This window comes from Eimeria maxima, genomic scaffold (genome assembly GCF_000499605.1).
Source record: "Eimeria maxima Weybridge genomic scaffold, Emw_scaff27, whole genome shotgun sequence".
Classification (NCBI taxonomy): Eukaryota; Apicomplexa; class Conoidasida; order Eucoccidiorida; family Eimeriidae; genus Eimeria; species Eimeria maxima.
Genome location: NW_013565549.1, coordinates 1 through 69,181, shown reverse-complemented (window position 1 = coordinate 69,181; position 69,181 = coordinate 1). Strand labels below are relative to the sequence as shown.

The 69,181-nt window shown below is 51.6% G+C and overlaps 10 protein-coding genes across 10 annotated transcripts; 4 read left to right on the top strand and 6 right to left on the bottom strand.

Moving 5' to 3' along the window:
• Positions 1-3,387: 3,387 nt before the first annotated feature.
• Positions 3,388-5,515, top strand: EMWEY_00004950 (hypothetical protein, conserved; the record flags this gene model as incomplete). The annotated part of the gene is made up of 3 exons (XM_013481069.1): positions 3,388-3,835; positions 4,060-5,234; positions 5,417-5,515. 3 exons carry the CDS (start codon positions 3,388-3,390, stop codon positions 5,513-5,515), a joined length of 1,722 nt encoding a protein of 573 aa, XP_013336523.1.
• Positions 5,516-7,784: 2,269 nt separating this feature from the next.
• On the bottom strand, positions 7,785-9,053 carry EMWEY_00004940 (hypothetical protein, conserved; the record flags this gene model as incomplete). Its single annotated transcript, XM_013481068.1, has 2 exons — positions 7,785-7,826; positions 7,947-9,053. 2 exons carry the CDS (start codon positions 9,051-9,053, stop codon positions 7,785-7,787), a joined length of 1,149 nt encoding a protein of 382 aa, XP_013336522.1.
• Positions 9,054-13,899: 4,846 nt separating this feature from the next.
• On the top strand, positions 13,900-21,018 carry EMWEY_00004930 (hypothetical protein, conserved; the record flags this gene model as incomplete). The annotated part of the gene is made up of 1 exon (XM_013481067.1): positions 13,900-21,018. The coding sequence occupies one exon, from the start codon at positions 13,900-13,902 to the stop codon at positions 21,016-21,018; it is 7,119 nt and encodes a 2,372-aa protein (XP_013336521.1).
• A 1,071-nt stretch (positions 21,019-22,089) lies between these two features.
• EMWEY_00004920 (PPR repeat-containing protein, putative) lies at positions 22,090-27,244 on the bottom strand (the record flags this gene model as incomplete). The annotated part of the gene is made up of 12 exons (XM_013481066.1): positions 22,090-22,113; positions 22,228-22,301; positions 22,473-22,545; positions 22,751-22,935; positions 23,039-23,774; positions 23,903-24,067; positions 24,337-24,471; positions 24,694-24,909; positions 25,115-25,278; positions 25,598-25,745; positions 26,043-26,225; positions 26,384-27,244. 12 exons carry the CDS (start codon positions 27,242-27,244, stop codon positions 22,090-22,092), a joined length of 2,964 nt encoding a protein of 987 aa, XP_013336520.1.
• A 5,137-nt stretch (positions 27,245-32,381) lies between these two features.
• Positions 32,382-33,392, top strand: EMWEY_00004910 (hypothetical protein, conserved; the record flags this gene model as incomplete). The annotated part of the gene is made up of 1 exon (XM_013481065.1): positions 32,382-33,392. The coding sequence occupies one exon, from the start codon at positions 32,382-32,384 to the stop codon at positions 33,390-33,392; it is 1,011 nt and encodes a 336-aa protein (XP_013336519.1).
• Positions 33,393-34,671: 1,279 nt separating this feature from the next.
• Positions 34,672-36,653, bottom strand: EMWEY_00004900 (actin-like family protein ARP6, putative; the record flags this gene model as incomplete). Its single annotated transcript, XM_013481064.1, has 4 exons — positions 34,672-34,869; positions 35,121-35,369; positions 35,534-35,674; positions 35,787-36,653. The coding sequence occupies 4 exons, from the start codon at positions 36,651-36,653 to the stop codon at positions 34,672-34,674; spliced, it is 1,455 nt and encodes a 484-aa protein (XP_013336518.1).
• Positions 36,654-43,554: 6,901 nt separating this feature from the next.
• Positions 43,555-47,091, top strand: EMWEY_00004890 (aspartyl aminopeptidase, putative; the record flags this gene model as incomplete). Its single annotated transcript, XM_013481063.1, has 9 exons — positions 43,555-43,688; positions 43,875-43,951; positions 44,107-44,222; positions 44,343-44,430; positions 44,557-44,669; positions 45,021-45,151; positions 45,445-45,675; positions 46,496-46,713; positions 46,967-47,091. The coding sequence occupies 9 exons, from the start codon at positions 43,555-43,557 to the stop codon at positions 47,089-47,091; spliced, it is 1,233 nt and encodes a 410-aa protein (XP_013336517.1).
• Positions 47,092-48,150: 1,059 nt separating this feature from the next.
• On the bottom strand, positions 48,151-56,834 carry EMWEY_00004880 (sec23/Sec24 helical domain-containing protein, putative; the record flags this gene model as incomplete). Its single annotated transcript, XM_013481062.1, has 16 exons — positions 48,151-48,274; positions 48,554-48,635; positions 48,884-48,962; positions 49,176-49,334; positions 49,521-49,688; positions 49,973-50,054; positions 50,458-50,679; positions 50,829-50,956; positions 51,254-51,395; positions 51,523-51,689; positions 51,901-51,968; positions 52,094-52,169; positions 52,500-52,586; positions 52,823-54,013; positions 54,220-54,356; positions 54,728-56,834. The coding sequence occupies 16 exons, from the start codon at positions 56,832-56,834 to the stop codon at positions 48,151-48,153; spliced, it is 5,019 nt and encodes a 1,672-aa protein (XP_013336516.1).
• Positions 56,835-61,900: 5,066 nt separating this feature from the next.
• On the bottom strand, positions 61,901-65,279 carry EMWEY_00004870 (ARF1-directed GTPase-activating protein, putative; the record flags this gene model as incomplete). The annotated part of the gene is made up of 9 exons (XM_013481061.1): positions 61,901-62,029; positions 62,290-62,380; positions 62,569-62,854; positions 63,068-63,455; positions 63,664-63,730; positions 64,087-64,126; positions 64,359-64,411; positions 64,606-64,722; positions 65,095-65,279. 9 exons carry the CDS (start codon positions 65,277-65,279, stop codon positions 61,901-61,903), a joined length of 1,356 nt encoding a protein of 451 aa, XP_013336515.1.
• Positions 65,280-67,273: 1,994 nt separating this feature from the next.
• Positions 67,274-68,616, bottom strand: EMWEY_00004860 (hypothetical protein, conserved; the record flags this gene model as incomplete). Its single annotated transcript, XM_013481060.1, has 1 exon — positions 67,274-68,616. A coding segment is annotated over one exon (1,343 nt), but the record flags the coding sequence as incomplete, so codon positions are not given.
• Positions 68,617-69,181: the final 565 nt, after the last annotated feature.

Here is a 69,181-nt window from a genome sequence, read left to right as displayed (position 1 = left end):
TCCTGGCTGTCTTCCAGGATTCAGCAGCGCATAGATCATTAGACTTCGTTGCAACGTTCTTACACGCCCCGCTCCATCCCGATGGAAGGGACGAAGACTGCATTTCCTACAATCGCCGCCAAGTTCAGGCTTTCATGTTTAGAACATTTGGTCAAGTGAATGCATCTGCTAAACTTGAGAGGCATGGCATTCACAATTTGTCGTTCCCAAACAATGAGAGATGAATTTTTATATACACAGATGGCGTGTTGTTGTTCAGCGGGGCATGAGCACCTTCAGCACCTAGGCTGTGTGCAGCAACTGCTACGCAAGAAGTAACATTTCTCGAATGCACAACAGCTTATGCGAACAATTCATTTCTTACGGTTGTGAGTTTCGGCCTCACGGATGAAATTATATGTGGCTTTATGGAGAGCCCATTCGGAAGTGGCCGCTGTCCTACACTTTCGTGAAGGTTCAGAAACCCCTCGGCCACGAATCGTCCGGCCGCAACGTTATTCCTGAAGTCGATTGAATTGCCTCCCTTCTAAAGGACAAACTTCAGAAGGCGAATCAACCTGCTTGGCCCTAGAGAGGGGCTGCAGCCGCCAGAGGCGCCTTCTGCCACGTGACGTCTCCAGCATCCGCTTAAAATCCGATACCAGTGACATAGGAGTTGGGCCGCTGCCCTCTCTGCGAGCAAACGATTCGAAACTTCATCTCCTGATACTCATAGTTTTATGGAGAAACAACAAGAGAGCAGAAGCACCCAATAGATGAGAAAGAGCCCTAGGGAGCTTTATGTGGCGTAACACAGTATCGGTACTACTTATAGGGTGTGGAATGCATGGTTCAAGCCGATCTCTGACACATCTGATGAAGACGCTTCATGACTACGATGGCGAAAGGGTTGTTATGATACAACAGAGTACTTAACCCTTCCACGCGTTACTCTCCGGCATCCGTGATATACACCGAGAGGCCGTTGGCTGACTCAAAGTTAGATCTTGCCGTCCGAAGTCAGCCCCACACCAGCAAAGCCTAACACTTCCCAACGCAGTTCGCAGAAGCACCGGTATGCGTGAGGACACAGGAACGCTATCCTAGCAAGTACGAAGAACTCCACCCAGCAGTTACGTCTAACCCAGGCGACTTTACTTTAGTGGATTTCACTGCTATAATACTACACGGGCGCGAAGTGAGCGGAGCAGCAGAAACAGCCGGATGTTGCCTTGGCGTCGCAGCAGTAGGTGGGAATTACAACTCACAACAACCACCTTCAGGGCACATGAAGGCGTGTGTTGCGTGCATGAAAACGGGGGCGGATGTAACATGCTGTGCAATGTATGTGCGCAAATGTCTCTCAAGATGGCATATGAATCCCTATCCGACACAAGCAGGCAGTAGGCACACACGCACCACTTCTCAACAGCTGTCTACAGAGTTCATCATCATGCAGGTTCAATACAACTGCAAGCGCGTCACACAAGAGATTCAACAAACTACGGCGACACTCATTCTGCAAATACGCTGCTGGCCTTAGGTGTTGCTTCAAAATGAATATGAGGTTGCATGAACAGGCCGTGCAGCGTTAGTAGTCCAACGGTTAGGATACCTGCCTTCCAAGCAGGCGACCCGGGTTCGACTCCCGGCTGACGCAGTGTTTTCCTGCTCCGCAGTTTGCAGATGCTGCAAACTGCGGAGCAGGAAAACACTGAAAGTGATGAGTGGCTCATCACTTTCGAAATGACGAATGTGAATCGTTAAGCATCTCCTGTGGTTAGTCGGCTAACCATGGAAGGAAGGACTACCAAGGAGAAGGAAAACGTGTGGTAAGCTAGAGGCATCAACGCAGTAGATGCAAAAAGATTATGTCAGCTGCCGTGGCCTCTCCAATTAGCTGTTAGCTGCTGCTGTTGTCGGCCGCAGATTGGGGCGGCTCCCCGGGACTGCCACGGGCACGGTTCCCATTGTGTGTCTCTTCGGTTGGTACACGATGGCATACTGACGTCCGAAAATGAGAACTAGCTTTTTCCGGGTGTCCCGGTGCCCACTATCAATGGACGCGTGAGACAGGGGTCAGACCACCCGCATGATAAAGGCCTGCCACAAAACGGGAAGGCAGTAACTGTATTGTCCTTCGCTGTGCCGAGCTAGCCAAATGATTGTCCTAGTCACAGTGATCTAGTCTCACATGATTGATGGAAAGTGGAAGGGGACGCATATAAGGACCTGCGCTTGGCGTCCCCTCAACAAGAATACCTTCTACTGCGAAACCACACGAAAGCACGCGCAAGCTGACTTCCAATGCTCCAGCTAGCTCCAGGCAGGCGTCAAATGCCTACATGGACATGAGTAGTTAATATGTACTCATATATAAGCACATACACAGACCTCTGCCATGCCCAGGAACATGCGGATTCACCCGCATGATGCACCGCCTAACGGCGGGCGTTGTGCTTGAAAGCGTGGCACCAGCACTGAGCCTAGTTGTTTCCAGAGACAGTTTTTCAAGTGCTTATAGGAATATCATTGACTTCAGCTGATTAAGCATTTGTGCAGTTCCGAAAGAAACTGCACAAAGACCCGCCATGTGCTGGTGACATCCCGTGGAGCGCCACAATTTGCACTAATGTTGACTCAGGTGGCTGTTGCTGAGTTATTTCTAAGGGCAGGATACTGAGTAAGCAATATTTTCAACATAAGGTAGGCTTTCTGCTGAAAAAAATGGCAAAGGTGTTTTGGAGGACCAATAGGGGGGGGGGTGGTCACTAGGTAGCGGTCGGCGGGAGTCGGCGTGGTGACCAGTCTGCGGTGTCACCCCACACGCAGCCCACAAACATCCAGAAATACCATACTGATAAGCACATGTTTACAAAAACGTTAGCCTTGAGCTGTTGCTTTTAGTAGAGCATCCAAAGGCCATCGGCAAAGAGTTCCCACAGCGACCCAGTGCCCACCGGACTTTGAATAACCTTGCCTGCAATTCCTACCTGACGCAGCTGCCCTGGCTGGCCAAGCAGTTGCACGTGCTCCAGGGACAAGAATTTCACATCCGAAGCGTCAATATGAGTTAAGCAACAAGGGATTTAACGCTATTTTATGTGCTGTGATTGAGAAACTCTCTGAACAACCCCATGCGCATTTCGGCGCGTCGGCGTTGCTATATGCAAAAGACAGTTTGCCCAAACAGCATGCTGCAGACGGATATAGGCTTAAAAGCTTTTTGTTTGGATATCAGTGAGACAATCCAGCTTGTTGCTGGATGTTTTCGAGAAGGTCTAGCCCCTTGAAATTTACAGGCAACTGACGGCGTCAATGTGTGTCGATCCAAACGGTGCCTGGCTTGAAAAATTGTGACGACCTTGTCTTTAAAAGGTCCCCTTCACTCCTTGTCATCTGACGAAAATGCGCATTTTTGCTTGGTCTGATCTCCATCTCGAAAGCAAAGTAAACTTTGAACTTGTCAAGCAGTTTTGCTATTTGAACAAGAAACGCCCTGCATCTACGGAAAATCGGATCATCAGCGGTCAAGGCAGCTCTAACGGAAATGAATGGGACATTGTCGAATCAGGAATCTCTACAGATGCCAGTGCTGGAGGAGAGGCACCTGTGTGGCCACCACTCGCTGGTGCCCTGTCGAGCAACATAGGACAGCTGGGGGGAGTGGTGACGAAAACATCTTCACCAGTCAACGAGGACTTTGCCAATGATGTACTGATCCTCGCTGGAGATGTGCACCATGAGTTAGAGGGTTTGAAAGACTCCCTTAACCTTTTTTGCTCAGTTTTCGGCCATGTGGCCTTCGTACCGGGAAACCACGAGCTCTGGGTGACGCGCAAGGATAGAGATTTGGGTAAGTGGGAGTTAATGTTAGAACAAGTGACAGAATTGTGTTGAGAAAGAGAACAGTAGTTGCTTGCTACTCATGACTGGCCTAAAGGCGGGCAAAGTTCCTCACCATCCCCTTTTCCTCCGTAGTATTCCCGCATGACTGGCAAGCGGGTGAAGTGGAACCGCTTACGTGTGTCTAGGCCATCTCTATTGAGGAGCTTTCACTTTGCAGTTTCTCTTGTGCAGGTATAACTGACAGCCTGAAGAAGTTCGACAGTATCCTGCGGCTGTGCGAATCTCTGGGAATCCACACCAGCCCGTTTTTCCCGTCCAGGAAAGTTCGTCTAGTCCCCCTTTTCTCATGGTACGACGAATTTGACCCCCACTTTCGTCGCGTAGCCTTGTACGCACATCAACCCCAGACGGCGCTTCCACGTGCAAGCCAGTCTCACCCTGGGAAGACAACTCAAGGTATTTCCCCAGACAACAGCCGAGTTATTGGTTCTAAGCTCCTGCTATCTCTGGCTGAAAACTGGATGGACTACACTGCCTGCCAGTGGCCACTGCCGCTCAGCAACAATGATCCCAAGTCGAGCGGCAGGCTAAGGAGAGAGTACAGCAGCCTTGGAAGAGCTGATCCAGAGGCAACTCTGTTTAGGCGGTTTAGTGGGATGAGTCTTGGCAAGAGTAGGCGATGCACGTGCCGCTCCACCAATGGGTCCGGTGCGTCTACTGCTGCCGGTGTTGGAGCTGCTGCAGCTGTTGCTGTTGGAGGGAGGGAGACCTCTGGACTTCCTGGTGGGTTGGCGTGGGGAGCTAACGCCTCTTGCAAGCCTTTTCATCGCAGATGGTCTGTCGAGGAGGCACAGAATATGCCGAACTTGGTGTTGCCCAAAAGCACCCCCCGGCGGTTTACAGATGCCTTGGGAATGCCTTTGAGTCTTTCGGAGTTCTTTGCAGTTGAAAATGAACGCAGAGGCTGTTTCTTGCGCAACCGCCAAAGCCCGTGCAGAGGAAATCTGCGGCTTGATAAGAATATACAGAACAATAAAACTGAACCCGCCGTCTCAGATGTGCCTGACTGTGCATGTTGTGATGGTCTACCACGATTGAAAGTTGGCCACACCGGATCCTCAGAAAGTGGTATTAGCTCGCAAGCCACCGATTCTGAGATGGATGTGGGTTGCCCATCTCCAGAGGGTACTTGTGGAGAGGAGACTACCTGCTTCGAGAACCCCACGGTAGTCATTACTTTTTCTCACTTTTTGCCTCGCGCGGAACTGGCTAAGCTTTATCCACTCAACCCTGGAGCGCTGGCGTATGTTATGGGATCCACACGCATCGACGAGCAGCTCAGGCAGGCCGAAGGCTCACTGCATATTTTTGGGCATTCCCACGTCAACATCGATCACAATATCGAGGTATGGTCGACAAGTTTTTTCATTGAAATTCCCGCAATCCATAGCCCTTAGTCTAGCCAGTATTTCCCTGAGGGCAACTATGCTGTTAGTTTCTGCTGATTTTAACTCTTCAGCCATACGCCGCTCTAATTGCAGCCTGCCATGCAACACGTGCAGTGCTCGTGTGAGTGCTCGTTGCTCAGGGAGTCCGTTACGTCCAGCACTCTCTTGGGCGCCCGTCTGAGCAAAAATGGTTTCCTGCTAGGCTAAGGCCTAAACTCGTTTTCAGCGATGGCCTTTAGACTCTCCGAGTCAACAATTTCCGTTGGGTGCTTCGGACTGAATGCTGCTTGGCCGCTTGGCCTTCACTCAACCACATTTTCCCGACTGCTCGATTCCTCCCTTTGGCATAAGTCCCCGTGAGCGGCGGATCATCGAGATTTCCTTGACAGTACCTAGACGTTCTTTTAGTGACATGATGCCAAGTTGCTATCGTTTCATTGCCGTCTCCCCGAAAGTGTTATTTCCACTATCTTGGATCTATGCTTGACTGGGTTGTTCTCATGTTCGGCATGATATGCTACACTACCTCCCACTTTTAGCGGAACACTTGGGCCACCTGTGTCATTTGCCGAGCCTTGCGGACTTGTACAAATGTGTTTTCATTCCCTCCCCCTCTGCAGATGAGGGAGTTAAGCTTGCCGGGCCAATCCTGGCAGGCTTCAGTAATGCCTGCCAAGATTGGCCCGGCAGGCGTGACTGACTTGTGTTTGGGGCGCCGGCGCTCTGATGTCTACCAATCGAGCAGCCCGCTATGCAGTCCCTCATTTCCTGATAAATCTCTGCTGGCAGGTGCAGCAAGAACAACAAGCACTGCCGCAGGTGCAGCAGCTGCTGCGCTGTTTGTCATATTATCGAATGGCTCGCTGCTCCCCTTGGGGGGTTGCAGCTGAATGCAAATTAACCATCAACAGCCGCACTGTGCGGTGGCGTTGTTGTTGCTCGCAAGTGATCCGTCAGCAGACGCGACGCCAAAACAAGGTGCTGCTGTCTGTGAAGGAATGCTATGTGGCATTGCATTAAGTGCAGGAATTCTACGTGGGCTAGTAATAAAAAGTAAAGAGAGTGCATTGGTAAGAATATTAGTAGGATACAACGTAAGCATGAAAATAGTGCCGTAGAGGGCGAGCCTAAACTATGTAGAGACTAGGACTTGGCTGGATTGGCAAACAATGAATCTTAATGATAAAAAGAACTTCAAATGAAACCAATGCTTGCACCTAGAAATAATACAGATTGTAAGGGGGAAGGTGCACAGTGTTTCCCCCTGGCGAACTCACTGGTTTGAGCTAGGCGTATAGTGGTTGCTGCGTGTGTAGGAAGCAGTCAGCATTCTCAATTAAAGTTAATACACCTATCATGTTACCGTATATCGTGTAAAAGCTCGGCTTGGTTTAGTGTAGACACTTGAGAAGGAATTTCCAAAAGCATGTACATTTTTAGCACCAGATAACTATTTTCTCAACCTCAGACCTTGAGTGTTCGCACATTGTGGAGTACACATACGCATGTGTAGAAACAGTTCGAGATGCTGGCTGATCAGTACTGGTTACTAGTACAGCTGTATCTGCCCCTACCCAGTGTTTGTGGAATGCAATATTTAAATGGTACGTATGTAACTATATTTATGCATGTTCAAGAATGTTGTTTACCTTTGATGTTAAAATTAGCCAGAAATGACTCTTGTTTAGATATGCACCCCAGTAAGCACTATTTTTATTTATGTAAATATTTAATTACATGAATATCCATTGGCTTATATTGATGAGACACCTGTTCACGCGCATAATTGTTTATTTTAATATGGGCGTATATGGCGATTCCCTCTGTCGTGATGCAACGTTACAATTAAAATTTTCCTGCAAATTATTTTACAGATTCAAATGATCTTATTTTGACTAGTATCACTACATTGTTGAATTTTTATCATTCTATTGAAGAACTTTACCCTGGGAACTAAACTCCATGTCATTTCACAGAGCAGTGCTGTCGTGATAGCATTCTTCCTGTGACTTTTACACAAGCTGCTCCTTCTCAACTTCCTTTCTTTTAGTGCTGCGGCTTGAAAAGAGCTATTGCCTGTTTGATTGCATTCACTGATTTTGGGTGCAACAAACTTTACGACTAGCTATCTCGTACTCTTTCAAACAACTTTGCAGCTGCAGCGGTTTTCAAGATATCTACGTCGAAGTTGCTGGTGGCAGTCGTGACGAAGAGGCCGCCCAGGCTCGCCAAAGGGGCTTCATATGCCAAAATAAATGGTTGACCTGCGAGCGCGTAGTTCTGGGCAGAGTTCATATGGTACCATTTGCATTTGCGAATTTAAAGCATGAACGCAGTCTCAAGAGGCCGCAAAAATGCAGGCCCCGCGCTGATGGGCAGATGGATGGAGCCTCCGGCATAGCGACCCACACCACACATCTAAATCTCGGAAGCACCTGAACCAGCAAGCGCCGCAGCTATATTAGACTAAACATAACTAAAGCATTTGGGGTCCTTGAAGCGGCGGTGTTACATTTCATGCTCTTCGCCTTCAGCAAGTTCTCCATAGGCCTGAAAATAAAAATGCGGAGCATGCAGTCTCAAACGTTTCTATGCAACTTGCCCAGCGGAGGTAGCGTGGATAGATGAAAAACTGGCCTATTACTAACTCAAGTGCTCATAAGGACTCACTTCGCCGCTGTCCTCTTCGATGGATTGCAGATACTGCTTGGAACCTGACCCGCGCTCCAGCTCTCCTCTCTCGGCGTCTGCTGGCCGGGCTGGATTGCCGCTGCTCATTTCGTTTTGTTCAGCTTCTGCTGCATTAAGAAGGACGTCACACGCTCCCAGAGCACGCCCTGCAATAACCAGCATGATTGCAATGTACCCTTGCCACCCAGGGGTTCCGAACGTGACGCCGATAATGAAAACGAAGAAAATTGACAAGACCTCAAGGAACCGCCATGGGCCTTGACCTGTTCTGCGGATAAGGCGGTTGGAGACGATATTCTTCAGGAACGGAAGGGCTCCGACAGTAAACAGGCATCCCCAAGTCTGCCAGGTGTAGAGTGACTCGAAATTCATTGGCATGGCACTAAGCACAGAACCCTCGCCGCAGATGAGCATCAACACCGGGAGAATGATAACAGAGATAAAATGCTGGTGGTTGTGCAGGAGGTTTCCTTTGCCTTCTACTTCGTGCATCACCTTCTGCAGGAAAGCAGCGCGGAAAGCAGCGGAGAAGATCGCGTACAGTATAGCCCATGGCAGCACGTCAGAGCCGACGGTTTTTGAATCGGTGATGCCCAAGAGGAAGGCTGTGAACAACAGGCCAACTGCTTGCCAACGCATTGGCATGTATTCCTCTCCACAACCCACGAATCGGGTGACGTGATGAAGAACGACCGCAAAGGCAACGACGACCGGAAGTGTTGCAACGCATTGCACGCGATAGAGAAGGACGTTTGCTAGAACCAACATAAGAGCGTTGACAATTGTAGGCACAAACAACCTTCTGAGGAGTCTCCTGTCTATTTCAACTCTTGGGAAGTATGCCAGCTTGGGGTATTCCTTGCCAACCTCGCCAAGGCACCAAGCCATCAACAGGCCCTGGGCCAGCTGCCACCAGGTAACGAAAACCGGGAAGGGGACCACATCGAGGAAGAGACGATACACCACAAAAATGTTCGACAAAGTCAAAATCAAGAACAAGATTTCCGACGTCAGAATCTCAGGATCTGTAAGATAACGTTGGAGTTCGTGCCAAGCCGGCATTCGCAGATCGCGGAGAGAGGCCATTGTGTCAGCCTCCGTCGTCAGCTCACAAAGAACAAGAACAATGGCCCAAACAGTTTAAGAACAATGGGAGGTATTGACTCCCTGAAAGTTATGAGTTGTTGCACTGTTCATGCAACGAAATGATCGCATCGACAGCCGTCGCTTCGCAGCAGTCTTGCAGCCGACAGCGCAACCAGGCCGCCGAAGGCTAACTGCGGAGGGTGCTTGCAGGGGAGCTTTGAGCATCAAACCAACAGCTCTATATTGTTCAAGTTTTTGGTGTTTTCTGCGGAAGCGTCTGATGAAGAGGTACGTGACTTTGTTTTCTGCGAGCCACGACGACGTTCTGTGCAGCAGGCAGCGGTTCCTCTAGCGGCGGCCCCCATTGGTCGGCAGCCATCGGTCACAGCGGGCTAACATCCAGAATTTACCCTTCCCACAAATACTACTCTTCGACAAAAAGAATACGTGTAGTCTTTCAACGGACTTACTTTGCCTTACATGTCGTCGCACAGATTTATTGTTGAGCTTACTTTGCAATTTGGCAGCACCGCTAGATCGTTCCGGTCTAGTGGAACACCGGTCAAAGTGACTCGGCACTAGCGTATGCAAATTTTTGCACGATTATTAAAACCTTGACAGGAGAGACATTGGGAGAGTAACTGCCAGCAAAAGTATCTCGCTAGTTGCCTCGCCGAAGCAGTGTACAGGACATAGCCGGTGGCTTGAACCGTTTACACACGTAGTTGTGAGTTTCACGAGGCCTGAAGTGTTTGCATCAAAAAGTAATCTCGCTATACTCTACCAACTAAATTAATTGGCTCTGTGTCGGGTGGGAATCCACCCCAGTTTTTACTCACGGGGTGTAATGTCTGCCGACAAGCTGAAGGCTGGTCACCACCGGACCTTGGCGTCTCAGCTCTAGCACTTTCTAAGATGGAGGGTGCTTTCGATCACTCGTCCGGGTTTTCTTGGCTTTCATTTGGGACTAACGCTGTGTAGAGGCTGCAGGAAAGTTGGCTATTCTCCAGCTGCTTGTATTTCCTCAAAATGTGCAGCCTATCTGAGTGCTTTGAAAATCAAGCTCCTCTGCGATGTAACTTCTTTTTCAAGAGCAGTTAGAGAATGCAGAAGTTTATAAGGGCTTAGGGAGTCCTTGAACCTAGACGGAGACCACCTTTGGACTCAAAACCCACTAGATGGAAAAATTCCAAGGAAGGCGCACTGTGGCGCACTGTGGTACAAAAAAGACCGGTGGCAGTGTAAGTATATATGGATATGTCATGCGTTGAGGCACGTCTTTCTGCAACTCTTGCTACGACGCAACCCCAAAAGGAAACATGCCAGTGATCCCTTTGGTGCTTGCACCATAACCAAAGACAAATGTTTAGCACTGGCTTGATTCTTAGTAACCAATATGGACTTCAGTCGAAGTAAGTGCATCTGCTTCGGATACATCAGGATAAATATGCCCCGTTTAGCCCCAAACACTTCCCCCCAAAGCTTCGTGGGTACAGTACACGGTACACCGAGACAAGGCAAACAGGATGGGGCAGGGGCCAAACCGTTCTACACAAACGTAAATCCAGCGAGCAGAATCGAAAACAGCGTAACGCGCGTTGTAGAAGAATACCAGTGTACCAGTGCTAACTGGTAAAGAGCCCCCGAAAAGACACTTCCAGCTGGGACGTGGGCGCGCGTTGTAGAAGAATACCAGTGTACCAGTGCTAGTTGGTAAAGAGCCCCCGAAAAGACACTTCCAGCTGGGACGTGGACTTTCGTATAATCATTCAGTCGCTACCTAGCGGTAGTTGTCACACATACCTTGACCCTTTGGCCACAAGTGCAATTTTAATTTCTGCTGGGGGGCCTTGAACCATTAGTACTGTACGCAGTCGTGCTTGCAGGCGTACGAAGAGGTATAGCGACTCTCTCTTGGTCTTCAATGAATGACGGGGAAACAAAACCTTTGCAACCTCCCTACTTTGAAAAACCCGGGTATGCAACATAAGCGTAACATAAGAAGTGGATGGGCTACATAGCTCACACCATGTGTAAGACTGCTTACGACGTAGCAAAAGACGTTGCTCAGATCCTTCTTCCTACGGAAGAAGGGATCTGTGGTTCCCTTGGAAGGAGCAACATCATCCGAACGTTCCCTCGGCGGGAAGCCTCTCTTAATAGTTGAGATGTTGTCTTGAACTAATGCTGTCTGGCGATCTTTTCCTACGGGCCTAATGTTGGGTGTCAAACTGTACTGTGACTAGATTATACGCGCATGCGGAGGGGACTGCTTCCGCAAGGCAAGGTGCCCTTAAGTGTCAAGCCAAATTTATGGAATATCGTGCTATATGATACAAGCAACTTGCACGTCCACAGAAATTAGTTGTGACATCGCCCCTCGCCGGAACGCTACTCCCGTTTGTCTGTTGTGAACTTATCAAAGTGTGGGTGGCCTCCACGCCGACCGTATGCATCCATACTGTTCAACGCTATAGTGTCCCTGGATAGCAATTGTTCCTCATCTCTCTCTTTTGAAGCATCCTATTCTCCTTCGCAATGGCTCCTCTAACAGTACGTCATTCAACCCCGTAAAATAATGGGCCTAGGGTAAAACCATATGACTTGTGCCTCATGCCGAAATGAAATTCTCCGCCAGTTCAGAACGAATTTCGAAGACAGTTGAGGACCAAGCCGCTTGTAGTAGCTAAAAATGTTCACAGCGCTCTGTTTTATCTGTGTTTACAGCGAGACTCTTCTTGAGGGAGAGAAGTTTGAGCGACAGTCAGTATGTTACTCACTTCAAACTCAGCATACCCTTAGCTGCCCTGCCGTTAACAACAGCCTCTTCTGAGTGGCCAGTTCCACAAATCTCGGGGTCAGCTTAAAAACGATGAGGCCTTCTTGTTTCCACTGGGTTGCCAGGCTCTAAACCCGTTTCAAGGGGGAAGTAAGTTGGGTTGCAATATTGCAACCGGCAGAGCCAAAGTGTTTCTTTAGGCCTTGCAGGCCACCTCAGCCACAAAAATGTGTGAACATTAGATCATGGCATGGCCTGCACTGTTAATCAAGTGGATGCGTCCGTCGCAGGTCGTCCTTTAACGGCATCCAGGATCTCGCGGTACTCCCTTACGAAACAAAACACACACGCACTGCACATGGCAAGTAGCCGTTCGTTTGGGACTGCTGCAACCTGCTGCCTTGTGCGGTTAGGTCATCCTGGTAGCTTTGTCACATGGTCTATCGCAACACGTTGCAACCCTATATAAAGGGGTATCATCTCAAGCGCCTCACGGTCTCGAATAGTGGCTAGCATTTTGGAGGGAATCTGACAGGCAGGTAGACAAACATCCCCAGGAATGCAAAGCTTCCACCTTTCTAGTGCTTTCACATTTCGTTTAAAGTGTCCTCCGTAATTTGATTTGCCTAGTGCCAAATGCGGCGTTCGCTACTGATAAATGACTCAAAATTAGAGCGCCCTCTACGGAGTGGCTGAACTAACGCTTCCCCATCAATACACCTACTGACATGCACTGACTCTTCAGTTTTCGATAAGTTTTCCATAAGTGAATTAGCTGTTTAAGCACTTTCCCACAGGCTGGCATCGCTCCCTGTGATGTATCATCCCTACTTTCACTGCAGCCTCACAAAATATGCTACTTTGTACTGTCCCAGTCCTACCTGCTATGAATTTGAACGGGTCAGCTGGCCGCTTCTTGATACATTCTGAAAGCGCTCTTCGCAGCGCATCATGAAACTCCTGGCTAAAGCTTTGGCCGTGAACTTCCATTGCTGTCGTGGGAAGGACAGTACAATATCGGAAAACAGCAAGGAGTGCCTCCTGCGACAAAAGTAGTGAAGTGCTACCTGAATCATTGTGTGTGAACCTAACAGCAAATATGCAGTGTGCCTTCTGTAAGCGCCCTACCTGCGTGCGTCTGCGTCTTGGATACTCACAGTGTACAGCCCAAGGCGAAGACTATGCAGCTGTGGTCCAATCCTCTTAATGGTTCCTTTATTCCTTGTTTGTCCACAAGTGTTCAATTATACCCGCTAGTTTCCGTATAGTAACAAAGCCCCTGTCAAGACTCCACCGCCCAAAGGGGTAGGCCCAAGGAAGGGCAACTATATACTAAAACACCTGAGAGGTCTACTGTTACTAATCCGCAGATGAAAGCTGAAAGAGGGGGTTGTTTGTATTACTGCAGAAGCATCCTAGCAGCGCACGCTGTGCACGGGTCGTGAATCGCAGGGCTTAAGGGGGCCCTGATGCAGCACTACTGAACACAGCTGTTTCGCAGAGTAACTGGGCTGTAAATCTATAATGCACTATTCTCGAAAGGATTTTTTTTTATTTTTTGAGTGCACAAGTTCTCATAGTAGCCGATCTAAAGACGCAGCCCAGAGAGGAGCTCCGCAGCTATAGTATGTAGCCCAGCTGAACCAGAGCATCGATGCTTGGGAGGATAGCGGCGTTCTTGAGTCCGCCTCTTGGAACTACGTACTCTTCTGCTTTGGCTAGAAATAACAGATATAACCAAACACTTCAGTATTTATAACGTGTTAGGCCCCCCTCATTTTCCTCAAGTGGCCCCGGTCGTTCCTCGACATAGCCTGCTGGTCCACAGGCTGTGCCCGCCTTTCCTCGGGCATGCTTGCGTGCTCTCCATAGCGTTCATTAAATTAATGCTTATTTGATGTGACGACGGCTACGGTGGCTTTTCTGTGCGGCTACATACTAAGCCGAGGCCCATGAAATAATGATTTGCCGAGAACAACCACAGGTCGCCCTGAACTCCGGGCCAGAGCATTTTGTATGAGCGTTCTCAAGTCTACCAGAGCACACAAGGTTGCATGAGTTGTTACAATGGAGGTTCCAGGGGAAGGAGGGGCCCCTGGAGAGGCGGTTAGGGCAGTGGACGACACCTTCATTTTGCCGTACTTCCTCGACGAGGTACAGAGGCAGGATCTGCACTCCCCAAGCCCCCTCAGGAGTACATACAATCGAGAGCGACGAACTTTGCGGCCGTCAACGTGCAATAGTTTTGTTGGAGGCATATGTAGGCCCCAGGAGCGGCCGCTGGCAGCTGCTGTGCAGAGGAGGCGGATTACCTCCGCCGCGCATTCTTTGGGCAACGGCGGAGCAGCTAGCGGGGATAGTAGAGGAACCTTAAAGCATGCCGAATGGTTAAGGACTACTCTTCAGTCGGCTCTCAAGTCCTCGGACACCTTGCCCCTGTTAAACCACTTGCGGGCGTTGACGTCCCGGGTTTTTAGCGAAGACAGACTGTTCAAAACGCAAGCTTCGCTCACCGCCAAGATCAGCTTACAACAAGCGAAGATGGGGGTGCCTCAGCTAATGCAATCGCTGAGTGCAGAGGAGGCAATTCGGCTTGCGTGTCGTTTGGCCCAAGAAAACTCGTATTTGGAGACTTTCGTTTCCACTGACGCCCGGGTACTGCAGAGTGCAGCGCTGGTGAAGGCACAAAGAGAGCGCGCTGAGGCCCTAGAGAGCAACAGGCGGCTGCTGCAGCAGGCGGAAAGGGATCGGCAGGTTATCGTAGAGCTGGAGATGAGGAGCCGCGCATTCGCCGACGCGTACGCGTGGCTCACCAGTCACAGCAGAATGATTCACGCCAAAGACGCCCCTGCACTGGTGGCCTTATGGCGCAAGAGAGTCGCAGGAGCAGCTGTAGCGGGCAACGGTCCAGTGGTGTCCGACTTCAGTAAGAATTTGGCTGAGGCCTACGTCGCCGCCGACTCTGAAGAAGACACTGAACCGTCGTCCGAAGACGGAAGTGAAAAGAAGAAGAGGGAAGACCGCTTAATTGCCGCAGAGCTGCGGGAGGCAGAGGCTGTGAGTGAGGCGCGACAGGCCCAGGCCCGTGCAGCCCTGGCGGAGGCGAGGGCAGCTGCAGCAGAACAGGAGCTTTCCGTTGCAAGGAGCCAGCTGGCGAGACTTACCAGCGCTGCTGCCAGTTCTGCCGCTGCGGCCGCTGCGGCCGCCGCCATCCCATCTCCTCCCACATCTCCTGGAGGGGGGAGACACGAGCAGCTGCAAGCGGCTTTAAGAGATAGTGAAGAGAGAGCAGCGGCAGCTGAAAACGAATGCGCTCAGTTGAAGAAGACTGTGGAGACCCTCCAAGCTTCCCTTGACCTCTCAGTCTCAGAGCAACACCGCCTTCAGCACGAACTAGCAGTTGCGGTGGGAGGTGCAGAGGCAAAACTGGCTGCACAGATAGAACAACACGCAGCGGAACGGGCACAACTGCAAGCGCAGTACTCTCAGGAGGTAGAAAAGGTGAAAGCATCCGTTCATGAGGGGGCGACACTCCGGCGAGAGCTCGAGGAGACACGCAAGCGGTGTGCCGACCTAAGTGCTCAGCTGGCGGCAGCAAAACAGAAAGGAATAGGGGAGGGTCAAACTAAAGCTGCTTTTCCTGGGGGCCTAGCCTCTCCTTCTACTTCTGACATATCGACTCTCACCTCGGAACGCGACAGCTACAAGGCCACGGCCTTGCGACTGGAAATGGAGATCAAGCGCCTCAGTGCGAGAGCAGCGGAAGCGGCACAACTGGCGGAAGCCGTCGCTGCCCTTGAAGAGAAACTCAAAGCGGGGGAGGAGATCAAGAGGGCTTACGAGGCCCTGAAGAAGGAAACACAAACGCTCAGGTCTCAACTGAGTGAGCGACTGAGTTCACCCCCCGCATTGAAGGACCCAGCAGCTTGCAACAAGCAGACTGACAGCACCATGATGGAACGGGACACTCTTAGGAGAGAAGTTGAAGCTCTACAGGAACAGCTGTCGAAGCTGCGGGAAGAGGCCAAGTCCGTCAAAACGCTAGAAACGGCCCCACAGATGCCATCGGCAACGGGTCGCGATGACAGCAGCAACACAGAGACAAAACGGACTGCTGCAGAAGTGGAGGAATTGATGAAAGAACGGAGTAGCTTGCAGGAAAGAGTGCGGGCCCTGGAAGCAGAAGTCGCAGCTCTTCGCGGTGCTGCAAGAAACCCAGAAAAGGTCCTACCGGTAACCAAGAGTGTTCCATCCCCTACGTCTAGCTCACCGACTTCACAACCTTCACCAAGCAAAACACCGCCAGCGGCAAGTCCAAAGGGTCAAGGCATATCGGTCCCCGTGGAAAAGACACAAACTGCATTTCCTGCAGTTACAAGGGAAGGAGATACTGTTGTTCAACCATCCAGAGCCACAGGCTCCTGTGTTGGTAAAGTGCCCGAAGGGCTGGCGCTACCGAAGGTCCCCAAGGGGCTTCTGACGGCGGTGCCCTCTCCTGAGGGGTCTCCAGCCGCTTTATCCGAGGCTAAGTCTGGGACTAAGGCTCCGTTGCCGAAGAAAGCCGGGCCTCCAGAAGGTGTCAAGGTGTTACCTGCTGCTACTCCGAAGATAGTGGCCATGACCCCAACTGCGGTCCCTTCGTCTCAGCAGCATCCCCAGCGGCCTAAGTGGGATGCTGAGGCTGCACGCCTGAAGAATGCTTCTCCCGCAGTAAGCAAACCGTTGCCAACCTCACCTGTGCAGGAGGCAGGAACAGTGCCGCATGCTGCCACCTCCCCGGACACCCCTGGTGAAGCATCTCTTAAGGAACGTCAGGCTGCAGCTAAGGCTAAGGATGCTGCTGCAGTTACCTTATCGAAGACCCAGGGGCCCTATCTGGGGAAGAAAGTAGCTTCTCCACTGCTGTCGAAATCAGCGAAAGGCTCGTATCCGGTCCAAGGCTTGAACGCTGCTGGTACACCTTTAGACAGCAATCCTGCATCTTCGAAGACGTCAGAACCTCCTGCGAGCAAAACGTCACATGGTGCGGTGCCGGTCCACGACCCCAAAACGCCCCCTACGGAGTCCGCTATTTCAGGTGGAGACGAAGCGTCGCCTTCCCCTTCAGCTACTGCTCTTCCCCAAGATACCGCCGCAGTTAAATTCTCTGCTGCCTCTGCAGATGGTGCAAAGAATGCAGGGGCAGCATTGCCCAAGACGTTGGCGAAGGCGACGAAGGTCCCGGCGCCGCCGAAGAAGGCGCCGCCTGTGGAGTCCCCAACAGTAATAGAGGAGGTATTTTCAGAAGAGGCCAGGCAAAAGCTGGAGAAAGAAGTGGCTGAATTGCGGGAGCAGTTGGCGGCAAGGGATGAGCTAAAAAAGGCCTATCAGACATTGCAGAAAGAGAACGAGAACTTGCAATCAAAGCTAAACGCAGTGGGAGCCTTAGGGAAACAAGCCGGGCCTTCGTCCGCAGGTGATAAATCTTCAGAGAAGGTTGAAAAGGCTGTCTCAGATGGGCAACAGGCGGACGTAATTGCAGCGCTAGAGGCCCAGCTGAGTGTCTTGAGGCCCAAAGCCGCAGCGGCTGAAGAACTCGAGAAGGACATAAAACGGTTGCAGGGGCAGCTTAGTGCTAAAGAGGATCTGCGAAAGGCTCACGAAGCTTTGAAAAAGGAGGCGGAAACGCTGAAGGAGCAACTTAGCGAGCTGCAAAGTAAAGCACGTCTACCAGCAGAGCCTGTAAAGCCCACAGCACCTGGTAAGGGGCGATCACTGGGTGTTGGCGAGCTAGAGGATGCTCTACGGAAGGGCAGTGAACTACGAGAGAGGGTCCGCGGCCATGATGAGGAGGCGTCTGCCGTTTCCGGATCATCAACGGAGAACGCTACTGTGCCTTCGACAGCAAAAGAGGCGGTGGCCTCCATTGGTCCACGGGGACCACGATCAACTAAGAAGCCGCCGCCGCCGCCGCCGTTGAAGAGAGGGCAGGTTGTTTCAGCGAAGCCTGCTGTTGAGGCATTGCAGGCTGGCGATAATGTAGGGCAGGCATCAACAGACGATGTCGGTAAGGAGGTTATCAGCAAAACTGCGGTTGCTGAAGAGGCAGCAGGTGGTCGAGAAACGGGAGCAACAGAAGCCACTGTTCGGGGCAAATGCCAGCAGCAAACAAATGGGAAGCCCTCCGTAGGAAAGGCATTGATGGATCTCACTGCAGGCAAGGAGCCCTCCACTGGCGAGAAGGCTGAGGTAGCAGGGGGGCCTGCCGAGGGATTACCGAAGAGTGCCAAGAAGGTGCCTACGCCAACTCCAAAGCCTGCGGAAAAAGCCACCAAAGTTCCTCCGCCTCCGAAAAAGGCTCCGCCCGTGGGTGCTACTCCCATCGATGGAAGTGAATTCACAGTGGAGGCGAAGGGCAACCTTGAAAAGGAAATTGCACGCTTGCGGGAGCAGCTAACAGCTTCAGAGGAGTTAAAAAAAACTCACGAGGCTCTTCAGAAAGAATTCGAAGCGCTTCAAGGGGAGTTCAAGGCCTTAAAAGCGCAAGCGGCCGCGGGCATGGTTGAAGGAAATGCCAAGACTGCTGAAGTCGCAAATTCGGAGTCACACAAGATACACCTGCTGCTCGAAGAAAGAAATTCTCTAAGGGAACGAGTAGCTGTGCTGGAGTCCGACTTGTCAGCCTTTCGGGCAGCAGAACTTCAGGGAGTTGCCATCCCCACACGTAAGGTCGCAATTCCCAAAACAAAAGGAAAACTGCCCCCGAAAGTAAAGCCCGGAATGCCTCCATTGCCTGCTAAAACGGCTAAACAGGCCAACGCAAAAGCTATGGAGGTGCAGACAGCAGACGCAACTGGACACAGAAGCAATGAAAGCCACCAAAACTTAGCAGGTGCGAAGCCGGCGCACGAAGATATTGGTGGTGAGGCAAGGCCCAGATCGCCTCCGATGACGGGAACAGCTGGGGAGGGCCACCAGGACAAGGCAAGCCTTCTGACTGAGGAGGTATTGTCCAAGTCCGACGCAGAAACAGAAGAAGGGGACAGCGGGACGGAGACTTCTCCGGCAGAAGAACGCATTGCCGAGCTGACAGAGCGATTACACCGGGCCAAACGCCGAGTGCGGAACCTGGTAATAAAGTGCAACGCCCTTGTGGAAATGGAAAAGGAACGTGACGCTCTCCGCAGCCGGCTTGAGTCCCTACAGGCAAAACACGAGGCAATCAGCAAATTACATGGCAAAGAAGCTGGATATAAGTCAGCAGAACTTCAGGCGAAAAAGTTAGAAGGTGTGAACACCTTGCCCAAGGCGGCTTCTGCTTCAGCCCTCCCCGCTTCTACATTTGCGTCAACAGTAGCTGATGATGTGGAGGGCCTTTCCACTATGGAATCTGGTCTTGCAACACAGAGCTCTTCAGCACTTCTAGACGTCCGGCCTCCTGCTGACTGGGCTGCGAAGTATGAAAAACTCAAGGCACAGAGGGACAAAGTATACCAAGCGTACAAGGCCCAGAAGGAGCGCATTAACAGCCTAGAGGAGGAAGAAGCAGCTACCAAGGAGAAACTAGAGAGGGTTGAACGCCTCTATCGGGAAACACAGGAGGAACTCGAAATCGCGACAAACCCCCCAAAGCAGCGTGAAGGAACCGAGCCCACAGGTTTATTGTCCTGGTTAGGTGGGGGCACACATGATGAGAAGAATCCAGAGGAACAGAAGCTGCGGGCGAGACTGGAACTGTTGCAGCAGAGGCTGCAGAAGGCTCAAGCAGAGAACGAAGCTCTCAGCAACAAACTGGCTCAGATGCGCACAACACCCACAGGGTCTCCACGTGGGGACAAGGCATCTGGGGGCGAGGCCGCGACTGACGAATCTCAGAAAAGAGGTTCAAAGCATTTGTCGCCTGAAGCGACTGCGAAGGAAACGGGAAGTGCTATGCCGAGTGCGAAGACTCCCTCTAGTCAGCCGCCTGGTCCCATCGGTGGAGAAGACTCAGAGGGAGAGCGAAAGTCTCTTGAGGAGCTGAAGATGCAAATCAAACAGAAGGATTCCCAAATAGACGAATACAAGGCCGAGATTCTAAAGCTGAAGGCGAGTGCTGTTCCAGCATCCGGCACAATATCTGTAACCTCAGAGCTGGCAAAGAAGGAACAAGAGCTTCAGGTCAAAGCTGCAGAATTAGAAAAGTTTAGGAACGAGGCACTAAAGATGGAAACCCTCATAAAGGAAAAGACTGAGGAGGTGAAGACTCTACAGGCCAAGTTGGAAATCCTAGAGAGGGAAAAACTGCAAGCACTCAGCGACAACAGCGCCTTGAAGAAAGAGCTCGAGACAGTACAGCAGGAGCTGGACGCTCTAAAGGCCGAACGGTCGGCTCCAGCCCCAGCTAAAGACAAGCCCAAGTCACGGCCTTCAGCAGACCCGACCTCTGCACCCACGAAAACTTTCAAGAGGTCCTCCAGTTTAGCAAAACGGACCCCAGGGCTCCCACCCCCTGCACCCGCTTCAAGGGGTGATAACTTGAATGCGGCAGCAATGGGTGCCAACGAGGCCAGGGAAGAGGAAGCCCAGTCTGTCAGTTCGAAGCCAATTCAGAAAGTTGTCACAAACCCCACTGGGGACCAGCTAGGAAGACAGGAGGAACGTTCAGAAGTGCAAGATGGAAAAGAAGAGTCCTCCAATAATGAGGGCTCGGGAGCTGAAACTGTTTCAAAGCGAAAACCGAAAAAGGCCTCTGGGGAGGCTGAAGGCGAGCCCAATTCAAGGAAGGCGCAAAAGGAGGATAATGAGGGTATAAAAAAGAAGAAGAAAAAGAAGAAGAAAGTAGAGGTATCGGGCGAGACTTCCGCCCAACACTCCGGGGCAGAAAGTATTGCTGATCATGAAGATGTTGCTGGGGCTGCTGCAGCGACCAGTTCAACCCCTGCATGGGGATTCGGGTTGTTTGGAACTGGTGAAGGAACTCCTGATGCTTCGAAAAAGGATGCTACCGCAAAGGAAGCTGCATCTTCTGCTCCTCGCCCGTCTATTCTCGGGCTAATTGTTGGAACGAACCCTGCTGAGGAGACCCCGAAGGAAGATGAAGTCCCTCCGTTGAAACTGTCCACCGTGGATGGTACGGATGACCAGAGTGACGGCTCCTCAAGTGACGATGGCGAGACAGACGGAGGCATCGCCAGCACAATTGCTGGTTTCTTTTGGGGTGTCTGATCACGAGACTGTTGGGGTTGCCCGACGAACTCGAGTTGGAAACTGTGTCAGTGAATGCTTACGCGCTTCCGGCACTTGCAGCGCGCTGCGTGTTACGTAGGCAAATGGTGTACGAGGAGGCAGTGGACCCTCGTCTACACAAGAAAACTGTGTTAGCTAAAATGATGCGTATCATACACCGCACACCTGACCGATGGACAAGTGGAACTAGCAGTGGCTCACTACAGTGGGCACAATATTCCCGTCTTGCTGTAGCTCTCCAGCACTGTATTTTTTGGTATTATTTCTTCCTTATATCTGCAAACTCTATGGATGCATGCAGCACCCTTGGTTGAAGTGTGGGTGTTGAGAGGCTCCCGAAAGGAGTCTCCCACTGATCTAGGTTGGTCAGCTACTTGACTCCTGAAGCTTTTGCTGAAAGTCAAACATTGTCTGTTTATTAGGGGGACTGTTGTCAAATATGTTAGTCATGGCACACAAGTACCACAAGCTTCCGCTGCCAATCGCTACCAAATAGGTAGCGCAGCGGTTTGTCTCCGCGTAGGAATCACGAAACGTCAAACCAGCTCATTGTCTGTCTGTGGATGCTGCAAGCGCCTTCCGACGGACAAGGACACTACTGCCGTGGAACGCTCGCTCTTCTGTGGAATGACTGCGTTGGCAGCGGCTGCAGCAGGCCCCCTGAGTCTCACGTGCCTTCAACTCACGCACTCAGGGCACCAGCCAAGATACGAGGCGTTGGAACGATACGATCGCATGCGAGGTCTTTCGCTATTGGGGAATGGCAGGCCTTCTGGTTTCGCCCAGCATGAACTTCACACTGCAGATGGGCCTACTGGGGTGGGGCACCTCTTGCTTGTCTTTGCTGGCCGGCGCCATCCCTTTGATGGTGACCTGGCCGAGAGGCCTGAACTAACGAAATCCTAAGCGCACCAAAAAACACCTCCGCCTGCCGTCTTTTGCCGAAGCGACGAAGACGAGGGGACGGTGCAGCTAACACGCGGAAGGGACTTGTGGGATAGATACTCTTTCAGGGGGGTACGTAGGTATGCTGGACCGGACACGTTGCGGTCAGTATGCCTTGCCGAGGTTCTTCTGCCGGCGCGACAAACAGCCAGGGGAACATTAACCAAAAAGCTTCCCTCTGCCCCTTCACTTAACCCAATGGTATGTTCGGGGGACACGGCGAAAAAGAACCATTTGTCGTACAAAGGTTGGTTGATCCCCTCCCCCATCTCCCCCCCCCCTCCCCCTTGGTACTTCCTCCTTGCTGCCTAGACCAGCTGGACAACAAGTCCAGCACGCACCCGCCAGACACGCCTGAGGGATTTTATCAATGTAGGCCGCAACTGCAGCTTCCTAGAAACGATCAATTGATAATATTACAACACTCGCACGTCAGGCCTACTGAAACAAAGGAGCCGTTGTGCACGAGGGCTGTAAAGAGCCCTCACAAGCGTATGCAGGCGAAGAGAGAGGCAGCCCCGTGAGCTGGCAACTCTCTTCATTGAAATATGAGCCTCCCGCCTGCGCAGCAACATGGGAAATGCACAATCTTCTAACGTGACCATTCGTTGGTCGCACGTGTCTATATTTCACCAACACTGCCCAACGGTAGCTTCATTGCACTCATAGTGGCCTGTGGGCACCCTCCACGTGGCTCCGTGGCTCCCATTCTCATCGAATGAACACCTGCAGATGCAGGCGACCACTGCACTGACGGACAACCTACCCCTTGGAGGACGTTGCTATCAATGGGCAGCTCCACAGTACGCGGTGGAGGATGGGCTACGGCCGATGGCATTGCAAAGAGACCGCAGCCCGTTGCAGATTGTGTTGTCCCGGGTGGCGGAGCGCCCCAGATACAGCTAGACTCGCTGACCATCCCAGGTCCATACAAATCCACGGAGACGGAAGCTGCAGCACCAACAATAATCGTTAGGGGACGTTCAGCTCCAAGCGCTATTACTGGTGCCGCCTGTACGTAAATGAGCTGTTTGTCGGGATTAACGGCCCTTACTGTGTAGCGTTGCTCCTTGCGGTGAGACGCTCTCGTCAGCGATGTAGGGGGGAGTCCCCATATTTAACGACCGGCCACTCGGAGGGGCCAAATCCACTGTATTCCCTCCTGTCATGATGCCTCCGTTGATCGGAAGCTGCAGCAGATGCTGCGTCGGCAGATCCCCCAGCAGTCCAGCGGTGCGGAGAGGGAGAGGGTCTTGCGGATGCAGCGAGAGAAGCTGTTGTTTCGCTTCAACTCCGGGCTGCAGCGAATTGATAGCCTGTGACCTCCTTACGGAAGCCGTGGGAGGCGGCTGGGGAGGCGACCGCTCTACAGACCAAGGGTGGCCGGCGGAGACCATGGGATTCTCCTGAACTGTGCTTAAGTTCAGATGGCCCTCGGCGGGGAGTGAGTATCCTTCCTTTGCCCCGCTATTGACACTGCGGTGGGGGGTCCCCCCATGAAGTCCAGCTGTCGGGTGGCGATGGGCCCCTCTAGGCTCATGCCAGCGCATGCTGCCTTGCTGGGAGGCTCCACGAATCCCCATGAGCCGCGCGCCGACTGGCGGCGCGCTGGCTAGGAGATGTGGGTGGCGGCTGAGGGGTTGGGGCGGTGCGAAGGCCCCTGTTGGGACGGTGGAGGCAGCAAAGGGAAGCCTCCGCCCGGAGTTCCCTTCACCTGTGAGCAGAGATTGTGCTGTGGCACGACTCATGAGGCCCACACTCACTGCTGCCTCCAGCACCAATGTACATTCCTGCAAAGACACCCGCAAGTGTTTCAAGACGCGTGCAACGCCACATGATGTTTGATAGCCGTCATGCAACGTAAACAAAACTGACAAAGCACCCCCCAAAGAGTCAGTCTGGCCCCCTAATGCCTTACACGATGCATGTGCTGCTCCCGCAGGTGATACACTAGCAAGCGCACAGTCTTCTCGTCTATAGCCGGCAAGTCCTGCTTCCGATTCGTCCCGACACCCAAAGGGCGGCCCCGAGAAAGATGTCGGCCCTGACCCCGCGAGTTTGACTCGCGCACACTCTCCAAAGCCTGTGAAATCGGGAATCGGCAGCTCGCATCATGTACAATAGTGGTTTAATGTCCGAGCCCCCATACAGTTAAAGTTCCAGCAACCTCCGTTGTGTAATCTGGAAAAAGACAAGCCTGCAGGCGAAGACTGAGCCAGGAAGCTCTATTGTCTATTCTGAAATAGGATAGATTTGCTTGCACACAACTGTGCTGCATCCAAGACGCCTATGTGGGTCTGCCAATCAACAGAAAACTGGTGGTCAATGCATCTCGGAAGAGCCAGAACTTACATTCAAAACGACCTCCACAGCCTGCGCGTGCATTCGCCCCTTTAAACAGCCAAAAACAATGGTGCTCACAGTCTTACTATCAGCCGCCACTCCTTCTCGGCGCATGATTTGCAAGACGTTGTACGCAGCCCTGTACTGAACATACACAGCCAACGGCGACAAAACCGCGTACTTTCAGCCGGAACATACTGTATAGACGCTCTTTTATGCCGGCGTGGCACAGTCCATTATATATGGACTGTGAAGTAATGATGCTTAGACTCATTCAAGCGTATTCAAGAGTGATGTGGGCAACGTTGTTCTGACGTTTAGTCTTCAAGGAATAATGTTAGGCAGAATGAGTGCTAAGAGACGAACCTGTCTGTTTTCTATGCATGCAGCCATTAAGCAAGTGTACACGTGGGCATTGATCCTGAAGTCGTACATCTTGGGGAGTTGCTTGACCAGTTCGAATGCAACAGGCAGCTGCCGCATGCGTCCGTGCAATTTAATTAGAATGCTAAGAGTGAAGTTAGACGGTTTGATACGCTGGGCCTGCATCTCTTGCCAAAGCTCTAAACAAAGAGAAGACCGCTGCAGCCAAACAAGGAAAGGAGAAGAAGCGGAGGCTTCCTAGTCATTCTGTTACAAGAAAGCAGCATTCTAAGTAGAGAACCAACCCAATCCCTCGAACCCAGAACATGCCGCCTAAAGGTGGGAACAGCAAACACAAGGTGTTAAGTGCAAGCCAAGAAAACAGTCCGCTATGAGGAGGGTAAACAGACGAGCTGCGACGTACACCAGAGCGCACGCATCCATCTAGAAGAGAGTTATACAGAACTCCATCAGGGTTTATGTTCTTCTGCTTCATTGCCTTGAGCAAGAGGAGGCCTTTGTCCATCTGCCCGTGGGCGCAGTAGCCCTTTATGATGGTACTGAATGTTATGAGATCAGGCTGCACGCCTGCATCGACCCAAAACAGCAAAACGATGGATCTGCCTGCAGGTATCGCTCTTTAAGTGCAGCTTCGCTAGTCCAAATACACCGACAGAGGCATGCATGTACGCAAATACTATGGGCGGAAACGATTGTCACATATTATGACATGATGCCCTGCAACCAAGGGTAAACTTGCCGAGAAGGGTTCCAACACTTACGTCGTTCGCTACACCTACCACTGCCCTACAACGGCTACAACTTTTACTGGGTCTCCCGGTAAACGGGCTTGTTCAGGCACACATGCAATTCAAATGCAAACTGGCAAATCGAGGCTCGAGCTCACCTTTCTGAAGCATGTCATCTAACAGAGAAGCCGCACGGTCCATCGCCCCCACTCGGGCACACACGTCTAAGAGGGAGTTGTAGGTGACCGTGTTAATTTCCACCCCTTGTGCAGCCATCTCCTCAAATAGGCTCAGAGCTTGATCTAGCTGAAGAGACAATGGTAGGCACGACATATTTTAGCATTCACCAGATGTCACTTCCCCATACCGCTCGCGTCACCTCTAGGCCATCGCCTAGTCAATGGAGCGTGACTAGCTCCATACGGACCATGGAAGCGATCGTGAAATACGCACAAGACACAATGGTGGTACATAAGAAGCCAAATCCCAACTCCCTCTGCCATTACCCTATCCCCCCACGGACTTATGGGCTGGTGTACTCGCCTGCTTGGTTTGCGCACACCCCTTGATAAGGGTAGAGTACATGACGGTGTTAGGCCGGACAGGCTGGTTAGAAGCCTTCATGTCGGCCAAGAGCTTCAAAGCCAAGTCCATGGCGCCGTTGCTAACGAGGGCATCGAAGATGCAACCGTAGGAGACGGCGTTGGGTTTCAGGCCTGAAGCACCACGCAGCTCCGCATCGCACATTACCTGGGGCCCAGCCCAGAACACACGATGGCTCTCCACCTATGCAGCCAACGCTAGAGAAAGCGGATGGTAACAAATACGGGAATACAGTAAAAACCGCGGCGTTAGAGGTAAGAGAAACCATGGAACGGGGAGGTCCTCATTCGCTTGCCTTCAGTGTTCATCATCTCCTGCCAAATCTCCCAGCATGACCGTACCCTCCCAAGCCTCCCCAGCTGGCGCAGCAGCAAGCCCAGTCGGTAGACCTGGTCTTCTGTGTCTCCCGCACGAACCTTCCCACCTCCGCAGCTTGGCGTGAAGGCGTTCGATTTTTGCCTTGTTCGGTGCCCCTCCTGCTGTATGTGGGGGCCCCCAGGGACCTGAGAAGCTTCCACGCCCGCTCCTTCTTGAACCTGGGTTGGGACCCAGGACTTTGCCTCTACAGGCCCCCCTTCCGACACCGCTTGGCTTTGTAAATCTGGGGCGGGAAGCGCGGAAGAGAGTTGGAGAGGCAGCCCCTCGGCCCCAAGCGGCTTTCCCTCGCCCGTGGTAGGATCACAACCACTTTGCATATCAAGACGCTTTAACTGGGCTGTGAGGCCTGCCACTTCGAGCACCTCCCTAGCCTGGTAAGGGACTGGAGACAGGGTCCCCTCAATATCTCCCGGCTCTGTGGGGGGCAAGCTGCCCCCTGTTGGTGTGGTGAAGGCTAGCGACATACGAGGCAAGTCACACTCTTGACCTGGGGGTAGGAAGGCAGATTCAGAAGAAACAGAGTTGCAAGCGTCAGCAGAAAGAGGCCCATCTGCTCCTGTTGTAGTGGAGCAGCTGCGGTCACTGGCAGCCTTCTCACCCGCTGTCTGCCCCACTGCAGGCTCTTCAGGCCTACTTAATAGAGGCAGGCAGCTCACTGCGTAGGATCCCGCTTCGATATCTGTCGTTGAAGGAAGAGAGCTGGGCCCTATACCCGGGGGCAGTGCACCCGTCGCTGCGCCAGCAACCGGGGACCCCCCCGCGCCCCGAAACGCTTCCTCACCTAAACCGCATTCTCCGTTGGGGAAACGGGCAGCTACCGACATCACCAGAAACGGAAAAGCAGGCCAAGGAGGCTGGGGGGTGTCTTTCTTGTATACAAGGACATATACGCATACCCCAGGACTGGGGGGGTGCGCGGGGAAGGGTGCCCAGCAGAAGGGGCCCTTTTCGACCCGTAAAAGATATTATACGTGCGTCAGGGGAATTTAGAAATAATGCCGGTCAGTGGCTCCCCGATTGCGCCTGCTTCTGTGGGACAGGCACACGCTCTCTAAGCAGAACCACACTCGGTAGCCTGTCGTTGCTTCCCCCAGGTCTCCAGCGGTTTTTGCGAGACCTCCAGTGAACACATGGAAGGAGAGGGGATAACAAGATAAACCTTTTAAAACTCGAGACGGAGCCGCTGTGGAGGGTCCCTTGTAGGAAGCAGCCCTTTTACTCTTGGGGGTCTTGCAGTGGGGGGCGCGCGGGACTCAAGGCCCTGCCGCCGCTTCCGTCTCTCCACCGAGTAGATATAGCCTCTGCAGACAGTTACCTCTTAGTGTAATTCCTTAAAGAAATATTTAGAGTCCTTAATTCAGCCTATATTCCTCCTTTGTGACTTTTGCTGAGCTCCCCACATTCAGACAGGCGTCGGCTCCGCCCCGAGACTGGAGGTGACATGCTGGGACAGGTTTTTGGCCGCCATGCGGCAGAGTCATCAGACGTAAACACTCTTTTGAAACTGTACTTTTGCATGAAGTAAGAAGTCCCGCCGTGTCGAAAGTGCGGGCTATCCTCTCTTTCGGCAACAAGCACTCACCCGGTCCTACCAGGGCTGGTAGACGTATCGATTTTTCTGTTTATGCTGGCAACTCGAAGCCGAGTAAGCGTTTAACAACTGGCTGCAGAGCTAGTTGATGGATGGAAAATGGGCTTGGGTATGCATCTATGTGGGCTTGACTCTCTGCAGCAGTTGCTGTACATACCACTGTAATGGGGAACCTCCATCGTACCCAAGGGCTATTGTGAGCTGTACTGTGACCAGATACATAAGATTAGAGCTGCTCAAAAGAAGCTAACCTCCAACTGCCGGCTTTAGGTGCCCTAAGCGCTGCGATTCAAGTGATTGAAGCTGTGGGAGAGGAGGCACCCTGCCTTATGTTGCAGCCCATTTTGCCACACTTCACGGCGCAATACAAATACAAACGCAAATGATCCTCATTAGCTGTATTAATTAATAGTTTGAACTGCTACTGAGTTATTGTCCCTGCTTGCTGTTTGTCTATTAGGGCCGGGGGGGTCTCCTGTGCCATCGTCAATCAACCAGACCTGCAGACCTGCCAACACTGCACAGACTATGCTACATCTTCCCGGCCCATTGTTCAAGCATCACGCACCATCGTGCGCCTTTTTGGTACTGGAGTTCCTCCTATGGCTACACAGCGTAGTCGACCTCCGCATACTTTTGCTGCTCGCCTCACTTTGTGTCCGCGCAGCACCCCTTCCCCCAATTAGACAACCACCTAGCTGAAGACGTGTCACTGGCGCAGCTAAGCACAAGAATGCTTCCGGATATGCAAACTAGCGTGGAACCCGCCGTGCTTTGGTTCAACACTCAACGGAAAAGAAAATGTCGCCCCCTTTCAGAGCAGAGTGAGGCCCCCTAGCAACAGTAGACATCCCAGGCTGTCCAAAGGGTTGAAAGGGGCGTTCTGTAAGCAATGTAGCGAGACTATATCGTACCAGAAGGAATACTCGTCATATCAGGAGAGGTAGAAAGCGAAATTTTCTGGCATCATGGGCTCTTTATCGGGCACGATTATCAGAAAGCTAAACGGGGCCCAACCTTAAACTCCACTGTTGAGGCGCTTGCTTGCAGTAGTTACAATCAAGGACAAGCCTTTCGGCAGAAGTTGACGAGGAATGTGCTTGGAATGGGTCAGCGCACAGGCACTCCTTCCCACTACGCTCCTCCTGTACGTTCGACCAAATATCCTCGTTGCCTTTGGTCTCGCGTTCGTCCCATTCGCTAAAGGGCAAGGAGAATGGCAGCCAGAATGAGTGTCGGAAAACTTGTTCCCCAACAGTATGCTACGGATTGTTCCACCAGTGGAGAATATCACAATTTGTGAAACAATTCGTGCCCTTAAATTTTACCACGAGGACGCCACTGACTCCGTGAGGGTACAAAGTCGGGGATTGTTCATTGTTTCACTGGAGCGTTGTAGAACGCCGATATCAATCTCATGACGGCACATTCAAGGTAAGAGGTAGGGAATCATGTAGCCCAATGCATTGATCGAAGAATAAACAGGAGATAGCTCCTATCCAGCGTTCAGCGAACCACATCGACAGCTTCGCCCTTGCGCGTCTGGCGGACCGCGCGTTCTCCACAGCCAAGGTGCTGGTGTTGAAAGTATGTGCTGAACAACCTCCTTCGCAGTTTCCGCCATGTTCCTGTGCCTTCCACATATTTTCCCTTGCTCTTGTGGAATGCTTTGAGTGTTCTGAGTCTGGCTTCGCACAGTGATGACTTCCTACAGCCAGATTTAAAGTCGGACCGGCCAACAGCGTATCGGTGTATATCAGGTTTGCACGAGTACGATGGGCGGGTAAATGCACCGTTGCTCAACAAGTCTGCCCCACACAAGTGTGGAGATGTTGCCAGTTTGGCGATTTTTTTTCTGAATACAGAGTCGCGAATAGTGGACCACTATACGGGTGGTGCTTTCACGTTTGGCGTTTGCCATCGGATAGCTCACGTTGATCATGTTGTGTTCTTCGTTGTGTTGTTTCATTATATCGCGTCAGAATTCATCAACAAAATTCTGATATCTGTCTATAGTGATAATCTCCGGAACGCTATGAATCTTCTGGAGTTACGGAATGAATAGTTAGTCTGCTCTCTCTGTTGTAACCGATCTAGCACAGGGGAAGAAGTAGGTGCACATGCTGACCCTATCAGCTACCACGTACACGCTATATTCCACTTCCACTGGTGGTGCGCTCATTGATTCCATTAATACATCTCTTCATATCCGTTAAGGGATCGCATGGATCTGCACGAGCCTGGGTCTTCAGGTGTAATGGTGCTAAGTTCCAGTGCGTCGGCACATCGCTGGAACCTCTATGCGTAAGTACTTTTTGGTGACGAGGTTCACACCCTAGTTCATTCTAAGCTGTCCAGCCCCTTACAGAGTGGCAACAAACTCCTCCTTGTCTCCACAACAATATGATCCTCGTATCTAGATGATTGACAACTGTAGAGACACTCTCGGTTAGTCTTGTTTTGCTAAATATTTTTCGCTTGGTGGGGGGCCGAAGGTCAACGGGGCTTTCATTGAATGTGGCTTCCAACTGTCGGCAACCAACCCACCAGAGGGATTATCTTTATCACCCTCTATTGTTCAAAAAGGGTAAAAGGCTAGAAGGCTTACGCTCGACAAGGACTTTGCGGTTACCCTAAGAAAATATTCCTTCGTATTCTTGACGCTCCCTCAGTGCTTTTCTATATCGGGCCGCCCCAGAAGTGCCCCAGGGCAGTGCCGTGCTTCCCTGTGGAGATGCCTTCGAGTTGTCTTAGGGCTTCGCGTTGTGCGCTCCACCTCATGGCAGAATACATAATTTCTTGGAGCTCAGTGTTCTTGGGCCGCTGTGTAGCACAGTCTGCTCGATGCTCGAAAGTGTGTCTTAAGTTGGCTGATGCTAATAGGCAAGTGATACGCAAGCACAGTCTCCAAAAAAAAAAAATTGCAGTGTCCTTGCATACAGCGAAGAAGCCCTTTTCTCGCTTGTATATTGGGTTGCCATGCACCTTTGTCTTGAGTTGCACAAAGGTGCAACTCATGACATGGTAGGCTGCCTCCTCCCCAGTAGTTCCAAGAGCTGGAGACGCTGAGCTCAGGACTTCTAGCAAATGGCGTTGGCTGTGATTTTCGGAGAAAGGGGGTTGGCTGTTTTTAAGGAACTCTCGTCATCAGTATTTTGCGCCATTGCAGCTATCAACTGTCGTTGCACAAGCCCGAAGAACCGCTCTACAGGAAGACCACCAGAAAAGACGCTAAGATGAAACAACACACACAAGAGAACCTCCATATGAACTAGCCCGTGAAAGAGAAAACTCTTCCACATGATCGGACAGATGATCTTTTAGGGGTGGACGCCGTCACGCATTAATATCATATGTACCATGTATATGGGATATACATATATATTTCCCGGAATAACCCCCAAATGTAGCGCACTGCAGTCCTAATCTGTGCCTATTTATGTCACCTCGTAGCATCGGGCTTCCAAACTGCATTCGCTCTCTACTCACGTACCCATAAGTCAAAAACTAAATTTCCAAAACATTCGAGCCTCTTTTATAAACAAGGTAAGTTCCCAGAATAATAGAACTGGCTGACTTGAATAATCAGAACAGAGCCCCCGCCTTCACTGGGGATTAGTGTCTGACCTATAAAATAGCGGGGAAATGGTAAACACAGTCACGTGCGTGACCTATAAAGCTGCTCTCCATACAAACGCCATAATAACAGATATAATAAATTGTATTTACCTCTACTATTTATCAGATCTCTAGAAGCCATGTCTGTGGTCCAGGGTAGTGCCTAAGGACTGCATTACACGCCAGGCGCTGATAGCTAAGACACTGACCCTACAAAGCTACAACTCTATCTAACGGTACCCCAATCCCTGGAACACTTATTAGTATTAACTCCTTTTCCTAATTAATAATTGCCTAACCCCTAAAATATTTAATAGTATGTATTACCTTTCCTTACCTAAAGCCTCTAGAGGTCACACCTGAGACACTGTAGTTTCATCCCCGGGGCAATCACAAACAACTAAGCCACGGGCATATGTTGGTAAGGTTGAGACATCGCATACAAAGCTAAACTGACTTAAATTGCAAGTAAATTGGTAATAACATTTTTTCAAGAGACCTTGATGTGGGAAACGGCAGTTCTGTTTTTGCGCGTTAGCTGGCTCTGCACGCGGCACACCCAGCCCCAAGGGTTTCCCTGCTTGTTGCGAGTAACGGGAACGAAATTTGTGGTTTAGTCATGTAATCAGTATTGTCGCTGCTCAAACGCGTCTTCTTGGTATTATTTGACTGTTCCTCTTACTGTAGAGGGAATTGCAGGGTCCGGTCCAGGCCCAGGGCCCCGAGGGGCCCCCCACGGCCGACACTAAGCTATGGCTCCCTCCCTATTTTTGCAGCGCCTACTGCTCATTTTGTGTGCAGGTACTTACGTTGGTGCGACTGGGAGGGGTTTTTCTAGGGGCAGATGCCCACGAAGGCTCAGTGCCGGGTTTCTCGGTACCTTCAAAACTGTGCCTCCACATGGCTGGTTTGCCTCTCTGACTCCCTCTGACCCTGTTTTCTTCAAAGACCCCGTCTCCCTGACCTTGGGAGCAGCTGCCAAAGGTACTGGAGCACCACAGCGGGGCTCTCGCGAGTCTCCACTACTGACCTTCTTGGACTGGGGGAGGGGCCTAACGGCTCCCGGGAGCTCCGAAGAACTACTGCACCAGCAGCAGCTACAGGGACAGGCAGGAAACCATAGCCAGGTGTATGGTCTATTATACTGCACATCATGGGACCCCCGATCTAAGGCGCTCGTATCGGCTATCAGGCTGCTGCAGAAGGACGCTGTACGCGCCATTGAGGGCCACCATATATGCGAAGATGGACCGCCTAAGCTCCCGCTGTACCCAATTCTTGGGGTCAGGATCACTAATAGCCTCGTTGTAGCTAGAGGCAGAAGGGCCCTTCTGAAGCAGCGGAGAATGGCTTGCAATATGAAACAGCTCCGCCACAATGAGCGAGCTCTAAGGTTCATGCTGCAACAGCAGCCACCTCTCCAGCTACGAGGCCTGCCAGCATTTCAGCTGTACGCCCAACAGCAACACGAAGACCCCAAGCTGCAGCGAGGCAATGTTGCATGTACACCTTCGATGCAGCAGCTTCTGGAGATCCGATCTGTGGGGCCCCGAACCCTCAAGCAGTTAGGTGAAGATGAAGGCGCCCTACTTGGCGCCTGGGGGCATCAGGGACCTCCTGGTGGCCCCCCAGAGGCGGGCCTCCTTGCGGCGTGGCTTCGGCGGCTCGGCCAACTGTACGAGGACGAGCTGAAGCAGATAGTCGAAGAGAGGCTCCAGCAAGCAGAGGAAGAGTACCCAATTTACACTTATTACAGCCCCTAAGCCTGCAGGACACACATCTATTGGGTTTCAGCAGACCGACAAGATATGGAGGCCAGCGGAAGACGAGTGACGTGTGGTTACCAGTGCAGCAGTCACGAATGCCGTGTGGGCGGAGGGCTCAACAGCCTTTAAGCAGCAGAGGTCGGCAACGCTCGTAGCATAGCTCTGGCGGTATATAGTGCGAAACCGAGGGCATTCGCTTCTTTCCGGTTTCGGGACTTCGCAGGGGATGTCGTTTCCAAGCGATCGCGTATATGCATGTATATGTATACAAGTATATATTCCTACATACAAATGCATGCGTATGCGATGTACTGCAATGAATAGTAGGCAAGGAGCCGGCTTCACTGCGCAGCCTCGGCTCTCAAGTACTATAGTGCGTTGAGGACATACGTGCAACCAAACAAATCGAAAAAAACAGAACCTAGTTGGGTTTGTTTGTTTCCAGAATTTATATAGCTTAACAGATTTGCGGATTTGCGGCTAGGCAGCATCCCTGCCGCTGAAAGCAACGGGACACAGCTGCAATGGCAGACGGGTGCAGAAGATACAGGTGAAGCCAGGTCGGAAACAGACGGGGAGTAGCAACTAGATAAACCCATTTTCAAGGAACTGTTGTCTAGATACTGAGAACCGCATGTACACGCCATCGTCATGGGCCCAGTTGCTGGCTCCTAGCCAGGCACTGTGCTGCGGGTCTTCGTGCTGGTAGATGTTTATTGGCCAATGCTGCAGACGCAAGGCAGAATGCTACACCTCGTGCAAACGCTTAACTGTGAAGGTAGGACAATCACTATATAGCCCAACACGGAAATATGTAGTACAAATACGTCTGCCCACTGCAACTGCCAAGTTCAACATGCCCAGCAGCTAACGGTGTAGAGAGACAGGAGAGACAGCAGAAGAGCGAGACATGCCTCTACGGAGATGGGCTGAGTAGATAGACGTGACATATGATCAAATAATCACAACCAGAAAAAGGCAGTGGGAAGAGAAAGCACTACTACGGAGCAGTAACGGTGTTAAAAATGAATACCTCTGGCAATGCCGCGCGGAGTTCTTGCCACAGCCTCTGTTTAAACCCTCTAAATTTGGTGCTGCCGCCGACGAGAAATATCTGGGAAGAGAGGAAAGGCTGGGCCTCAATTGGCGCCTTGCAGATTGCCCGGTAGACCAACTCCCCAACTCCGCATTCTTTGCTGCCCCCATCTGCAGCAGAGCAGGTACAGGCGCAACAGGTCATTGCCAACGTTTCAAGACTTGGTGCCCTTCATTTCCCTTACCGGCAGCTAGAAAACACCAAGCCTGTTGCGTGCCGTGAAGGGAACCGCTGCAGTGCGCGGACGCCCAATGCTCCACCAAACAAGTATCGAACATGGCCCCGACGAGAGAACGTGGACACAGATCTGGTGGTAATGCTCGCACATTTAGAAGCTACTTCTTCCTTTGTATCTATAACTGCCCTTGGATATGTGATCTACGCAAATTTCCGTGTAAAGTAACTCGCCGATACACGGATGGTGCCTTTTCTGCTGCTGTGCGTGAGTGGATCAACTGTGCGAAAAGGAATTCACTCCCCAAGGCATGGATAAGGTAAGAAAAGCAACAGGGCTCAGCAGAGGCAAAACCGGCAAATGCTTTCCCCCCAAAGGTGAACAGGAACAAGACAATGATGATGCAAAGGAAGGTCTGCTTGCCTTGAGGTCTAAACAAGATTTCTGGCACTACCAGTCTTTCAGTCGACAGCTTTACTTTGGGCCTTGAAGGACTCCTAGGCGGAACCCAACAAGCATCCGCTTGGGTCCCCTGGGGTTCTTTATTGCTATCCAACGCAGTGGGCGACTCAACGTGTGTCTCCCTTCCGGAGGGGTTGCTGCAACTACTGTTGACTTTTGCATTGCTAGGCTTTTCCAAGGAAGAAAGGTCTGGGATGGGGGCAGGAGAGTGGGTGTGGAAGTAGGAAACGAGCTGCGACTTCTACAGCACAGCACACTCAAATCAAACAGGGACCCCAGAGGGCCCCCAAGGGAAAATGTAGGCCTACCTGTTGTGCTCCGCGCCCCGCTGTCTACGCCTTTCACAAAAGCCCACTGCTTCCGCAAGCGCTGCGCGGCCATTATTCCCCTGGTATTCCTGCTTACCGTGAGGGAATAATCCGGGGTTTCTCTTTCCAGAAAGAGGGGCCCCCCAAGGTAAGCCGCTCGCCTGCCCCCTGGCAAATTACGGAGGAGACGAAACACTCGCATGAGATCCCCAGTGACGAAGCAGGTCTCTTCCTTCAGCTGTACACATACCGCAGCACAGGAAGTCGCACACCGAGATCTGCCATGTTCTTTAATCAGTGACGCAGAGAAGAACAGCCCAGAAAACTGGCTTCATCATCCTTTTGAATACCTTTTGGACGAATAACTCGTTTTTGTCAATAGCCATGCCACGCGCGAGCAGCAGGTTCTTGAGGTACGCGTTGGCGTGGGCCCCCCCGATATCAGACCGCAGAGCTGATGCCTCTAGAGCCGAGTAGTTCACAAAAGGAACTGCATGGGATGCGCTAAAACCCACATCCACAGTCAAGCCAAAAGGGTTCCTTCCAGCGCTCACCTGCCCCACTAAACTGAGATCTGCTGTTGGTGATGTGGCTGCTAGCTGTGGAGAGAAGCACGGGTCTGTTGAAGATACCCATGCAGCTGAGGTCCCGCCCTTGCCCTTGTAAGAGCATCCGGAACCACCACCACTTCCTGGGGCCTCGACAGTTCCTTGGGGGACACCATCGGTCCCGCTGTAGCAAGTGACCCCCATTCGTTTAGCTTTGGGAGGGGTGCAGATGTCGTGCGCTCCCCAGCCCATGCCCCAGAACGCGTAAGGCACTACGGCCTGTGCTGCCACAATCGCCATACGCTCAACCCCCAAGTCTTCAAAGAGTATTTCGCTGACATGGTGCCGCAAGGGGGCTGGAGTCAGTAGGGGCTCTGTAAGCGCGACGCCGCTGAGTTCCTTGGGGTCAGTTCCTAGGTACTTTTTACTGAATGTCAGGTCTATTATGTCGCGAAGCATCTCCAAGTTAGACCAAAGACCCCCTTGGCTCGGCCTGGAGCAGATGTATTCCTGTAGGCTGTAACACTCCTCACTCAAATACAGCTGTGGGCGGCGGCATACAGCCCCGCAGCATGTGGGGAGCACATAACGGGCCTTACACTCCCCTGCCCATCCAGCCTTGACGGAGCCTGTGCCGAGGTCCAGCACTGCCCTCTTGCCGTTCTGCATTTTCCATTGCTTACCGACCGGCAACGGAAGCAAATCGATTGGAGAGCCGCCAGACACGGGCACCTATATTTGCCCAGATTAATGTAGCGTCCCAACAACCCAAGTAAATTGGGAAAGTTGGCTTTGACAACTTGCGTAGTACAGTTCGATATGTAAAGATAGCTAAAGGGGCCCCAGCTGAGGGCCCCTGTCGTGCCGGGCACCACACTGGTCTGGGAGTCACGGAAACACACAGACTCTACCGTATTAAGAACAGCCGAGGCAATACCTAGCTTTACGACCTTTTACAGCGAAACATTATGTACCTGATACTATTAAGGCATTGTAGCAGTGTTTGGGGCTGGATGCACACGTGGTGTAGTGCCCAGGCACTAGAATGTGGCTGTGGTGTGATCTCTAGTAGCTTATTGATTGTAAAGAGAATAAATATTAAATAATTTTAGGATTAGGCCATTATTAACTAGGAAAAGGAATTAATACTGCTGAATCTTGAAAGAATTGGGTACCGTAGATGGAGTCATAGTTTAATAGGGGCGGCCAGTTACCCATATCGGCGGTGTGGCGCAATGCGTCGTCCCTACTTGGGTACCACATAGGACTATTAGAGATCTAAATGGAAAAGAAATAGAATTATTATTACAGAGAACTATTATGTCTGTGAATATGAGATTTAGATGGATATCAGTTTATAGGTCAGGCACCTGACTATCTCGTCGCTGTGTGTTATCTCCCCGCCATCTCATAGGTCGGGCACTGATCCCCAGTGAAGACCACATAGGTCGGGCACTGATCCCCAATGAAGACCGGGGTCAGTTCTGAACACAGTTCTATTATTCGGGGGGCTTCCCGACTAGGACATGTTTTGGAATTTTAATTATTGACCTCTGGGAAATTGGGTAGTTAGAGGATGTAATTAGGAATGCAGACGCTATGAGACGATAAGTAGGCACAGCTTAGGACGGCTGGGCACTACATTTGGGGGCTGTTCCGGGCAGTTATTTATAAAGTTCCAACCCAGTGAACTTTTAAACGTTGATTTCACGCTCCCCGCCATTCTATAGTGGGATGTTTTTATGGGGATCAGCCGCAGCAAAGTTAAAGAGCCAGGGGTGAAGGCGAAAGGAGACAGTTTGTAATTGTACTGATAAACGGGGAGCACACTGTGTAGGAAGGACAATGGAGTCCAACTCCGGCAAGAGAATTCCGTGGCGGACTTCATTAGATGATCACCTGGAGTCGTCAAACTTTCCGTCGGATTACATTAGGGCAGCTACCTTCCATGTTCAAAATGAACATGGAAGGTAGCTGCCCTAATGGATGTGCGTCCTTTGTCATATGGGGATGTCCGAATTACCTCCGGAAAACTGGGGACAAGAACTCCGCGAGAATTTGACCAGGGAGGCATTAAGATACTGGTTCTACCTAAGGGATATACGGGAAATTATTAGGAATTGGGAAGCTTTCAAACGTATGCTAATCAGATTCTGCGGGGTCCCACGAGAAGAAATAGTTTCACGTTTATATGAAGTCAGATGGCAAGGAAGTGCAGGAAAGTTTGCCTTCGACTTATCAGCGGTACTGTGTAAGGGAGAGCCATTGCCACGGGAGCAGCAAGTGGATACCGAACCTGCCTGACGACATCGTCCTGAAGGTGACATATGATGGCCATCTCAAATTCGTAACTTGGGAAGGCTTGGCTGTGGAGTTAGAGAAGATTGTGGGGTCGACAGAGGAGACATTGGCACGTTAAAGGCAAACAAGGCAGTATTTGGAGGACACCCATCGGACCGTTCGAGGTGGGTCCCATAGGGAGCCACGAAATAGTGAGAGAGGAAATCTACTGGACAGGCGAGTATCAAGGGAATATGCTGCTTTGGAGTGCAGGGGCAAGGGGCACGTTGCCTCGTAATGCCCATCCCGCCAGGAGGCTTCACGTCGTACAAGGGGGATGTTTCGGAAATGTGGGGGTGTGGGGCATTATGCCGGGGGCTGCCCTTCTCCGGGGACTATGAGGGCGGGGACTGTAGAGAGGCCCGAACAGAGGCAAGCACGTTTTAGTATCAAGGGCGAGGGGCGTTTAAACGGTCGAGCCTAGTCGTCCTGGGAGACTAACGTACTAAGCGATATTCTAATGGTGAGGGGGCTTTGTGTGCAGTGGCGACGGGGCCTAATACCACAGTAGTCTCCCCAGATTGGGAGAAAAAGTTGCTTCTCAAGGATAAGCAAACCGGGACGATGAGGCAGATAGTAGAGAGACCCCAGCAGAGATTAGAAGAGCGGCGTAATTCAGGGACTGTACCGCCACCAGAGAAAGAACATAGGCTCAGTGGAGAGTCACGAGCAATAGCAGACGAGAAGGATGCACAGGATGTGCAACATAGAGTTACAGTGGTGGACAAGCAACGGGCCCGTTGCCTCTCCACCACTGTAACTGACTTGAGTGTTAGAGGAAGATTGTGCAATACAGGAACTATTGCCACTTTGGGGGTCAATGTGGCAGGAAATGCATGAGACGCAGCTATTAGATTCAGGGGCATCAAGGAGTTTTATCAACCCTAGGACTGTGAACGCCTACAGCTAAGAGTACGACGGCTGGGAGAGGAGTGCAGTTTTACAGTGGCCAACGGTGAGCAACTAATGTAACCAAGTGGCTGACACCCTGCCTCGTCTCCCTTGTCACCCCGTGCCCAGCGCGCTCACCAAGACCACCGAACACACCAGGCCACTCTTTGGGTCATGAACGTCCCTAATGCCTGATGCCGATCCATCTGTTCTATCTTTAAAACCAGGCGACGACAGACAGACCACCGAGAACTCGCTAGCATCCGCTCTCGAACCTCCCGGAAAAGGCCCGCTACGCCGCCTTCTAACCCGCACTCGACTCCTCCGTCCCCTAAGACGAGCCCCCTTCCCGTTAGTTCACCGTCGAGGAACCCGCAGCAGACCTCTACTTCCCCTACACCTTCTCTTGATTGGCCGGCAGCATATTCCAAGAGTCCGATCTTCCGCGACCCCTATCAGACAGCAATAACCAGGCCAGGGGAAATAGTCAAATTGGAGTTCCAGCATCGCCGTCACGGTTTCCGCAATGTAGCGCCCTACTTGCGCATTTGTTTCAACGAAATCTGCTTAATATGCGTTCCCCAGTTTCCGGAATTCCATACCCATGTCCTGTACTTCCATCACGATCACGTGACAGCAGGACACCGGGGACAAAGGAAGATTAATCTTGCCCTTAGCAAGCATTATTACTGGCCCAGCATGCTGGCCTATACGACCGTAGGATTGCCTGCCTCATCACGTGTGGGAGGCCAGCCCACAGGAACTTCTGGCGGAACGAGAGCCTGTGCGCGGGGCTGATGTGGGACCAGTTGGGGCACTTGGAACACGTTGTGGCCCTCATAGGTGGGAGGCAGGGCAAGACGGTTCTCCACCGCACCGATGCGTTAGGTCACCATAAAGGGGCCTCGGTACCGAGGTTCGAACCTAGAACAGTGATTAAGGGCCGGCAAATGTTTACTGCTGAGCCAGACTTTGTCGCCGATGTTGTACTCCGCAGCTCGGCGCTTAGAGCCAGCATAGTATTTCAGTTTCCACTTCTCCCGCAGGATGTGGGTCCGCGCCCGATCGCAGAGCTGACGAAAGAATTTGGTCATCGGCGGGGTGGTGGTAGGGGCCAAGGCACCAGCGATATCCATGTCGGCTGCGCTTACAGGGCTATGGCCGATCATGGGGAAAGCTCGGTGGAGGAGTGGGGATAGTATTACGGGCCAGGTCCACGGCCCGCACTAAGCCTTCCCACTCCCGTTCATCCGCTTGTATGTACATCCGCAGCATTTGCTCAAGAGTGCGATTGACCCTTTCAGTTTGCGCATCAGTCTGCTGGTGGCAGGGCGAAGAAGTCGTCCTTATGATATTGAATCGGGAGCACAGTTGCGCCCACACTTCTGACTGGAAACGAGGATCCCGATCGGAGATAAGCACGTCAGGAAATCCGTGATAACGGATTAGCCGTCAGCGAATAGTTTCACGGTGTCACCTGCTGACGTGGGCTGCGATCGGCCGCTCGCCTCTAGAGTGAAGATTGCTCCCGAAACGAGAGCTTCAGGTCCTCTGGTGAAATGGGCTTTTGTCTTAATAATCTGTTACTTGTTCTTCAAATAAAACGATGGAGCAAAGGCTTCTGGATCAGCTCCATGTAGCAACTGTGCAGGCACAGCCAGCGCTACAACCTTGGCGGGTAGGGACGATACAACAGAATAACAGGACCACGTGAAATGCGTCCGGGGTTGAGGCCTGGATTACCTCAGTAAAAGTCGTTTTATTAATACAGAGGGCTCGACACAGGGGACGATGGACTAGATGACCCCTTGTTGATCGTGCATTGTACCTACTCCAACCCGTGAAACAGTACTGTTAATTATATTGCGAGTACGGTTTCACGCGCGGGCTCTGAATGCTTTTTGACTGAGAGTGAACAGTGGAGGGTGCAAATGGCTATTGTGGCTGTTGTGTTTCCTCGGGAGCATCCATATTGTCACTTCCATTTTCCATCCGACTGTAGGCAACTGCTTTCCTGTCATTTATTCGCTGTTTCATTGGAGAGGGATAGCTTCAGGTGCCCCTAATGGATATAGGCAGCTGCAGGACGCTGCGCTTGCAATCTGGAGTTCCTCACCTGATTACCCCACTGCGATGGCAGCTTAGGTGCACACTGAGCCCTGCACCATGGAGTGGAATTGACGCGGTTTAAAAACACCTCATGCTCCACTTTGCGCAGCGTTACAGGAGACAGGGAGTCAATCTAGGGAAATCAGCCACCGCTCCTCGGTATGAAAGCGCGGTAGCGTTCAGGAGATGTGGAGCACCGTAGCTTCTCTCTGTAGGGTGTAAGATGCTTTTATACAATACCTTGGAAACTATGGTTACCTGTTGGCCGAGGCCCTCCGTCACAACAAGCAACCCGTGGGGACTGAAGATAAGCTATCTGCTCTACAGTTTCTCCAGGCAAAAATGCGATGCTCCAGCTACTGATGCCAACCTTTTTGTGGTGGCCGAGTTTTCGGTCTCTTTAATTTTCCTCCCCGTTAATTTTCCCTTCATTCTTTACTCTTTCACTTCTTTGGGGATATTTTTCTTTGTTTTGGATGTGCCTGTCTCACAAGAAATGTTTGAATGGCTTTCCTCCGTCAATGTATGGGTGAGCGAAGGTGACGTTTCTAGATAGAACAGACAGCCAAGCTGTGCTAGGCTGCCTTTGTACAAATGCCCTGTACGTTAAAAGCAGTTTGGATTCTTTACCTAACGACTCTCGATTGATACTCAAACCGCACAAAATTTAAATTCTCTACTACGGGAAGTGCTCCGGAAGCTTTGGGTTTATCTATAGGAAGTGCTTCGTCTCGTCTTATGCCTCTAAGCAGATGATGGGGTGGCCAAAAGCGCATCAAGGGTTCACCCTGCCTACTATAACTTGCAGGCGAGTCTTTTTCCTTCATATGTAGCCCGTGGTATGTGTGGCCATACCTCTTCCACTTCAGGAAAGCAAATGCTACTTTGCTATGTATTGATCTTCAAATCTCAGACGCGATTGTCAAAGATACGCTCGCTTCCTAGTGCGTTCGAGGCTTCCATTACTACCAGCTAATTCTGCGCCGAATATGTTGTAATTATCGTGGCTACCCGACGTAATTTGGTCTAGTGCAACTACACAGATAAAGCATCGCGTAGGCATCCATGCGGCACAGGTTTGCAAAAAACTCCAATACACTGGACTGGTCGGGAATTGAACCCGAGACCTTTCGCATGCGAAGCGAACGTGATACCCCTACACCACCAGCCCTCATGGATTCGCTGGGTCTCCCATCGTACCTTCTTGGTCCGGTCTTGCTCTATTTCAAATTAGTGAACATGTATTTGGTTGGAGCCATGAACATATGTTGCTAACGGAACCGTCTGCATTGCAGCACCCGCAGCCGGTGGTCGGGTCATCCTCTTATGTAGCTTGCCACGAGGTGAGGTGTTCTTAGTACCTGTAAATAAGCTATTTATGCTGCTATTTTGCACTAGTTTTACTAATTTGGCCCATCCGTCTAGAGCTGATCAACATTTTGAGCGACCGCGCCCGAGCCCCTTCTGTAGTGCACAGGCTGTAAAATAGGCTCCGCGCCGGGCCTCTAGTGGCCTATCTCTGGGGAAAACACAATATGCTAAATATTATTATTTAAGGAAGATCACATAGAGCATAGTTGTGGCTAACTGGGTTACGAGAGCCCACAACCCTTAGAATTTGGGGCTGACTGTGCCGCTGAGGCACTGACCCTTGGGGGGTTAAGCAACGGGCAGTTCCTTCTCTCCTTAATACATATTGGATAAGTGGATTCCTGGCGTAAAGTCTGTTATTTGGTAATGTAGAATGCTTTACAGAGAATTCACTGAGTCCGGCGATAGATACTGTGTGTGCACCTAAGTAGGTGTGTATAGAGTAACACGTAGTAACAGCAGTGGCGGGAGAGCTGTTCACTACAACACCTCCAGCCACGCGACCACAGGCCCCTGCCGCAGATAAGCGGCAACGGAGGAAAGGGCTAGTTCATACGTCTGCTTTATTCGATAGAAAGCCAATACTTTTCGTTGTAGCGGCTGCTGATGCCAACGTCATCTACCATTCAAAGTGACAAGTACGCCAAACTGACCAGGAAATCCAACTTGGCTGTTTAGGCATTCCATGTGTGTGTGAACCTTTGAAGCCTCCTAAAGGAGAAAATAAAAGCTCTCATGTTTATTGACGTTGTCTGGGTATCTGATACTTATCTGCAGTAGCATTTTCGGGGAGAATATTTGCCTGCGGCGCGCTGCGGTTCTTGGCTTCTGCGCCATTTGCTATGTCTTTCTGCGTAGGATGGCTCTGGAGCTGGCGAGGCCGGTGGCCGAGAGGTTCATCCATTTTGTTAACAAAACAGGCTCACCCTACCACTCAGTCAAGGCTGTGAAAGATATCCTTATCACTGCAGGCTTCTCGGAGCTTGACGAGAGGTGAGACTGGCATGCTCCTAGCTGCTCACTGTAGTAAATTGGGGTGGAAGGCTGATGCTAGATTGTTGCAGTGGGCAGGAAGAAGATCTGAGCAAGCTGTGCCAGTTACCGCTGGTACAGAAGGGCGCTTCCTGCTAAGCAGTGCTCAGGGGCATGGAATAACCTGATGTCCTCGTATTTTCTCAGGGGAAGCTGGAAAGTGACGCAAGGAGGCAAATACTTTGTTACAAGGAATGATTCATGCATAGCTGCGTTTGTCGTTGGTGGGTCTTTTCATTCTGTAGCTTCTGGATTCTTCATAGCGGTGCACAAGCTGGCGTGGCTACAGCGAGGGACACCCTGACTTCATTCTAGAAGCTGGTGCTTACTGAAGGCTTCGGGGTTGGAAACTTGTGAAAAATGTCATGCATCGTTTCAGGGGCAGCTTTTGGATATTCCGGCACTGGTGGCTTTTGCATAACAGCAACGCACACCGACTCTCCCTGTTTGCGTCTGAGGCCGCGCGCCTTTGCGGAGAAAGAAGGGTATCACATGGTGAGTAGTGTAATTCAGGTTGGGCGTCCTGTTTCAGTGCCCCCTTCAGCTTACAGAACTAGCTCAACCGTTTTCAACCTGAGAGGCGGAGACAAGCTGCGTTTGTGAAACGAAACGCAGGGCGGCGTAGAATGTTACGGCGGGGGCCTTTGGCACACGTGGTTTGATAGGGGACTTGGCATGGCTGGAAAGGTTGCCCTTCGCGTTGGTAAGGGCTACCCTGCTGTCTTGGTGACGGTGTGTACACATAGTAATACACTGAAAGGAAAACGGCAGCACTATCTGAGTGCGCTACAACACCTGTATTGCGGTTTTGGCTTCGGCGACGTTGCAGGGAACAAGGTGGAAGAGAGACTGCTTCATATATCAAAGCCTTTGTTTTACCTGCCGAATCTCGCGATACACTTAAAAACAGCCGAGGAAATTGGGGCATTCACAATCAACAAGGTAAGCACATGGGGTCCCTGTTATCTGTGTTCTCGTCTCGGCTTGGTTCCAGAGTCGTTTCATCAGCAATTATTCCCCTGTACGTGGAAGGCAATTATGTGCCTTCTGGGTAGAATTGATGAGCTCTCAATCGTGGGGGGTAGACCATTGCTTTCAGCTCTTACGGTAGAGGCCTATGCAGGTTTTAGACGTGTGATCTGAGCTTATGCCTCAGGCATAGGTCAAGTTTTTGTTGTCGGCACGCATCCCTTGTCATGCGATTGATAACACGTTCTGCTGCGTTTAATGACTGCACAGTGCACTTGATACAATAATGTTTACCATATATCGACGGCTCGTTCGCTTCCGCAGGAGCAGCACCTGCAGCCGGTCTTGTGTTCGGCCATAGCCGAGCAACTAAGCCAGGGCAACGAGGGCAAAGAACAGGACAATAAAGATGAGGCCCAGCGCCTGCCGCCTGCTCTAGAGCGTCTAGTCACGGAGTGAGGGGTAACGTTTAGTCTTTCTGATACAATTGAACGAGCAGTGTGTATCTGGATACTTGAGCTTCCCCGGGAGCTTATTGGGAGTCTTCAGCCTCTGAAGCTGTAGACGGCATCAGAGCATGCGCGTGCTGTTGTGTCCTGATCATTTCCTTTTCAACTTTAATCTCGTCACGTGGCCTTTCACGGACGGTCGTGCTTCAATCCGTAGAGCCAGGTAGCCCTTGGTAAGACCCTGTTTGTTTGGAATAGAACTGCGTATTTGCTCTTCACCCCTGTGTTCTGTCTCGTAGAGCGATTGGAGTACCCAAAGCAAAGCTTCTAGATTGGGATTTTTGTCTAATGGACTCCACGCCCAGCCGCCTGTCAGGTATTCACTCGGAATTCATCGAGAGCCCGCGACTAGACAACCTGGCCTCGACCTTTGCCGCGTTTGAAGCGCTAATAGAGACTAGCAGACGCCATTGTGAAAGTATAAAGGACGACATTATAATGGCTGTAGCGTTTGATCACGAAGAAGTCGGGTCGGAATCGCTGGCAGGCGCCAACTCCAACATTCTCGAGGTAGCACACTGAAGTTTCTTCTGACCACCTTAGTCTTTTCTCCATCCCTTCTTCATCTCGTTTTTGCGCTAGTGAGATCTGCAAACAGGAACTCTGCGTAGCAGGCGTTTGCGCTGTTTGTCTTGATGTAACTGTATGGTTGCGTGTTGAAGTGCGGAGAAAAGCTCCAGTGATTCCTGAGTTTGCTAGCTCTATCGTTGAGCTTTCTACAACTGGTTGGTTTCGCAAGCTGTGTGTGAAAACCGGCGAATCCCCTCTGCGCGCTCTTGGAGGAAGTGGCTGCCTCTCTTACTCAGCAGCAGCTGCTGTGCAGGTTGCTGCCCTGAAAGCAGACCGTTTATTTTGAACACTGTGGAAAGTCAAGTACCGGCGGACAACGAACATGAGACCTTTCGAACACAGCTTGAGTTGGTTATGCTTAGGCGTGGATGCGGAGGTGTCTTGATGCCCTTAAACACGAGCGCTCTTTCTATGAAATTCTCGCTAAGTCTTTCATCGTCAGCTCAGACATGGCCCATGCAGTGCATCCGAACTACAGCGATAAGCATCAGTCTCAACACAAACCATCAATGCACAAGGCAAGTTACTTGTTAGTGTATCGATCAGGCTTGTGTATGTCCTTCTCGAACCTGTTGGTTTGCCACTCTGCGCGCTTATTCCGCTTCTTTGCCAGATCGAACGAAAAGGCACTGAGGCCTTTACGTTCGTGCCGGCTCGCGTTCATTGGATGTGCAGCAGCTCAGGCACTTTGCATTTGTTGCTGTATGCTACCTCTCCTAGGCTCATTTATCTTCATGCTGCCGCATGGCTTATCTGTTGGCTACTGCAGGGTGTCGTCATAAAGGAAAACGCCAACCAGAGCTACGCTTCCAATGCTTGCTCGATGTCTTTCGTCCGCGTCATTGCAGAAGACGCAGGAATTCCCCTGCAAGACTTCGTTGTGCGTAATGACAGCAGATGCGGCGGTACCGTCGGGGCCATGCTGAGTGCTCGCTTAGGTGAGGTTTGCTTGGCGCTTTACTGTCGCTTTCACTGGTGGAATTTGAATATCCATTGTCCACGGAGGTGGAGGCTGGCGAGCCGTTTCTTACTTTTCGTTTAGATGCCGCTTTCCAGCACTACCCTGTTGTGGATGATCTCCCAGTAAATAATGATGCAATCGACGTGCCTCATGATTTTGGCAATGATTCTTAAGTTGCAGACCGAGTAACAGGGGAAGGGGGTTTCCTGTGTGCTTTTGGTGGTCCGCAGGGGTGCGCACAGTAGACATCGGGATACCCCAGTGGGCGATGCATTCATGCAGGGAAATATGCGGTGTGACAGATTTGATGCACTTGCAAAAACTTATCGAGGTCAGTAGACCACTTGTGACATAGGGAGGCATCATCACCTCGACAGCTCTTCTTAGCAACCCATAACTGGAAGGCGGTCGTCAGTTTGCTGCAAGTCTTAGGTTGCGATTGGCAAAGTTGTGTAGATACACGCGCACCGACAGTGCATCTTTGCAGAATAGCCTGGAAAGTATTCATCGAACTTTTTCATGTAGGCTCCGGTTTGTAGACAAGAAATGACCCACCATCGTTTGCGAAACTCCCAACGCCCAGCTACTTATGCAGACTGCCTCCTGCTTTTGCTTGTTTAGGCTATATACTGTAACTTCCGTCGCTGGGACGATAACTAGTGGGGAGATGCGCGCCCAGTGACAGCGGCACTACGACACACAATATCAGCCGGCGTTTGGATCTACAAGTGCCTGCGCCGCTAAGCTTTAACAACGCGAAGGAGGCAGGATGATAAGCTATACGCGTGCAACTGTGTTGCACATAGTCATTCTTTCCCAAAAAAACCAAAATGGCTGAGCGGTTTCTAGCAAGCTTCCTAAGCAAGCTGCTGTGCTCTCGTTTGCTCTTTGGAGGACAAGCGCGGGGGCTGTAAGGGCGTACTCAGGAGGCGGGAACAATATGCTGATTCGCAAGGGTTAATGAATGCTACGTTGTATCCCCGGAGCAGCCTTGAGACGTGAATCAGTAGCCAAGAACATAATTTGGGGAGAAGAGCGGATCCCCATGTAAGCAAAAGACCACCAAACCTACGGGGCCTACTGGGCTAGAATAACATGGGCAACGGAAGCGTTTTTGCCCTCTGCCTTCTCATCACTTCAACCTCATCATGTCAATTGCTGACTGCTGCGAGGGTCACCGGCTCTTCGCGAAAGTAGTCGTAACCCAAAAGGAGTTGATAAGCGTACAAGGCCTTCCCTACGCCTCTGCGCAGCTGTCGGCAACCCGGAAGGGGCACGTTCCGCCTTGTGTTTAGAATGTTTCTCTTCTCAAATATACACACGCCTAAAATTATGCGGGCGCAGCTTCTGTACAGCATCGCATGTCTACACATGCACATCTTCGCCCGCTTCCGTCACTGCGCCCCTGATTATGTCAATTGTCTTCCATCCTGGCGTGAACTCGTTTGTGGAGGTCGCACAGAAAATCCACGTAGCTCCCATCTCCGCTCAGTGGATCTTCGATGAGGTGCGTCAACAGGCGAGTTTCGTCATAAGACCTGCATCACGACACAAAACTTTCACTGGACTGCAGTCTTACTGTTTACTTCCACGTGCCGCAATGCTGCCCGACACTTAACCACAAACCCAAATAAGAACTTGAAATCGGGGAATTGCATGTTTACAAAGTGTGTGGTCCTGGTCCAAAGTGTGTAGCCCCCCGTTACAATGTTGGATGTGTACGATGCCTTGCGGCCTCAAGAATTAACGAGGCAAGCCCGACTGAAGACTGATATCATTCAGTCTTAAGGTTCTCATAGGTCATGGGTTAATCTCACTTTGGTGCGACAATCCGCAAGGGGATGTAAGGCGTGTCAAACTTTTCGAAACGAACTTGCTCTACGACGCGAAGGATTCTCTCTGAGAAAGATCACAAAATCATTTGGAACAACAGAAAGCTCATTGCTTCCGCCACGTTCTCTCGTCCAACTGGTCTTGCTCTGAGTTTTCTATCGACGGTACTGCGCCTCCTAAATACAAGAGGTACGAGGTACACCTTTGGCCTGGGCACGAGTTTGTACTTATAAGCGTGAACATCTGAAATAATCTTTCCCACAAATTCACTACGCTACGATGAGCAACATGATGTAAGCATTGAATCGCCAGACCTCCCGCGGTTCCTTCAGTATTCTGAAGTCGTAGTTCCGTCGTTGACCGCTCGTCAAGTTGCGCATCAAATCCAAAAAGCTGCAGGACCCCAACCGACAAATCGAAAAATAAGACAACAGATGAGACCTAAATGTGGACGCGGCAGGGAGCGTCGCCGACACTACAGTAAGAAAAACTCTACGCATCAATAACTGATCAATTGTCGGCCTCTATGTTCACTGTGTGTCTTGTGTCTGTGTGTCTTCTTAAGCCATTATTGTCCTCTTAGCATACGGCAAAGTGTAGGCCTACGTCTATTATATACTCTCTCCGGACGTGCTGGCCTATGTACAACAACATGTACGATCCAGCTTCGCACAGATAAACTCCGTCACTTAGGATGTTTGTGCCACTGGCCGGAAGCGACTGCGGCATCCATACGAAATTTTCGACACCACTGTACTCCCCTACCTGCGCAACAGAGCCACAGTAAATTGCAGACGACACCCGACCGCCAACTTAAAAGTGTACATCCCTTCCCAAAAAGCATCCGGAACCCTGTAAACTCCTTGCACGTAATGCTCTCAGCTCAGTGTTTGGCCAAGGCTCGAGCTTTCCCGCTATGAAGGCCCGACGGCCTAACTACCTTGTAATTACCCGATCAAGTGCCTTGCGTTCTTTGCCTCCCGGCGGCTGCAGGTAGGACTTGTGCAAGAGGCAGAGACGGGGATAGAGATGAGTTGAAAACTCCGTAATTGACATCCGCAGGAACTGCAACAACTGAAACAACCGGACCTGGGGGTCCACTGTCGACTGGCGGAAAGCCTGACCGCACAGAAAACCGCAGCTATGATATGAACGTACGTGATCTCAAGCAAAAGTCCACGAATATGTGTACTCTTACGCCAGTATCAATATTGCCTATAGCTTTATATGCATCGGAAACATGTAGAAACTGCGCTTGTAGACTGGCACACAACAGTCCCGGCTGGCAAGTGTCGCAGTTTTGCCGGCTGTGTGGGCCCTAGGAGGGCACAAAGTACAGCATTCCAACGTTGATTAGCGATGAGAAGCCTTACAGCATGCTTAAATAGCGCCTGCAAGTATACTGGAAGGAGCTTCAGAGAGTCTGGAAGGATAAGCTGGCCCTCGGATGATGCGCTTGCACACTGCGTTGCAACAACAGAAAGGCTGACACGGAAGAAAAAAAGAATATGTCAAAACAACCACGGAGCAAATTACCTTTGCGCGCAGTGCTCACTACCATTGAGCCACCAACATCCTGAGAAGCTTAAAGCAAAATGAAGGTAGAAAGCGATCAAGTATACGGGCATTCAGGCGGTTAATCGAATAATGATAACCTGTCATCCTGTGGTTAGTGGGCATGTACATTTATACGATATGCGCTAAGAATCTCGACGAGGTTCTTGATGGCTTTTTCCCGCCACTGGGGTTCTTGATGAAGCTCCATAATGGCTGAGGTCCTGGCCATTAGGAAAGTCGTAGCGTCCACCTACCATGCGAATCAAATGGGGTGGCGCAACACAAAGAAGCCCGTAGAGCGTTCCAAAGCGGAATGTCATGCGGCAGATACCATGGGCTACCATGATCTACGTGCACTGCTTTCGCAATGATCTCATATCTTGACTCAGGGGCACTCACCTCTGCATAGCGGAACAGAGAAGCGAGAGAAAATGTTATGGGCAATGACAAAGAATGCACCCTCAGAAGACGCCGGTTCGGTACTTTCTTAGAAGGATGCATCGGGATGTAGGCACATACACTTTGAGCATAAACGTTCTTCTGCGTCTCCAACCTGTTCGCCCGCAAGCACATGAACCATGCCTGGAGACGTATGGCGCAATTGCCATCCGGAAAACCTAGTTCCAAATTTTCATTTCCCCCAATAAAATCCCGCAGTGTCTAACAATTCGGAAGCATATTTTTTCTAGGGTATCAACGGACTGTTCCGTGTGCTTCAACTGAAACAACAGAGTCGACTGTGAGCTGAGGCGAGGAAGCCGGAAAGTGCTTTGGTCCACCAACGACCTGGCCCCAGAAAAGGAGACCAAGATTCTGTCCACAGCCAAACCCTGCAGTCAGCAGCAAAGGCAACAAGCATATCTCAAGTCTCCTGACCTCACAGGAGTTGGCGGCAGCCAAGCTGCCAAGGGTTGGGGAAAGTACAGCACATCTACTTTCGCAAAACCACCTTTACGTCCATGTGATTATCCATACCATTTTGGCGCGAGCAGTAGCAACTGCAACTGCTCCAATAGATGCACTATTTACGTATGTACAAGCAAACTCAGCAGCAAGAGCAAATTCGGCTGACGCCACCGGACAACGTTTGGCCGCCAAGAGATGAAACACATATATCGCGTTCATACACCGAGAGAAGGGGCTAAATTAGCAGACGCCGCTGCAGGGCAGGCAAAACGGACCTTCGAAAGACGCAGCTTAAATTCGACATCGAAGTAGAAACAAGAGGTGAAGATACGCCTTATCTCGGCGGCCACCCACTCCTTGTCTCTGCAGAAAGGATGAAGAACAGCACAAATACGCTGTGGCCCTTTGAATGCGTCGGCGGGCACCATATCTAACAGACCAAGTACTGCTCCAGAACCCGCATCCAGCGCATACTTTTCCCAGCTCTCACCTTGAGCCACAGAATTCTGGCACAAAGCGAATGTCTCCTCCTGTTTGTTGTGCGGGAAAACCTAGGGATTGGAGCTCCAGGATTAAGTTGGGCGGAGGACACGCGTATACGTCCACGCATACACAAGCTGCAAAGCATTGTGTTATAATGGAGTTGTAGAAATCTTGCTGAAACCCAAAGGCACAAAATCTAGGCAGAGCATTTTGTTCCCGACTGTGCCCCTTCCAGCCCCAAATCTGCTTGCTGCCTGAACTGTTGCATGTACGCCTTACGCCTACTCCTGCCCCCTTTCTTTGCAGCTTCCCAGCTTCCCTGTTGTCCCGTGTTGGCGCCAAGGCAACTACATCACCTCCCGAAACGTCATGTGTGTTGACCTACTTGGTGGATTTCGGTGGCTTTTGTTGGCCCTTGTGATGCCTTTGCAGAGTGCTTGAGCGCCCCTACACCTGCAAAAGTGTGGATACACGCTCATGGAAAAACTCTGGCCGTACGGCAAGTACAAGAGTCAAGTTCCTACCCACAACCCTTAACCTTTAGGAACTACCCGTGGAACTTGGGATAAAAGCCTCACCGACGTCTGGCAAGGTACAGTAAAACATCTCCACCATCCCACCCGCGGATCTCTCAGCTATTAAATCGACCGCTACCTGCGCATGCCCCATCACAGGTAGGTGCTGCATACGCTTGTGGTTACACTGGGGCTGAGAAGACACTTCCGACGAGGACACTGAACCAATAGATGTCGTGCTTCCCAACCAGATCCGGCAAATTAAACTGGCGCAGAAAGGAATGGCTAGAAGACGCTGCTGGCTGTAATGTATGTGTTGTTGGCGGTGCAGCTGCGGCAATGAAAATGGCATCAACTGCACTAGCTGTCTCCGTCGCTACCGTCGCCAAAATGCAAAGTCTTTGGTAGCTACTCGCGACCAGCCACAGCAAGTACAGCTGCCGCTGAAGCGTCTTGTCTGCGAGATCACCTTTAGAGCAGCATTAGCTGCAGAGGTATGCGATATGTTGACGCAGCTGTTTAAGGCTGCTGGGAGCAGCGACACTGCCCAGAGTAACTGCAGACAAAGAAACAACGCACGTACCTTTCAACCATTTTGCTTACAACTGTGTCTATACATCCGGACAATCTGCTGGCTTTGCAGATAGCCAAACTTCCAGCCTGTTTGGGCAGACACAGCAGTTAGTAGTTGCAGTGCCAGAGCGGCGAAGCACATTAACCAATATTTCTTGCTCCATATTTTCCCCACTCTCAACCTAACAAGCGGCTAACTACAGGGTGCCTGTCCCGTACTCCGTCTCTGTCCTGGGGCCGAAAAAAGCAGTGTTCTACTGGAGCAGGTAAATATGGATCCGAAACGTCGTCCACAACCAAAAGCTGCAAACCCTGCTGCAGGTGCTGTGGTCCGGTCCTGTTGGTGTTTGGAATGAAATACAGCCTGTCAGAAACGAGAATTAGGCATATATCCACCTCGAGGTACACCTCACGGAGTACTTGTTCCAGCCCCGCAGCAACAGAATGTGATAGACCCGACGTGAGACTCGGGGCTGTGGCGTCAACTACAAAGACGATACACGGCCGCAGGCTGCTGTCGTTGCTATTGCCACACAAGCGGGGAAGGGGATCGCCACACTGGCTGTCAGAGTCCACACCAGCCGAAACCCCAGCCTGGGCTCCCCCCCACTTGCTCTTCTGCGCGTGCAGCTGCTTCACGCAGTTTTCGTCAATTTCCTGCTGCAGCCCCTGCTGATCTGCTCGATGCAGCTGCTGTTGGGTAAGCTGATGCTGCTTGGTGGCCTCCCTTTGCACTTGCAGTTGCCTGAGCATACGCTCCCTCTTGTGCTGCAGCTGGGTTAGTTTGGAAGCGTCCGCAAAGGCCCTGGGGGCCACGAAATCGATGGACCCTTTCCACAGTTCCTGTCTACGCTGTCTAAAGTACCTCTCCCCCTCAGAAGAAGCTGCCCCCATACCGCTGCTGCTGGCGCGCAGGCCGCTGCGGTATCGATCTAACAGCGTCAGGTAGAAGGGGGGCAGCTCGAATGAGGAGCCACAGAGGTTACACAAGCAATGCGTGCTATTGCTGGCCCACGACATAAATGGACTTAGATAAGCCATGCAGTTGGTGCACCTAACAATCCCCTCGCCGCTGGCTGCTGCTCTGGAGCTGCCCCTGTTCCAGCTGCTACCGGCAGAAGCGGCATTCCTGCTGCTGCTGCCAGTTCCCGTATCTCTCTCGTCCTCTGTATCTGACTCTTCTACGTCGAAATAACCCCCATAGAAGTCTGTTCGCACAGTGGAGTCTTGATCAGGTGTTGCTGTTGCCGCTGAGCCGGCATACGAATAGGGCTGCTCCGCCTGTCTCCGGCTGAGCCGCAAGTCCACCAAAGGCACTGCTTCTTCAGTTGGGGGCTGTGCAGCAAAGGGGGTAACGACAATGGCGAACGGCAGCCGAGAGAGTTCAAGACTGTGACTGAACGCCGGAACCTGCAGAACAGCAGCACGGCAGGCGACAACGTAAGCGCTCCAAACAGCAGAAGACCACCGTGCTGCTTCTGCTGCTGTCTATTCTTCATAAGCGACAAGGCGAGGTGCTCAAGAACCACCGGGGTCAGAAAGGCAACACTTTGCCTATTTCTGCAAAAGAAAAGCAGCACTAGCAGATGCAGCTGTAGCAACCTCCTGATCCATACCTGGTTAATGGTAGAGCGCATGAACCTGCAGCTGCAGCAGCCCTTGTCGAATGCCGTGTAAAATCCGGCAGGCGACGGGGGAGTAGCCCCTGCCTTGTCTGTCTCGATCCTCTTTCCGTATATATTCGTTATTTGTTCTGAAAAGACGAGGGTAACGACACAACAAGCAAAACGCGGACATACGGCACTTGGACCAACTAGGCAGGAGCACGATAAATTTTAAAACGCAAGCACAGGAGGCCGAAACGGCAGATGCAGATCCGCATCTCGCTTCTTTCTTTGTGTAGTGCTGCGCACTACACAAAGAAAGAAGCGAGATGCGCACGCCACGCCTCCTACAGTAATGTGGGCATGCGAGCCAGGCAACGACAACGGAGACACATATATGCGGCAAAAGGACAGGCAAGCGAGATAAGCTTGACATGCATCCTACAGCAATGAGTGCAGAAGTTGGAAGAATCAACAACAGCAGTGGCACTGACGCATTTCTCTCCATCGTCTAGCGTACCATTCCACTCAGGGCGAGGAATATGGGCGGGGTCGATTCGGTTGTTGATGGGGCGCGCGAGAGGTTGCAGCGGCGGCATGTCTTCCGGGACACTGTCATGTTGCTCCTGCTGCTGCCGCTTCTGTCCATGTTCACCTCTATCCGAAGAGCTTTTGACGCCATTAGGCTCTGCGCTAGGAGGAAACGATCCCGTGCCTACACCCATAAGAGAAGGTGCCCGCCGCTCCTGCTGGAGTGGTTGGGAGACGTTCTTGTGGGGCGCATTGTATTGCTGCTGCTGCCACTGTTGTAGTTGAGGCTGCTGCAACTGCTGCTGTTTCAGCTGCTGCTGTTGTAGCTGTGTCTGCTGTAGCTGCTGTTGTAGCTGTGGTTGCTGTTGCTGTTGCTGTTGCAACTGCTGCTGCTGTTGCTGCTGTTGCACCGGATCACAACCCTGGTCAACAGGCGGCTGCCCCATCTGCTGCGCCTGCCGAAATGGGGCTGGTTCCGCCGCCTGTTGCTGTTGTTGCTGTAGCACCTGCTGGTGTTGCGTCTGCTGCTGAGGGAGCAACGGTTGCTGCTGTGGAGGCTGTTGTGGTGGAAACTGTTGTTGTGGTTGATAAAGCTGCTGATGGGGTTGGAAGAGTGTGTGCCCTTGTGCATCCTGCGCGGGAAGGTGCGGAATTGACTGTTGCTGCACTGCTGCTGGATGATGCTCCGGGGTTGAATAAAAAAGTTGTTGCTGCTGTGGTTGCAGCGGCATCTGCTGACGTTGACCCTTCTGCTGCTGCGGCTGCTGTTGTGGTAGTTGCTGCGTCGCAAAGGCAACGTCGCTTGCCGATGCATCTCCTGCAGCATGGCTAGACCTCATCGGCTGCCCAGTTGAACGGGGATCGCCCCACGCACCAACCTTATTGCCAATGCCATGAGCAGCAGACGAAGAAACAGCAGAAAAACCATTTAGCGCACGGATCCCGCCCGCAGGTGTGACAGAGGTCACTGAGGGCTCAGGCTCTGCTGTTGCGTTGGTATGATCATGCGACAAATACTGCGATTGGACGCTACTCTGCTGCTGCATCAGCTGATGAGGTTGTTGAGGCGCTGCCGCCTGCTGTTGCAGCGGTTGTGGCAGCTGCGGCTGTTGTTGCTGCTGCTGTGGCTGCAGCTGTGGCTGTTGTTGCAGCCCAGGTTGCTGCACCGCTGGTTGCTGCTGCAGATGTGGCTGCTGCTGCAGCTTTTGCTGCTTCGGCAATGTTAGCTGCTGCAGTTGTTCCTGGTGCGGGTGTGGCTGCTGCGATGGCTGTGGCTGCTGTTGCAGTTGTGGTGGTTGCTGCAGCTGTGGCTGCTGCTGTAACAGTGGCTCCAACGGCTTGGGCAGCTGCTGCAGTTGTGGCTGCTGCTGCAGCTGTGGCTGCAATGGCTTGGGCTGCGGCGGCTGCTGTGATTGTTCCTGCAGCTGTGGCTGCGACGTCGTGGGTTGCGGCTGCAGCTGGGGCTGTTGCTGTAGCTGTGGCCGCTGTTGAAACTGTGCCTGTTGCTGCATTTGTGGCTGCTGCGGCTGTGGTTGCTGCTGCTGCTGAGAAAGCTGCGGCCGTGGCTCTTTCTGCTGCAGCTGAGAAGGCTGCAGCCGCGGCGGCGGCTGTTGGGGTTGCAGCTGCAGCTGCTGCGTCTCTTGAGGATGGGAGAACATCTGTTGCGCCGTTGCCTGCTGCTGACGTTGTAACTGCTGTGTATGCTGCTGCGCCTGCTGCTGTTCGCTCGACTGATGCATCTGTGGATGCTGCTGCTGCCACGGACGTGCGTGTTGCACCTGTTGCAACTCGTTCTGCGGCCACTCCATCTGTTGCTGAGAGTGCTCCATCATCCCAGGTTGTCGTTGAAGAGTATGTTGCTGCGTTGGGTTGTTAATAACGGGGTAGGACACATACTGCTGTTGCTGCGCCTGCTGCTGCCACCTCTGTGGTTGCTGTTGGTTCCCTTGTATCCCTTCCACGGCAACGGCCTGTGAAGGCTTGCCGTAATCCTGTTGTTGCTGTACTGTTCGTTGATGCAGCTGCTGTTGCTGCAGTAACTGCTGCCTCTGCTGCCATGAAGGCTGCAGAGGCGGTTCGTAGCCGTCCGCGTTCATCTTCCTACTGTGCTGGCTCCAGTTGCTGCCTTCGCTTCTGCAGCAATGTACCGTGCGGCTGTTGCTGGGGCTGCCCAGGGGCCCTGCAATGCCGAACAACCAGCTGAACACATCTGAGTGGGGGCCCCAAAAGTATCAGGGGGTCCTCGGGCGCCTGTCTTGCCGCTGTGTAGCCTGTGTTTGCCTAAATCTCCCTCTACTCTCTGTTGTTGAACTGTTGGGACTTGGATAGGGCTTGGGATGGCGCTCTTGATGCTGATAGGCTTGCAGCTGTATGCTTTGCTGCCCTTGATATATAGGGGATATCGTGCGTCCGGTGCAGCGCCACCAGGGTTACTGAGGGTAGCGGCGGTGAGGAAGTGTAGCCGCCGCAGCCCCAGACACGTAGATACGAGACAAGCAACGGGCTTTGGTGCAATAAGAAGCCAGCACAGGGCCCCCAACACACGATGAGAGCATGGAAACTTGGGACTCGGGTCCTCCTTCTGCCGGTGTCCCCGAAAGCCGAAGGGATAACGTTGGGGCTCCCCTGTGGTATGCGTGTACGGAAAAGCGTTTACATCCCAGAAGGAAATAAGGCGGAAAATTGATTTTGCCGCAAAAGGCAGACGTGGCTGGGCTCCTAGGATATTAGGCTACCGCCTCAACGGCTGCTGCGTCTGCTACTGCGGCTCGTCTGTCGCAGCTGCCGTCGGCCGTGCAAGCAGCCCCAAGAACAACCCGCTGAATTTCTGGCAGCCTTCTGTCAATGCACAGGGAAAATATAGTTTAGAATTGGCACAAGGGTAAGCACCGGGGGCCCCGTTGTCTCGTGCGTCCCGATACACAGACAATGTTAGGTTTCGCTGAGCTGCTCAGAGGCCTGCAAATTAAGGATGTCTCCTGTGCGCCTCCCCAACCTAACGATGCTCATCCTACTTTCGGCGTCGAGTCTACTGTGACTAACTAAAGCCAAGAGCATCTGTACCGTGGCGGCCCCTAAGATAGACATAAAACTTATGTGGCTATTGAACAGTAGCGATGCCTGTTTGAAGTTGGTATGCGTACTTCTGTTTGCGCCCCAACTGGACATTGACGACTGAACAAGTATATAGTTGTTGTGTACGACGATAGAGCATGCATCAAGAGGAAGCCTGGGTTTGCCTGCTTGTGGGGTTACCTTGCACCATTCTTCGGGCCAAGGAATAACGCAACTCATGCAGGGCTACCTACTTCCCTCAACAGCCCCAGGTCCTTGGCCGTCTGCACATGTAGCATTGTATGTTACCTGTTCGGAATTCTGTGTGAAGCGGGTACATGAGCGCTTGCCTGTCCCTCAAAGGCAAACGGCACGCCAGTGTGTTCAAGGCTCATATCAAACAGAAATCTTCCAGTCACACCAGATGCACCAAGGGCACTCTGCTTCACTATTTGTGCCCCTTTATCCAGCAACATTCCTCGATGTGTCTTGGCTTCCTACCTGATGCAGAATTTGTGGGTAAAGTAACAGTGCAGCCTGACACTCGTTCCTTTCCGGCAATCCGGGATTACACCGAGTCACCGTTGGCTGACCCAAGTTTAGATATTTCTGTTGAAAGTCAGCCCCTTATCTGCGCAGCGTTCACCACTCAGCTCGCGGGAGCACGGTAATGCGCCTGTGCTGGGGAAGCACAAGTGCATTACCGTGCTCACACGAACGCCAGAGGAGAAATTATGGCAAATAACGCCCAGCCGTTATATTCAACAAGGCGACTTGGCTTTGTTGGATTCACAAGCACTTCGAAGAGCGGAGGCGGCGAGTTGCCAACGAAGTTCGCTTGACGCTGGTTGGGACCCTTTGCTATTAGAGTTATCGGGTCAGTGAGCCCGCCTACATCGCCAACTTTCTCTCCGCTTGGGTGCGTCATGTTAAGACTAATGCAGGCTTCCTAAAAGTATTCAGGGAATCATCAAAATACTCCAGAACTTTACCCACGAACAGCCAGCAGTGCCATGACGCAACTGGTAGAGACGGATATCCTATGCCGTGAAAAAAATTCGCAGCGAAGAAACTAAGTTAGTACATGAAGCAAAGGAGTTGCAGTTCGGCCCGCGTATGTAGCTACCTTGAATGCTCAATCAGAAGAAGGCACACTGCAACTCTTTCCATGCAGCCTCCTCCCCCACAGCTTGAGCCACCTGGACCGCGGTGCGCAGGAAACCTGGAGACGGTGTTGAGTGGTTTTCACGGAACACTTAGCTAAACGATTTTAGTTCAATCGCATTGCGTGGCGTACCGGTGTTTCTAATGTCCTAGATGCTATCAAGGACAACAGAAATACCAGCAATGCCAGACTCCAGCTGGTTGAAAGGTCGAATGTTCAATTGTAAACGGATTCCGAATAGGAGGGAACCAATATGCATTTTGCGCGCTAAAGAGTCACAGGTGCTGCCGAATCATGAGGTTGTGTCCTAGTTGACCACCTACTCCGGGCTGTTTTCCGCTGGTCATGCTGGGGTCAACGCCACGGTGCATCAAAAGTTCGCTTCAGAAGGCTCTAACGAACTTCCGGTCCCTGTGAGTAGCGATGCTTATCAGAAATTCGTTGAGCTATCGAAGTTGAGTAGTGAATAATTGGGCCAGTCCCTCCGAAGCACCTGAAGTCGAAGCCGGCGCGAAGTTGGTATATCGGCTGCGTCTATCAACACATCGTGGTTGATTATACATCATTTGATTGACGGTAAACTAATTATGAACACTACTGAGATAGCATTTCTGATCCACGTAAGAATAAGGGAACTCTCCGGTAGCTTCTGTTTCAGAGTATGTGAGACCTTTTCCTCCTGCTGTTCACGAAAACAGAGCAAATGATTTTTTTTTCTCAGGGCTGGAGCCTCGGCCATGAATAGGATCTGACCACCAGCTCTAGTTTTGCATGAACTACAACATGATCTGCTAACCCACTGCCGCACATTTTACAAAAGGAATGCACACATTGCTGAAACCGCTCAGAGACGAGCTAGCTCATCCCTTCCGGCATAAGGGCTCCATCAGAGAAGGCTGGAGGCCACAAGCTAGATCCATTCACTCACCTAGGCACCTAAGGCCTTTCCCTCAATGCTTCATGATGAAGTGGCCCTGCATGAACGCCCGGTACCCTAGTAGTTTGATCCTTGTGAAGCTGAGAAGAGACGCCACGCGCATTGCCCTAGTGGTTCTCGTTTCCAGTCTGCCAATGGCAAAGCTTAATCATAGAAACTAGTCGAGCGAACTGACATGTAGGTACCAATTTTTCCGGATTAGTTTCAGGCTTCAGATTCACTCCACATCCCGTGTCAAGCATTCCTGTCTACTTCCGATCATCATTATCATATTGAGTGCGCCAGAGTGAGGCTTGAAGAGAACCTGCAGGTGTACTTTCAGCCTCTCTATTGCTCGAGAGCTTCCGTGAGTTTTAGGAGGTTCCCGCAATTGCCTTGCTTGCTGCTTTGGAGACGTTGTTTGACGTTAAGCTTTTCCAGACTCGTCGGGATGGTGTGGAGCTTTATAGTTGCAGAGGGGTCAAATGCATCTCTCGATAAGCCCCCTACAACGGCTTCGCCACGACTTCCCGTGCTCAGTGTTTGCCGGCTCTCATCCACTTCTGCTGTCTACATTTCTCGTGAGGGTTACCAAATCGTGCTCCAATAGGCATTAGGACATTCAAGTCCTGGTTTTCCCTTCCCAAATGGGAAGGTGAAGGAAGCCCTTTTTAATTCGTTGTGGCTACGTACTCCATCATTTCGGCAAATTCCACCCTTTCTCCCTTTACCTTCCTCTCCTTGGCCTAGTGAGCAAAAGCTCTTAGCCCAACTTGGGCTCAACACTGGCAGCCGCTTCGAGGTGTGCTTTATCTGGGGCTTCCCTCTATTCTTGAACCTGCTACAGCTTATTGGTTTTGCAAACCTGGGGGTAAATGCAGATATCAGTGCATACCAGAACAATCACCGAAAATGTTCTGGAAGAGCTGCGCCATTGCCTAGAGAGGGCTGCCATTGTCATGGCTCCCGTTCGAGAAAAAAGAAAGTGTAGCCAGTCAATCGCACTTTGAAAACAAAAGTACACCCCCACGCTACCAATGAATCCCTCCAACACCCCTTCATTGTGTGGCTTCCCATCGGTACGCAGGGACGGTAGGCAGACGCCGTGGCTTTGTCCATTTATCTCCGCCCCTTTGACAATTTTGGCTCGATGGACTGCTGTTTAGTGCGGCCGATTGTTGGTTCACCAGGTCTTTGGACGCTTCCTGACATGGAGCATTTGCTCCGGATAGGCAATCCCCATACTCCCTTCAGAACAACAAACTAGGTAACTTCTAGGTTTTGTAGTATTTCGAGGTACTGAGCTAAAGAAAGTGGGCCAGTAGTTTCTTCTACACGGAAGGGTTTGTAGTAAAGCATTCCATCCAACTTCTACCGGCTCTCGAGGTTGCCTCTCAGCGAGGCAACATGGAAAATCCCATGCATCAATTAGCTATCGTGAGCGCAGTCGTCTCGTCAGCAGCTACGAGGCTCTGTGAGCGCATCGCAGCTGTTAAGTAATACACGAAAAATGAAATACTAAAATTGTGACGTTCAGCATTTAACCTGACTTCACGAGCAACCTAGGCGTATGCGTCCTTAGCGCACTCTACGGTGCACAGACGACAAACGAGCCTGTAGTTCTGATACGTGTCGTTGTGCAACTGTGACTGCTCCTGCTTGCACTGATGTACTGAATCGAGTTACTGACCTCCCTGATCACAGGGTGCGGCTTTAAATCTGCAGCCGTCTTCACTCATCATCCATACTCCACAAAGCTGTATAAAGTGCAGAACCAACACCTATTCCTGTCGCACTGGAACACAACCCTGTTTACTAGAGCTACTTAGAACCAGAGTAGCTATGATCTACAGAGCTGACATCTTACAGTAGACGCTCGAAACCTCTGGAACGGAGAATACAACCATATTTAATGGGCAAGTCATAAAGGAAATGTCCATATAGACCTCTTGAAATTTGAACTGTCCTCCAAGGAGCGGCTTTGATTAAAGCCTAACCTGTTATGCAGACTGCTCTGGCTGCCGCGCTTATGTACCAGCTAGCCACTCCCGAGCCTTGCTTAGGGCTTCACTACCCGCCTGAGACAGCTGCTGCCAGCCTTGCTGCGCGTGCATGCGCAGGGTCTCCACGCGCGCAGCGCTCTGGTCCTCCCATCCCTGAAGCCACAACAGTCAAAATCACAGTCTCCACGACGACTGGCAACAATTAATATACCCACTTCACACACACATGTGTAAGCACGCCAAACCATAAAATACAGCTACTCCGGGTGGCATGTGCTGATTGTTTCTTTGGCAAACCAACCACCCACTATGCGCCTATCAACGCTCCGGCACTCAATAGGACTTTGTTCCACATAAACAAATAAAAAGGCGTGCAACTATACTTAAGGAATACTAACAGTGAAATCGCTTACTCTTCTACCACTGCTACTCCGCCCAAAAACTTCATCCGAGCCTATTGCCCTCCGAGAGGGGTCGACAGGCACAGCGGCCACTGGGGGAGAGCTGCAGAAGCATAATAACAGGTCCGAGCACCAGCAGGCACATTGGTATCTTCTAGAGAATCCCCTCCACAACTGAATCTGGAGTGCATACCCTCTCGACTAGGCTGCTAGGATTAACGAGAGCCGGGGTGAGTTCGACCTCCATTGCTTGCATCTGCACTGTACATTGGTGTTCGCATAATATCATACCTCTCTTCCTCGTTGAAGTACTGGGCAGAGGATATGCTTTTCGCACCCGAAAAACGCGTGCTGTTGCTGCCGTAGGCGCCACTACTCGGGTTGCTGCTGGACCCGTACCCACTCCCCACAAAACCACTCTGCCCAGTGCCAACGGACCCGCTGCTGCCGAAAGTGGGATTTGTTGTTGCCCTAGGAAGACCGGTACTTTCACTGCCGCTGCTGCTGAAGCCGCCGCGCCCTTCAGTCTGCTGTTGTGGAGGTGGCTGGGAAGAACATCCAGAAGTGTGCGGCGACCCTACATAAGCGAAGCACATGCACACCTGCACCTGCTGAAATCAATCAACCAGGAAGTGTATACAGGCGGCAACTGCAGGTAGTCTGCATCCTAGTGAGGCTAGCGACAGCCCCTAGTAACGCTCAGCTGCCAACTGCTACCGAAACTCTAGCACAGCCACGCCCAAACCCTGCAGGAGGATACAACACGGAGGTGGGTGTGGCATGCGCCTACCTTGTGCTGCTGCCCTCTGTTTTGCCGCCAGAAGAGCCGCTTCCTTCTCGAAATCGAAGTCCATCTCCAGCTTACGGCTCCTAACGCCCCTGCCAGCCCCTGTGGGCTTCATGCCAACCCCAAGGGAGTGTTCCAGTACATTTCCGCGTCCTATGGAGATCGAAGGAGCCGTTGAGGGAGCCACCGCAGCAACTGGTGCAGCCGGGACAACAGATGGGACAGGCTGTGCGGGCTGCTGTACAGACTGCTTGAAGCCATGCAACGCATCGTTCACCTGCTGCTGCTGCTGCTGCTGTGATGCTGCAGCTGCTGTCTTGTTGCATCCAGCGATGTCCTGTTGAGCCCCGACCACCCATCCAATTGATTTCATCTCACTGCTGACGAGGCGCTGCAGCAATGTACATCCATCACCATTCAGTTAAACCCAACATGCATCCCTACGTTGCGGCGTCGGGAATGCAACAGCGCAATCCTGCATCTGCAAGTGCGTTTTCCTGTATAATGGAAAATGAAACTGTGTCCCAGTACTGTTTGCCCAGCACGAGCCCCTACCAAAGTGTAATACAGCCGATGAAAACAGCAACAAGGGAACTCACGTCCATCAACTGTCGGTGTTTTGCTGCCAACTTGCCCTGATAGTCCAACGGTTGGTTCAGGTCCGCCCTGAAACGGCATCGACACACAAGTTGACGCCTCAATGCTTGCAGAAGCACCTACTGGGAATATACAACGGCACGCCCAAAAGAAACTACCAGGGCCACTACAGCCCCCTCAAATGCAACAACACCAGCCATCACTCCTGCACGTCTGACACAGTTAAATCGCGTCTCCCCCATAAGCTCTGCGGCCATGCACCCTGCTCCCCGGCTGCACCCGCATTCAGCAAGTCAAGCAGGAAGCGCGACGGCTCCTACCCAAAGAAGGACATGAAACACTTTCTTCCACACAACTGCAGTTGGCATCATATGCTCTCAAGCACCAGGGCAGATGTATTTCGTCATTGTGCCACTATTCCTTACCCATGCTCCCTCAGGAACTCGTGGGCTCGGCGATTCCCCCCTGAAATACAACACATAATTACATACACACACACACATACATGCATGCATATATATATATATCATCCGGCATTCCAGTCAACCGTCATGGGCGGGATAGAAAAGCGCAGCTTCTTAAGTTGCTCACAGCCTCATCTAGCCCTTTTCTTGCCTCGCGAAGGCACCTAATGGGCGGCATACGAACGTATGTGCGGCTACTACTTTTCAGTTGTGAAAACTCTACGCACACTCACCCAGCTCCATTCGAAACAGCTGCTCGGGATATATTTTGTCCATTTCCGTTGAGCTGCACGCAGCACACCAGAGCAACGCCACGACAAGGCGCATCAGAAGACATCGACCCTCATTTGCAACGACAGAGAGCTCTCCCCTATACAAATGTGCGGTGTGCAAACTCCAGGAGCCCACTGCACCATCAGCGATCAATTCAAGGGCAACCACTTCGCATGATATGCCGCAGTAATGACAAGCATGCCTTACCGTACAAAGGAGAGATGGGTGCCAAGCCGTCTGTGCTTGCCCGAACACGAAAGACACACGTAAACTGCATGCGTTAGAGAGATCCATGTAGGGTTTCTGGCGTTGCAGTCAAAACACCTAATGCCAGAAGCAAACAGAGACAGACACACCTCCAACAACCACGCGGTTTCCCTGGACATCTTCATCATCAAAAGAATGCTCTCCCCCAACAGCCAGATAGACAGATAAGGAACGAGCTGTGGCGTCCCCAGAAAGCCCTACTGTAGAGCGGCGCAACAAAGTATAAAAAGTCATGGGCACAAACAACTGCTGCTGAAGCACAGAGGCCCTTCCAGCTGAGCTGCTCCTCCGTACAGAAGAAGGCTTCATAGCCACAGATATGCGTAAGCACAAGAATATGTATAGTGAAATGGAAGTCCAGATGCTGGCGGAGGCATGTATACAAACGTTACAATATTGTTTGCATTCGTCAGTCGGAATGCGGCTTACATGCGGTTGTCCTTCCTAAGGCGCCTAAATATTTCATCTCTGTCTGCTTCTGAGACATAACGGCGGTCATCTACAGGCAACTTCTGGTAAAGAAGAGCCAGTTGCTTCCTCGCTGTTGCAGGATCCGCGCCGCTCAGTGCTGCTGCGGCAGCAGCAATTGCTGCCGTAGGAGTCTGGCCGTCCATATTCACCCTCTTTCCCCCTACCTCTTTAAGATTCACGGGGGAATAATCGCCTCAAATGATGTTAAAAAACAACGCAACTGCTAGAATCGTCGCAGCGGTTACAGGGCCAGCAGCAACAACAGCAGCTGCGGCAGGGAAGCCCGGTAGCATCCGGCTCCACCTGTAGTGCACAGGCACTAGAATGTGGCTGTGGTGTGATCTCTAGTAGCTTATTGATTGTAAAGAAAATAAATATTAAATAATTTTAGGATTAGGCCATTATTAACTAGGAAAAGGAATTAATACTGCTAAATCTTGTAAGAATTGGGTACCGTAGATAGAGTCATAGTTTAGTAGTAGGGTTACGCGGCCAATTACCCATATCGGCGGTGTGGCGCAATGCTTCGTCACTACTGGGGTACCACATAGGACTTTTAGAGGTCTAAATGGAAAAGAAATAGAATTATTATTATACATAACTATCATGTCTGTGAATATGAGATTTAGATGGATAGCAGTTTATAGGTCAGGCACCTGACTGTCTCGTCGCTGTGTGATATCACCCCGCCATCTCCTAGGTCGGGCACTGATCCCCAGTGAAGACCACATAGGTCGGGCACTGATCCCCAATGAAGACCGGGGTCAGTTCTGAACACAGTTCTATTATTCGGGGGGCTTCCCGACTAGGACATGTTTTGGAATTTTAATTATTGACCTCTGGGAAATTGGGTAGTTAGAGGATGTAATTAGGAATGCAGACGCTATGAGACGATAAGTAGGCACAGCTTAGGACGGCTGGGCACTACATTTGGGGGCTGTTCCGGGCAGTTATTTATAAAGTTCCAAGCCAGTGAACTTTTAAACGCTGATTCCACGCTCCCCGCCATTCTATAGTGGAATGTTTACTGGGGATCAGCCGCAGCACAATTAAAGAGCCAGGGGTGAAGGCGAGAGGAGACAGTTTGTAATTGTACTGATATACGGGGAGCACACTGTGTAGGAAGGACAATGGAGTCCAACTCCGGCAAGAGAATTCCATGGCGGACTTCATTCGATGATCACCTGGAGTCGTCAAAATTTCCGTCGGATTACATTAGGGCAGCTACCTTCCATGTAGCGCACGGCGGCTTTCCGCGGTGCCTACGTATATCTACCTATGCCGGCCTGTCGTCTGCAGATACTAGCCTTGTGTTAACTTGTTCCGCGTCTCGTCGTTTAAACAGTTAGATAGCCCATTACTAGAACGCCTGATCGGCTGGCTAGCCCTATTATGGACCACGCTTCGCACTGATGTCGGGCAGTCTGGTCCGCAAAACACCGTAGGGGGTCCCCATTGAGGTGATCATCCTGGTGTCTTTCGCCTCCTGGCTGAGCTCGCTTCCCCCACTCCGGGGAGACTGGAATTGTATTGGGTTCCGTCGCCGCCGCGCACAATGTACCCATACACGCGGGGTTCTGCCTAGTCGATCGTCTCCCTTGATGACCAGGCCCGTCCGTTTAAACGCTCGTTCGCTCCTGAGCGGGGGCGAGTTGGCCTATATTCTGGCTTGACCACTCCCCCCGTTTGGAACAGTCCTGGTGAGGGGTCCACCCTAGCGTAGAGACCTATGCCCCCGCAACTCCTGCACAGCTCCTCTGGTCGCCTAGTAGACTCCTGACGTGAGGGGCATTGTGGTGATGCGTGCCCCTGGCTCTACACTCTTGACACGCAAAATCCACTGCTCTAGTTCGTTCCCTCTGCGGACGGCGAACTAATTGGATGACGAGGTGTTTGGCTACCTGAAAGTTAGCTTTTATGATTTTAAATCATAAACGTGCCATCTAAGATCCCCAGGAGGCAATTGCCTGTCGATTTCCGATATGAAAAAGTGTCGCCTGGGTTCACGCGTTCGATCGCCCCATGCAGCCGGAGTGTGACGCATGCCAGGGCAATGGACACGCGTCACATCAGATATCCAGGCTGACAACTAATGGTTGGGTAGGGCCCACCTACTCCCCCATCTATGCTCCGACTATTATGGTTGATAAGCGAGCTGAAGGGACAGGGGCAAGGAAGATGAGGATGGTAGTGAACTAACGGGAACTAGTGGCTTTGCCGCAGCAACCGTAAGTTTAGCTTTAGCTCCCTTTGCTGCTGTTGCGCCCTCTGCAGGGGTGGCTGCAGCGGGGGTTGTGACTGCTTTTGAGAAGAGTGAACCAGGCACTTTCTGGCTCAGTGGAAGCACGGCCTTCGCTGGCGATGCAGCATCAGCCTTAGGCTCAGATGCGATATCCGGGGAATATGCCTTGGCAGCGACCTCTCCCGGTTTCAACACAGACGGCTTACGTCCTGGTTGGACGACAGGAGGCTCTGCGGCTCCCGAAGAGGCTTCGCATGTTCCCGCACCTCCAGGAGAACTCTCTGAGTGGACAGCTGTGAAGGAAACCGCCGCAGATTTTCCTAACTTCGAACTCGGCGCTGGCGGCTTCTTGCTTAGTAGAGGCTGTAATGGGGGTGCGCTGGACGTTGAGGATGAAAGGCTCTTGGGTGCCAGAGTGGCCTTTACAGGACTCACTGGAGTGAAGCGAAAAGCTGCAAGTTCTTCTTCAAGGTCCCGTACTCTGCCCTGCAAACTATCTCGTTCTTTTACTAATTCCGCCACCTTTGCAGCAGTCAGTGCTGTCTCTTCACAGATGTTTTCCCCTACATCCTTTACTGGCGAAGCTTTAGGTCCCTTCGCCTGCATTTTGAAGGCATCATTTTCACTTTGGAGCTGCTTGACCTCTTCTACAAGAGCTGCATAATCCTCTTTGATCTTCTGCCCATCCGCAACTTGTTGTCTGAGGGTAACGACCTCCCGCTCAAGAGCATTAATTTTGGCACGCTCCTGCGCCGTTGTTTCTTCGCCAACATGTGCTGAGGCCTCTTCTTCAAGGCCTTTCGCCAACTGGGCCTGTGGTTTCCCCAGCGGCCCAGCTGAAGAACTACCCCTTTCTTTGCGCACAGGTATTGCCTTAGAGCCCTGCAACTTCATATCGGGCGGTGCCGTGTTCGCGAGGGCCGCTTTCTTTGAGTCCCGAAGGATGGCCAGCTCGTGCTCCAGCGCCTTCACCCTTTCGGCCAGCCTGTCTCGTTCTTTAGCCACAGCTGCATAGTCAGCATGTGAATCTGACACAGGCATTTCATGTTCCTCTGAAGATCTGTCACCTGCGGACGAAGGCCCGGCTTGTTTCCCTAAGGCTCCCACTGCGTTTAGCTTTGATTGCAAGTTCTCGTTCTCTTTCTGCAATGTCTGATAGGCCTTTTTTAGCTCATCCCTTGCCGCCAACTGCTCCCGCAATTCAGCCACTTCTTTCTCCAGCTTTTGCCTGGCCTCTTCTGAAAATACCCGTATGCACGAAACGCCATCTGCGGTGTGTTACGCATGTTGTTGTTCTCTTGTGCAGGCTGAAAATTGAACACCAAATAGGATGTATTTAACTTTTCAAGGGGGTAGTGCATGCATTGAAGTGTGCAGGTGGCAGCACCTTTGACACTCTCCCCCTAAACGTAGTGCCTCCTTCCCGCAGTTTCCTCAAGGTAGATATGCCCCGTACAAGAATTGGCATGCAAAAGTATTTCTTCGTGTTGTCCGCCTCTTACTTAGAGGGCACGAGTAAGGACCACAAGATACTTTTCTCGAAGTTGTACAGTGTGTGTATGTCTCCGGAGATGAACAGATGGCGATGTCGCGTTAGTAGTCCAACGGTTAGGATACCTGCCTTCCAAGCAGGCGACCCGGGTTCGACTCCCGGCTGACGCATGAGAACTAGTTTCCTTCCGTGTCCCTTTGTGGCTGTTTTGTGGGAACTACAAAGTGATGTCTCCGCACATGCATGCACACCGGGAAGGAGGCACTACGTTTAGGGGGAGAGTGTCAAAGGTGCTGCCACCTGCACACTTC